Here is a 72089-nt window from a genome sequence, read left to right as displayed (position 1 = left end):
TTAACTGTATTTACCAAATTTTACAGTAGTTTCTGTTTTCATTTATATTGTATTTTATTGTGAATTAACTGTTTACCGAACTTTTTAAAGACATTTTCAGATTTTCATTCTATTTGTCATGTCTTTGTATTGCTTGGAATTGTTTAACTGTATTTTTCTCACAGAACTACTGATAAAATGTACTTCTTCTCTTTCAACACACATAACAGAATTTGTTTCAGCAAAATTAAACAAAATACAAAAAACATTAAATCTTTTAAACAATATTTCAATATATTGTACCTGTACGTTTTATGTGAAACAACCTCTCAGCTGTGAAGATCAGCAGCTTGTGTCAGCAACTCTGCAGACCAGCAGAACGATCTTCAACCAATCAGATCAATTCATCTTCAAGGAGGAGTAGCAACATGATACTCAACGATAGAAACTAGCAATTAACAGAGAACAAGAAAACGTGTAGAGCAGTCACTAAAAGATGCACGGCGACACAACAACCATAAGATGCAAAACACTCCAAAAAATGTACAACTAAAAACGTGTGTAAACAACCAACCACAGAAGAAACAGCTACACAAAATGTATGTACCATATGATATATTTGGTAAACTTAAACATACTCCCATTGATCTACAGCAAATTCATTTACACTCAAAAATCCATTGTAACAAGCATAGAGAAAATTGTGGAATTATTTGAACTACTCTATTTACGTTTACATCATTGTAATCTAAGCTAATAAACAGATGGAGCACCGCTGAGAGCAGAGAATCATCTCCGTCTGCCTCTGGTTGATTAAATATCAGGTAAGCATGTTCTGATGGCAGCTTAGATCAAAACTAATATTACATAGGAGCCTGTGTGTGGCTGCAAAAGCAGCATGCATGATAAATGGAGCTTTATTCAACAGCTCTCCCAGCGGGTTATGTAACTCACCTTGAAAAGGAAAAAGTGCCTGATGAAAAGAAAAAAGATTTCTTCTTGTTGAAAATGTTCCCTGCTGTTCCCTCCTCCTCCACTTATGATGTGTTCTGGGTAAAACTCAAAAAACAACCTTAATCTGTTCATACGTGTCCTTGTTTCCATGGCAATATGCCAAAAGTAACATTTGCAGCACATCCCTGAGCCCTCTGAAACAGCTGTACCATCACAGCGATGACGGTCCTCTCCAGGAGTTTAAACCAGTGTCTCTGATGTCCAATTTCAGGGTTTAGCTTGTCCCTTAAGAACACAGCCAAGAATGCATCCAAACCCTTTAATCTAGAAAGGACAAGCTGCTCATCATCCGGGCCCAAATACAGCCAGTGCCACCACGCCACTCCGACATACGACATGGCTGAACAGTGTTTCAGATGACATACTTCAAAATGATCATTTTGATGGTACATTAATTCACAAGAGTTGGCATGACACCTCCCTCTTTGTGTGTCTGTATTACCTTTACTGCAGGAAACATAGGAACCCATACCTAAAAAGGACTGCAAACGGTTCCTACTTTACGGCATACATCACCTCTGCAAACAGAGTTTGCAGCAAAATTCAAACCCATGGCTGAAACAACTTGCGGCGCAGAGAGCAAAGAGACAAAGCTGTTACTGCTAACAGAACGGCAGACTACTGAGCATGCACTGGAGGTCTGGTGTCTGTGTGAGTCCACACGCAGACATTGACTGAAGTGAGAAAGTAAATCTGATGTCTGAGGAGACGAAGAACAGAAAAAGGGAGAGCGATAAAGAACTTGAACAAGGTTTAATATCAGCCCTGGCTTTCACTCACTGGAAGATGAGGAGGGGTGTCTGACTGTTGGACCAGTGAGTAAACTCCTAGCTGGAAGCTGACATGTGCGGTAACTGACAATAGTTCTGATGACACGTTTGAGCACACAGCTCCGGTTATAACTACAAGAAAATACCCCACTTCTGATGTGGTAAATAGTTACACAAACAACACAAAAAGACACACCTGTAAGTCCTGTAAGTGTAAAATCAGGTTTCTCCCTTGAAGCAGCACCAGACATTACATCTCCTTAAATATTCCAACATCTCCTTTCATCATTGTGGTTTTCTTAAGACTGTCTATTTCTTCTGTCTGATGTTATTTAAACCTACAGGTGAGAGCAGAGTGTCGCCACTCTTTTGTGAAAAGGCCAGTGGGAAATAAAAACAGCTAAAACACAAGGGAAGACAGTTGAAATAATGGCACACTGTCAGAAAGCAAATGCAACATTATTCACTGTAAATACAACTACATGGGGCTATTTGAAGAAGAAGACTCTTTAAATTGCTTTCAGAAAAAAGTGACATTAACACAACCAGCAGGAGTGACAGGAAATGGATTGTTGTGGGTGAAGGAGCTCTAGTTTTACCAAGGTTAATCAACTGCTCCAGATATCCCCAACGTTATTATGGATGATACTTTGACACAGACACACTTTTTGTTGGAGTGGGTGTGGATGTAACTCGCCACAGCGCCATGCAATCGCAGCAGCTGCTTGTAAACACAGGGGAAAAAGTTGGGTTTACATAACGCACTGTGCGGCTAGGGGTCTGACTGTAGCCATAGGTGTAATAAGGCAACCAGAAGTAGGTTCGGCTATGGAGTGTGAATAAGACACAAAAAAGAATATGATGTAATAAGCAGATATGCAATAAGACAGTAATAACAAGTTATGAATTATAATAAAGATATTACTATGTAATGTATATATAGAATAGAATATACTTTATTAATCGGTACCAGCAGCAATACACACCGACAGTCAGAGCAAGAATTAAGTAGAATAAAACAGAATACGGTAGAATAAAAATAAAACATACAAACACACACACACCAGCATGGTTATTGATACACAGATGGGATATTGCACACATATAATTATTGCAGATGTGTTGAATCAGACGGGCTGTACTCCTCGCTCCTTCTCCTTTATCCTCCCCCTCCTGCCAAAAGCAGAGTTGTAGCGTTTGATGGATCGGGGGACAAAGGAGTCTGAGTCTGTTGGTCCTGCTCTTGGGGAGGAGCAGCCTGTGACTGTTCAGGCTTCTCTAAGCGGTGATGACAGCGTGTAGAGGATGACTGCAGGGTTTCCCCACACACAGACCGGACTGAGGTCAGTGTTGACTTCATATATGCGAAATAAAAACCTTCAGCTGTTGTTAAAATCCATTCCTTGAATGACACAGAATCTAAACATTAGAACTAAACTAGGTACAAATTCAACTAAAAACTTAAAAAAAAACTTTTGGAGGAAGACGGTTCTTCTTAGTAAGGACTCCTTAGGACCCATTCAATCAAAGCGTTTAGTTTACAGCGCCTCGTATCAACAGGACGTCATGTTTGTAAATATAAAACTCATTTTTTTAATGCCGCTATCACTACTAGCATTTTAAAACTCTCGAACTACTGCTCTTTACTTACATTTAAATGTGAATTCGGCACTCCTGCCGCTGCCGCTCGCTTGGTCCGTCATTGTACTATTGGACAAAAAGTAGGCCCGCAAAGCATTGTGGGATATTTAAGGCCACGAAGGATGGTAGCGATGCGTCCTCCAAATTCAGGCAAAAGGAGGACGCATTTGGAGGACGCATTTGAAGGACCCTTCGACTTTTGGCGAATTGGGACAGCCTTCGCGCAGCTTTGTGACGTAAGCGGCCTTAAAATGCGCACTCCGAAGGATGCAGACCCTGAAATGAGACACAGCTAAAGTTACGTGGTTACACATAGCAGGTAACCCGCTGCCCGGTTTGCTACAATTCAAAGTCCACTTAAGAAGTCTTTATATTTGGGTTTCGTCTTATTAAGGGTTCTCTTCATGAAACAAGTTGCCTGCACACAGCCTGCATCGTCTCCTGCTGGAGGGAGCGGTGGAACTCTAGAAAATACTTAGGAAGCAACTGTTATTGTAACAATCATCCATGAATCTAGTTTCTTAACACACACTTGGCCTGGGTCAAAGAGGGGCTGGAGCCTATCTCCGCTGCCTATGCTGCTGCAAAGATACACCCAGATGGATTGATTTAGAATCAATGTTTGATTTGGATTGAAAGTTCAAAGTCAAAGTAAACAAAAGCAAGCATTACTCCCTTCATAATATAACAATTAACAATTTAATATGTATGAATGTGCATTTTAGCTCAACTTCTACTCTGAGGCCATATGTGTACAAGCTCTTTTAAAAAAAATTCAATCAAAAACAGGAATACTGAAAAAAGTCACACCAGATATTTAATAGTTACAAATGCTAGCGAGTGAAATTTTGAAAATAACAGTAATAAAAACAAACATTCACCACTTGTTTCCTGAATTCCAAGTTAAGTTCTTACATAGATTATGTTCAGTGCAGTAATCAAGTCTTTGTCTCACGATGCTTTCGGTGCATCAAACATGCATAGACTTTTATATTTCTGCAGCAGCTGATTCTTGGTGCGGACCTGCCCCTGCAGCATGGCCAGCTGCTGCTGTTGCTCCAGCGGAGTGCTGTTGATGCCAGGCATGTTTGTGACCTGCTCCCGAGCTTCATGGATCTTTGCTTTCAGTTTTACCAGTTCTTGATGGACGTCCTGGCTATCTTTGTCCATGCTAAACAGAGAGAGAGAGACAGGGGCTGATAAATAACACCACAGTGTTTTGGCATGTCGCTGAAATGTGATGTGTGTTACACTTAGCTTTAGATAGCACAAAAAGCATAGCGACTCGACAAAACAGCGGATTAGCTCAAATTAAAGATGAGACGTGAATAAACGAGTGTCGTCGGTGTGCACGCTTACCATTTTATAATATCATGAACTAAAGGTAACATTGAGCAATTCTCGCTGTCTTTTTCGAGCTTTGATTGAGCCATCGCTTCCTTTCTTGTTTGTAGATGTTCGTCTTCTTCTTCGTGTCCTTTTTCTTCTTCTTCCCTGTTGAGTTTATTGGCGGTTGGCAACCAACTTGCAAGGTACATTACCGCCACTTAGTGGACAAAAGTGTGGACAGGAACTTCCAAAAGAAAGAAAAAAAATTCTTCTTCTTCTGTTTCCGCCTGTTTGGACGTTTCTAGGCGCACTACTGCCCTCCGCAGGTTGAACAATCCAATTACGTTTACGTTTTTAGTAAACGTTTTCATTTTTTTTTCATTTATTTTTTGGATTGGGAAATCCTATAAGACATTCTATCATATGCTGCCACTTTTCCTAACTCAGTCAACCACTCCTGAAAGGAAGGCTCTCCAGGTTTCTTCCAGTTCCTCAGAATTATCTGACGCTTAATCATTACCACCGTCTGTGTCCAATCCTTCAGCGCCTGAGGAAAGACTGTATGCAGCCAATGTCATCTATTCTAAAAACATAAGTGTGTTGTGTGGCTTACAGAGATGACTCTAAGATGACTGACATGAGGTGGCCACCACACTTTTCACTGATGAAAAAATTGATTTTATTTTAAGAGTGATTAAACATCAAACTCAGGCACACCACTACAGCTATTTTCACAAAGAATATGTTCATATACACTGTATGGCTGCATGAAGATATCGAGTTTGGGGGAAAAAAAGTGGATCGCCTTGGTCTCACTGGTGAATTGTCAAAACTAAGTAAAAATAAATAAATAAGCATAAATAAAAAAAACACTAAAAGACATCCAGAACCATATACTAAAAGAATCTATTATAGGTGTAGACCTAAATCTAGTTCTTTTAACCTCTCTCATAGGAAGTGGAAGACAGAGAAGTCATGTTTATTGTTTTGTATCGCGCTGCTGTCACTGCTTACTCTCAATATCAGATAATCCATGTCAATGGTTTAACCACACCCTCAATTTTGGCTTAATAAGGAGACAGAGGTGTGTTTTTCTTCTAATTTATTCATTTATTTATTTTGCACACATTGTAGCAGAAGAAGACATGTTGGTCTATCTGAAGCCAGCGTTTATTATTACCAAATATAACTTTTCATCACAAAACAGCAAAGGAAACACAGATTTTTTGTTACTATAATTAATTTGCTTAGTGTGAAATATGACTATTTTCAGGGAGGGAAAAGCCAGGAGGAAGATGGAGGAGAAGCAGAACATCAGCGGGGGTGTTCTATTCTATTCTATTCTATTCTATTCTATTCTATTCTATTCTATTCTATTCTATTCACCACCTATGCAGCCTATCTTTGACACCTGGCTTTTGCCCCACGCCCACAACCCATCACACCTTTGGCTCATCACACCATCACAGACTCACTCATCCCCATCTCAGGAAGATACATCTTAATATTATGGTTCTCTCGATTTACCGGTCAATCTACGTTCCTGCCCTCACCTATGGTCATGAGCTCTCGGTAGTGACCGAAAGAATGTGATCGCGAATACAGGCGGCCTAAATGAGTTTCCTTCGAAGGGTGGCTGGGCGCTGCCTTAGAGATAGGGTGAGAAGCTCAGTCACCCGAGAGGAGCTGCCGCTGCTCCTCCACATCGAGAGGAGCCAGCTGAGGTGGCTCGGGCATCTGGTTCGGATGCCTCCTGGACGCCTCCCTCCCTATTGCATAGTCACGCAAAGAGTTAACCATGCATGCTGCACAAATCATCTTTCTATAGGCCACCATATCTTTTTTGCTCCTTCTCACAAAAGATGCACTGTACACCGCAGTGTACACCGCTGGCCAGCAGAGGTCTCCACATTCATTCCTTCTTCCACACTTGAATTCCATATCCAGTCAGAGTTTAAAATCATATGACACAGTGAGTGTGCGCCACAGCTGTATTGGCTACATAATATGTTGTATACTGCATTCTAGAGTAATATGCAGTATGACACTGTTCTGTCAATGTATTTGCAGAATAGAATAGAATGCACACATACACATTAAAATACACATTGTTCCATTCATTAAAGGTTATGAGGTATTTTTCCAGAAGGGTTATGAGAAGGGTGACAATTATGTTTAATTTTAAATCATATCACACTAACAGTGTTAGGAGGAGGAGATCAACAATCTAAATCACAGTGTGCATAATTATTAGGCAGCTTCTTTTCCTCAGACAATAAAAAAGTGATTTATCTGAATGGGACATTTACATGGAGGAAAACAGCACAGCTCTCTAAACAGTGGGAGGCTGTGGTTGCTGCTGCACAGTTCAAAGATTGTCAACAGATCAAGAAACTGATCAACTTAATGACCGGAAGGCTTATGATTGTTGGCTATACCGGTCACTGATGTTCTTTTTTAATTTTAGAAATGTTTATTTGTAAAATTTGTGTGGTTATTATTCTCACAGACAAGTAAGATGGACAAGTCTTGTTTTATATTTATTTGCATAATAATTTTGCACATGAGTGGTTGTCAAATAACACACATACAGATATTCTCCCAAGATTTCAAAATCCACCTCCAAGAGGTGGAATAGCCACATTCGCTGAAATCTGAACGCAAATGCAGCTGACAAATCTGGCTAATGAGCTGTGTGTGAAAGCTGTGTGTGAACATCTGTGGAAGTACAAAAGCTTTGCCAGGACTTTATTTTCGACATGGCTACAAAGGAATTAGCTGCATTTTCGACTGAAAAAAGAAAAAAACTACTTTTACAATGCAAAACCTAGCAGCTTGGAGGACAGCAAAGACGCCGGATGGAGCTGGATTGAGCGCGGAAGTGTGTGTGCAATATCTGGGTTTGAAAATATGTCTGAACAAATCCCACTTGACTTTGCACAGTCTGATGGGGGTTCTTAGTAGTCTGGCACTATCAAATGACAGTGGTTTGTTTTGGTGTGCATTGCGTTACACTGACAATGCAGTTGCTTGGTAACATCACCAAAAAAATCTTACTGATAGAAACCTATAAACTGTGGAAATAAATAAATAAATACACATCAGTGGTAAAATTATGTTTGCTGTGTCAATATGGGTACATATAGGAAACCAAAACACCACATGTGAGTGTTCATGGACCACAGCTTTGGAATGTTTTGTGTCTAAATTGCTTTAACCAGCCATATTGCTGGTTGTTTTGTCACTCAGTGCAAGTGAGGTGGGACTGCAGGATGGAGCATGAGATGAATATTGAGAAGCTGCGAAATGGATCATCTCTTTACTCACATTACTCTTAAAGATGGGTGTTTTCTAGCATCTTTGGTTTAATGTGCTGGTGAACTCGAACAAAGACGTTTTCTTCCTATTTTTGAACTTGTGGCGGTCACACTTCTTTTGTGAGAGTTACCTTAATTTGTTATGTTCTGACCTTTATCCATATACTGGGTACAGGGTTTCTGTAAGGAAAGCAGTATTTTGAAGACTGGTTGTATAGTTTGTTTCCATCCAATTCCATAAAGATCTTTTGAAGAATATAATAATAATAATGTGTTGGGCTTATATTGTGCTTTTCTGCTCTGTTGGGCAGGCACTCAAAGCGCTTTTTACATTGAGATACATTATTCATTCACACCGCATTAGTAAGCTACAGATGTAGCCACAGCTCCCCAGGTGGAGACTGATAGAGACGCTCCACCTGTCAAGCAGGAACAAAAATCCAAGACAGATGAGAGGAGCAGGCCTACACCCTCTCCGACCACCACCAATTCATTCACTTTACCTGCATTGCACTGGAGGCAATGCAGGTAAAGTGCCTTGCCTAAGGACTAGGGAGGAGCTGGGGTTGAACCGCTGACCTTCTGGTTATTGGACAACCCTGTTCCACCACTGAGCCACTGCTGCCCATATCAAATGTGTACTTGAGCTCCTGAGGGCTCAGGGTTAGTGCATAGATAAGACAAAATTCATCAGCATTACAAATGCTATATTGTCCAACTCACCGTAACCCTTCAGAACAATGCCAAAGACTCCAATGACTAGCTCTACTAAGACCATTTGAATATTTCTGATGTGACAAAAAGAGAACATTTATGTTTTTTTATTACTGTAACACTTTATTAACACATTCAGTGTTATAAATTCATAGTGTTCATATAAGTGTTCATGTAAACTCATAGTGTTATAAACTGTAAATGTAAAAGGCAAACACTTAAACAATAAAAAGACAATTTGCAAACAAAAGAGTCCAACCAGAGGACATGAAGAACAGAAGGCCTGGTGACACAGGATCAGACACAAGAGCTTTACAAAACAACAGGAGCACAGGACTTACTGGTCTGATCTTCTAAGCACGATGAGCTAAAACACACAAGGTAACAAGACATAGGTGAGAACAATCAGGGCAGGTCAGGTCATTAACAAGGAGGGAAACACAAGAGGAAGTAAACCAGACACTTGAAAAGAAGAGTTGAGGAATGTTTAGTGTGTGTATTGTTTGTATTGTTAGACAAATAGGAGAGAGTGTTTTAAAGTATTTACCTTTTCCTTGTTATAAACTGATACTGGTACCAAGAGTAAAAAGGAAGTTCCTTCACCAGCTCTCTAGGTCTTCATTGATGAATACACAAAGGCCTCTGAGGATGGCTCTGATCTGAGTGTCGGACTTAATATGCAGATAAAAGAAAAACACATTAAAAAACAACCCCTTACAAGATCACTATAAAAGTTCCAGGTGCTCCATGCATGCTCAGGAATAAAATTAAGGTAAGGAAAGATAGCAAGTGAATAAAATCAAATAAAAATTCTAAACATGACACAAACTGTCATAGTCAAAAAATCATAGTCATATGTAAATATAACTGGAATACCGCAAGCAAGTAAAATATAACAGCATTAAATAACATCCAATATGGATATAATTATAAGACAGTGTGTTAGGTCAGGTTGTCTGATCTCAGAGGGAGGAGTTGTACAGTTTGATGGCCACAGGAAGGAAGGAGGGATCAGTCTGGCACTGAAGGCCCTCCTGCTCCTCAGCAGCACGTGGTGGAGAGGATGGAAGCTGTTCTCCAGGATTCCCTGCAGCTTAGACAGCATCCTTCTGTCTGACACTGCTGTCAGGAAGTCCAGCTCCACCCCCACAACCCTTCTGATCAGTTTATTGAGTCTGTTTGTGTCCGCTGCTCTCTGTCTGCTGCCCCAACAGCAAACTGGCACTGGCAGCCACAGACTCAGAAAACATCCTTGGTATGGGCCAACAGATGTTAGAGGACTGGAGCCTCCTCAGAAAATAGAGGAGGTCCTTCCTGTAGAGGGCTTCAGTGTGTCTAAGACCCCATTTACACATAGCTGGCTATTTTGAAAAACTGAGACTTTTCCCTTCGTTTGTGCCTTTCATTTACACATAAACAGAGTTTTCGCCTCTGAAAATGAATCTTTTTTAAAAACTCCGGCAAAAGTGGAGATTTTGGAAAACGGCGTGTTCACGTTGTGAACTGACAAAAACTGAGAAAAACAGAGTTTTAGGCAGTCTGTGCATCAGATCGTGCAACCTTTTTTTGTGTAGTACAGCTGCCAGAGTAAGTTGTAGTCTAGTAATGGAAGCATTCTGGGTAGCGTTTGCATTTCTGTTGGTGTAAGCACTCTTATTGTGTAGAGGAGCAGAGACATGTGAGGTCTAGAGTTTCAGCAATTTTGAAACAACTTCTGACACAGAGAGCCAGACTGCGTCGATGAGGCTTCTGATTGGCTTGCTCGGCTTTCTCCTTTTTCCTTCTGACACAAACCGCTGCAGACGCACATACTGTGGTCTGCCAGTTACTGTAGATAATCACAATTGGGCCAGCACAAAAGCACAATGCAATGCTAATGCTAATGCTATTGTGAGATCCAAACCATCCAAATGAGTTATGGAGAACACACAATGACCTATGACCTTATAAGCATGGCCGCTTTAAACCGTTAACACTGTCCTACAAATCATTCAAATCTACAGTTTTAAGTTTTAATGTAATCTAATCAAAGTAATAATCCCACACGGGAGCAGGCGCACGAGAAAAGGCAGCACAGGACTTAAATAAACAAGGGTTAACAAGACACAGGTGAGCACAATCAAGACAAGGCAGGTAATCACAATGGAAGGAAAACAAGAGGAAGTGCAACTGGCAAGGACTTTCAAAATAAAACAGGATACTTAAGCAAAACTAATCTCAAAAGGCAAAAAACTAAGACTAAACCTGAAAACTAACTTATAACAAGAAAATGGATCATAACACATTTAAATAACTTCTTTGATGATGACCAATGACCCCAACACACATTAATATTAAGATTATTAAAACAAGCTAACTAAGTCTACATTAAGTCATGGAGACTACAAGATGGCCTATGAACTCTACAACAGGATACAAATGTAATATATATTCTGAAACTTTTAATGTAATCATTTTTGAATTTTTTCATTTTAAAAACAAACTGAACCAGGACCAAATGGTTGAAATTTTGAAAAATAAGTGGTCAAAAAAAGACCTTATCATTAAATCTACACGGTCTCATGATTGTTGTGAATATTACAGTATGGGTATTGACTCTTGCAAAATAAACTAATTTTTTAGTGATTTGAAGTTTGACTTTAAATAAATTTCTAATTTCTAATGTTTCCTAACTGTTTTAAACTGAGGAAAAAAATATCTACCAAATATAGATTCACTGCATAACCAGAGAGGGAATAGAAGCAATGTCTATGTAGACATCAGCTGAATATAAACAGGAATATGTTGTAGAGGCACACCCAGTAGAGTTACTCCTGTTACTCTAACACATCAGGTTGTTTTATTTTCTTCTACTCTTCCTTCTCTTCGTTCCATCTGATCTCTCCCACTCTATTCCTCTCTTTTGCTCACTATGGCTATAAAGCTCTTCCGTGACTAGCTGTCATTAATCTTCTCTCTGTAGGGGCAGGATCTTGACAGTGAGCCAGCACTCATACAAAGACAAGACAGCTATCCAAAAAACAGAGCTACTTTTCTCGTTTCAAGAACACCATGTGTCTTAACACTCACACTGCTGTGGCCCTCAGGGCGACTGTGCTTCACACACAGCAAAGCACTCTATGAGGACTGACACGTCACCGCTAGCCTTACATCTCCACACTCAGGCTTGCCTGTATGCAGTCCAACTCAATTCAATTTACATGCTTTATAGAAACCCAGAACCGGACCACTGAGCGAACACTTAAGGTGAAAGTGGTCAGGAAATCCTACCCTCTAATAGGTAGGAGTCTTTTGCAGGACCAGGCTCATAACGGGAACCTCCTTATGACTACTGAGGAGGTATAGAGAAACTGGTGGAGGACAAATATGCAGCATACATTTGTGAAAGTAGACAGAAACAAACACAGCAGATTATAGGTACTTTTCTTACTATGCAAGCTAAAAACATAGTGTTGTAGTTATTTATATTACAGCTATTATAGTGTTAGGTAAGTACAAGAGTTTTCCAATTATAGACAGGTGGAGAGTGTTAACACCGGGCAGGTCAGTGGGTTGAGGCTATCTTTTAATTTGACTTTTTTGTGTGTAAAAATGTAATTAGGTTAGTGTGCAATTTTTTATTTATTAAAAATAGATAACAGAAAAGAATGGCGGTGAGCTGCAGCAGGTGCACCTTAGATAATGTTAGATAGTCAAATGAAACCTATTTCTGGAATTGCCTAGGTGGAGGTGAGATAATGGGAGGACAGTGGTATGTCAACATCGTTATACTGGGACTCCTAATAAACGTTAAGTTTAGAACTTTAGACCAACAGTTAACAAGTTATAGCCACCTCCTATCTCACAGCATGACATCAGTCTTTATCAGGTCAGAACAGCAATGCCGTTCAATGGATAATCTAATCTGCACGCTCCTGTTTTCTGAAAAGATTACATCAGAGACTTCCTGGAGTTAACTAAAGAATAACATGTATAGAAAGAGTAATGTGGTAGCACAACTTCACAGTCAGTGAATTCTAAATATTGAACCTCTAAATAATTATTATTAACAACGTGAGGTTTAGACAAAGTTTATAGGAGTTCACCATGCTGACACGCCCACAAAATGCAACAAAACTTTCTGAAATTCATTGAACAGCATATCCAACATCTGAAGCCTTTCTGAAACAATAGTTGTCACTACAGGCAAAGAAGTACAAAAATACATATTAAAAAGGCATCCCACTTGGCACTATGACTAAAACATAATATCAGATTGGTCATGGACCTCTTGTTGGTTTTAGAGCATGTCTCCAAAACATTTTGTTTTTTGTTGTCATTTTGTTTATGAATTTTGTGAAAAGTTTGAATACGTTCAGGCCTTTTCGCCTGCAGAAGAAACAAAAAAGAATCAAATCAAAGAAAGAAGTTAATCATCTTGACTTTTCTGGCAGCAGACCCTTGGATTGTGTTGTCCTACTGGGTGACTTAAAGCCCATGTGGTTGAGTGATGGAGAAGAACAGCCCACCAAATACAAACCTGAGAAGTGATTTGTTATATTGGCCTCTGTGCTGTCAGAAACACCAATGGAATGGTCGATGATCAACTTTCATCTGATCTGTGTGTGTTCTGGACCCTCGGGTAAAAGAAGTGATTGATTTATCACTGAATCAAATGATAAAGGAGTCTGTGGCCTCAAGCTGTTTGGTACCTGTCACGTTGATAACCCTAGAATCCCTCGTTGGACTCTAGGGGTGAGGAAAACCATCAAGTTAAAAAACAATCCTGGGTTGGCTGGTTTGGCTGACAGGTACCTGACAGGCAAAAACAGTTATAGTGGCTGCAGATGCACTCTGTGGTGTGGGAGAGGTTTTGAGGGGCCATGGAATGCATTCTGCCAAACAGATATCCTGGAAAATGACATGGCAGCTTAAGAGGGAACATATTTCAAACTGGGTGTTGGCAAGAGCACTTCAAGGAACTCAAAGACCCTGCCTTTTACATAGGAGGTAGACTTTGGGGGTGCTGGGGATTTTAGATTCATATTCTGGGCTGAATTAACAATTGTAGTTAAGAAACTCAGCACCTGCAAATCATGGGCAGTGTATGAGATTTTCCTGAAAGTGCTGAGGTGTTGGCCTGTCAGGGCTGACATGACTATACATCGCAGGGTTTTGAGGTGTAGCTGTGGGTAGAGAGGGTGTCTCCTTTTGAAAATGATTATTGTGGTGCCATCACAGAAGACACTGCTGCATTCCCTTGAACGTTGTGCAGCTAAATGTGATGCTGCTGGAATGAAGAGCACCTCTAAGCCTGAGGCCATAATCCTAACCCAGGAAAAAAAAGGCACGCTCCTTCTAGGTTGAAGGGGGAGGATCTGTTCCAGTTGGAGGAGTTTAAGTATCACAGGTCTTGTTCAAGTGATGTGATGGGAAAAGGGACAGGGCAATGGACTGCAGGCTGGGTGAGGCCTCTGCAGAGATGTAGGGGTTGTACTAACTAGACTGTAGTAGTGAAGAGAGAGCTAAGCCTCACCTATGGCCAGGAAATCTGGGTAATAACTGAAAGTATGCAAATACAAGTGTCAGAAATTAATCAGGTAAGAAGATCAAAGTTCCAGGGGACAACTCAGGTTAGAGTCAATATTCCTCCACAGAGCAGCCAGTTGAAGTGGTTCCCCATTGCTACTGTGACCCTGATAGACTAAGCGGTTAAGAAAATGGTTGAATGGATCAATATTCTTCTTTCTTATGCACTGCAGGACTGCGGAGCATCTATTAGAATTAAAGTCTTACTACTAGGCTCAAATCATCACCCCTCCACCACTGGAACAGTGGGTGTGAGGTGTTTTTAGACATGGTGTTGAACACTCATGCCCAACAACACAATTCTTTCTCACTGTAGAATGTTGAAGTTCAAATAATCTGTAAAGTTTTTTCTGTTTGGCTTTACTTTTGCTAAATAACTGATGGCACGGTGAAAGGAGTTGTGTCTTTCTGAACTGGTAATAATAATAAAGTACTAAATAGTTTTCTAGGTTTTAAATTTGCCACAAAATTGTGTTTTGTTTTTGTTCATTGTTTGTGTCTTTGAAATTCTTTCTCAAGGATGATCACTGCCAGAAAAAAAGTTAAGGTTATTAAGGTTAGGCATGAAAAAATGGGGTAAGGGGTAGGTAAACAGATGAATTCATAACATTACATACATTTTACATTGAAAACTGGCTCAACTGTGGTCTTTTTATTGTTTTCTATAGAATGTGAGAATTTTGAGAAAATTTTGGAGTTTTTTTGGGGAGAAATCTTGAGTTTAGTGTATTGTACTCAAAAGTTAAAAAGTTTTACCATTCAACCATTACTTAATTTTTTTGAGGCAAGTAAACTCAGCTTATCCGGGTTTACAGTGTACATAGTAGTTTTATAGTGAAGCCATCAGAACTATGAAAGAATACATATGTACTTATGTACTAAATAATTTTCTTTTTCTTTTTATCCTTTTTCTTTCTATATTTGACAAAGAAGCAACAACACCTTTTCACAAAGTGCCTCACTCTCTTACTCTATCTCTAACATGTAATGTGTGTGTGTGTGTGTGTGTGAGCGAGTGAGTGTGTGGGAGAGAGAGTGTGTGTGTAAGAACAACGGGAGGAGAAGCTGAGGATTGCGTGCGGACATCAAATGTTTACCTGTAACAAAAAGAAAGGGGAAGGTGTAGAAGGCAAAAAGGAGGAGGAAAAAAAGGCCATGGTTTACAGGGGAGGGCGGGGACCTAAAGCCTAAAGCACGAGCTTCGCACGCAACTTAACAATACTGCCTTTATGAAGTCAGTGAGTACACACACACACACACTTATTCACACTAGTGGTGTAACACATCAAGGAATTTAAAAGGAATAGATGACTAAGTGGTGGTGCTTGCACTGCAGCTCTCCTTAATAAAACACTTACAAAAGGTCAAGAAAGGCTTGGAATAGTTTATGTTTACACATTATTTGTTATGTACAACCAGATAACTCTAATTTCTAGTAACTTCTATTTAAGGTTTTGTTTGATAGATACATAAAATATACATAAGATATAAACCTTAAACATTGTCTTCAAAGTTCAACATTTCCAGCTAAAATGTGCAGTTTAAGTGTAAAAAGGAAATGATATGTAGTTAAGGTCAGTAGAATATGTGTACTATAAATAATGTTTAGACTGAAAAAAAGAGAGAGAGAGAGATACATACACGCTACGACCAGGGTTTCCTATCTTATGAGTATCAGCAGTCATAGTGCAGGTACAATAGGGAGCATTGTTCAACTGGCAGGCCCCTGCGTGCTGGCCTTACCCATACCTGAGCACAGAGACAGGTGTATTTCTCCTTGTCACGCATAGCCCTGCCACACTCATAGCTGTCTACACAGCACGGAAATACACACACACCTACAAAAATGACAAGCGCTAGCATATACTGGCTTACTACAGTGTGTTGTTTGAATCATCTCTGCCTCATTATCTTCAAGTTTTTCTAAATACAGCTTTACCTTAATGTGATATAGGCTTCTTGCAAAATCTCAAGCATCTATATTTCACATATGTACATTCAAAAGGAACCTGCATGGGTTGGAGACAAATCAGAGCCAGCTCTAGCCATTGTGGTGCCCTTGGCATGATGGGCCAGTTTTAGATCCAGCTCTCTCCCTTATAACTTGTCAGTAGCTTGGACTTTGTATTGACCATCCTGAACCTAATTTTGAACCATAATGAATCATGCACACCTCAGTGGGAGTTTCCAGCCCATCCAGGCCAGAGAGGCTAGGTGCAAGAGGAGGGGGAAAGGCTACCAAGAGGAAGAAACAAAGGAAGATGATGAGTGTTAAATTAATTTACCAAATCCATATGATTAGTACCATTAAGGATATGGAGGAAGTTGTGTCAGTGAACACATAGCATGAAGTCCCTCCCCCGCCAATAATTATCAGACAAGTTATTTTTTCTATTTTTTTTTCATTTTGGTTAACTTAGTTTAGTATAAAAAAAATAAAAAATTCCCTTCTCACCCCTTCCTGGGTGATGTGTCTCCCTCAATCTCGGGTCCTCTACCCGGGGAGTTTGAGGGCACTGTGCTCTTCTAGACTGAGAGTTCTGACGTTGTTCCTGGAATCTGTTGGAGCCACTCTCCGAGTTTGTCCAATTACCACAGGGACCACTGTTACCTTCACCTTCCACATCTTTTCTAGCTCTTCTTTAAGCCCTTGGTATTTCTCCAGTTTCTCATTTCTTCTTCCGTATGTTGCCTCACTCAGGATTGCTACATCTACCACTACGGCTTTCCTCTGCTGTTTGTCCACTACTACTATGTCCGGTTGGTTAGCCATCACCATTTTGTCGGTCTGTATCTGGAAGTCCCACAGGATCTTAGCTTGGTCATTCTCAATCACCTTTGGAGGTGTGTCCCATCTTGACCTTGGGACCTCCAGGCCATACTTGGCACAGATGTTCCTGTACACTATGCCTGCCACTTGCTTATGCCGTTCCATGTAAACCCTGCCTGCTTACCCTAACCCTAACCCTGCTAACCCTAATCCAGCATCTTACACCCTGCTGTTATGTGCTGGATTGTCTCAGGGGCGTCTTTACACAGTCTGCACCTGGGGTCCTGTCTATATATATTTTTGTGTCCTGTATATATATACATATATATATATATATATATATATAGGTGCTAGAACAGGTGTGGAAATCTAGTTAGGGTATACCTGCCATCACTTCTTGTACTGTGTTGTCCATTCGCATTGCTGTCTGTGTATGTTCTGAGTGAAGGATTGTGGGAATGCATCAAATGCCTAAGGCTAAGAAAACTTTTGTTCCTAGTTCACTTCAACAAAGCCTCGTGTTAGTGGAAGTTCCACATCATTCAGAGGTAATAAATCTGAATGTATTTAAAAGTGACTTATGCTCACATTAGGCAAATTTTGTCTATATTATATAAATTGCACATTATTATTTTGTGACTTTATACGTGCATTTTCAAAATGTTATATTTTTTAGTATTTTATTGTGTTTATTTAATTTTTTTTCCAAATTCTAGTTCTAGTAATTTTCAGAAATAGGTTCTAGCTACTTATCACTTCCTAATTACCCCACTAAGAACTTTGTGAAAGAATTCAGGTCAACACAGCCATCCAGATAAAAAAATAAAGTATGTAGCCCTCCTTTACTTTTTCTGGTTCTTTCTTTTTTTTCTCAAAAGGAAAAAAACCTTTACACAGCAGCAGTGGCTTAGGAATGTGAGACAGGAATGCTGTTGAGTTACTATAAAGGGGGTTTGATCACTGAATACAATGTCTTTGTGTTTTCATCCCCAGCTCTAGTCACGCAATGCTGTGTGAGCAAATCTCCAGAAACTCTTCAATCCAGGCATACAAGAAAGCCATCAAGTACCTGCAGTTGACAGAATCGCGTGCAATTCAGGTACTCCTGGATTGTATTGGAGCTCAGCCAAAAGAGCTGAGTAAAAGGCGGAGTGGATTTTTCCCCCCCGTTCCTGTTAACATGTGATCCAGCACTTATCTGAGATAAAACATTCTCAGAAAAATAATCATTTTGCACAAGTAGGATCGCTCGTTACCCACATGAGAGTTTACCCACATTTTATTCATGTTCTAATTTCAATTTTTGAAGCTGTGCTCCATTCCAAAAATCCCGTCCTTGTTTTGTGGTTTTGATCCAAGAAACACAAACACGCCTGGAGGTAGTTAGGACATGAAAGTGAGATAGGAAAAACAAGAGATTCATTCATGGGAAGGTGATTCAAGGCACCGACATCTCTTGTGTCTTTGCACAACGACAGATGATCATTATTACTTACTCACACTGTTCAAACAGGGCTCACTTGCAACCAAAAATCTACCTGACACAGGATGAGTGATAGGAGCAAGATTATAGAGTTTATCTTTAATGACATAATAACTTACACAGATAGATAACAACTACAAGAAAAGGCACAAGTTAAAACCATTAATTTATAACATATTATATTCCAATAACATTGCACGCCTAATACAAAGTACTATTAGGTAGGTTATGCACTTTTAATTCTAAAGAGTTTTGGTAGTGGCATTTGAATTGTTTATATAAAAAGTGTCCCATTTTATAGCATTAGCTGTCCAATATCATTGAAAAAAGGGAAGGAATATACTTTTTGACAAATATGTCTTCTGATTTGAAAAATCTTGGAGATTTTATTATATTTTAAGTAAGATTGTCCAGAGTGTACCCTGCCTCTTGCCCATTGACAGCTGGGATAGGCTCTAGTCCAAGGCCCTGTGACCCTGTGGTACAGGGTAAAAAGTGTTTTTAAAAGACGTTTCTCCAATCCCCTGAGTAGCCTCATCAGCTCTCGGGCTGCTGTGGTAGGGACCATATGGTTTATGTGCTTAGGACACACATGTCAAACTCAAGGCCCACAGGTCAAATATAATCCAGCCTACATTTTTTTTTCTTTTTTTTGTAAATGTAGATTGTTCTTATTAACAACAGAACCAATCACCAGAGTCTATTTTTTTCATAAGCTACCCACAACATCACATAAAAAGAATAAAATCACAGTCCATCCATCCATCATCTGAATCCGCTTCGTCCTGCAGTGCAGGGTTATGGGGGGCTGGAGCCTATTCCAGCATTTTATGGGTTAGAGCAGGGTACATCCTGGACAGGTCAAATCAGGGTTGAACTAAATAATGTAATGCGGTCAATATAACAGCAAAGGTCAAAGGTAAGCACATACTCGGGCTGTTCCGAGCTGCATTTGCATATATGTGTTTCCTGTACACGCTAATATTTCACCCCTAGAGCAATGTACCATAGTCCAAGCAGCTCAGTGCAGTGAGGAACACTCTGATCTGTACTCCAGTTAAACCAAACAACCACTTCACAAATGGACGACACAGCACAGGACACAGGACAGGCCCCTCAGGCTAGGACTCAACAGTCCATCTACACCTTAGACACATGACTAAAATATAAAAAGAGGACAGATGGTTTTAAAAAGGAGTCAATGAGTGCATGTGTGTGAAACTATGCTGTCAAAACTCTGTCAGGAGAAGAGGGCTGAGACATGTAGCTACAACTCAGTCGTTGCACCACATTATACTAAAAAAACTCCTATTCCCCTTTCACATTGTTTTAATCATTCTCCTAATCTGACATACTGCAGTGCAGCAACACTCCATATGCACGTGCCTTGCGCACTTAAGTCACTGTTGTGTGCAACATGAGCTGCTAAGCTCATTCCTAATGTATGGCAAGCCAGTACTATCACATTTTGTCAGTCTGAGAACCATTGACAGTAAAAACTATGGACAGAGCTTCTGTGACGTCACCCAAAAACCAAAACTCCAAATACGGACATAGAGGGGGAGAACGAGCTGAGTTTAAGGGGGTTTCGCGGAAGCAGCAACCTTGCGTTGTCATTTTCTTTTCATCTCTTTTGTTTAATTTAGTGTATTTATTTGTTAAAAAAATTAGGACATTCCAGGTTTATACTTCTGCATTGAATCAAGTGCGTACCCCCTACGTGTTGGCTTGATATGCACCTCCAAAAAAAGTAACGTAGACTGCAAGCTGGCAGTGGAGTGACGCAGAAGGTGGAATGGTTTGCAGCATCTGCGGAGGTACGCCATCAATTTGTCACAAGCATATACCAGGCTTTAGATCAGGGGTCTCAAAGTCAACTTACCCGGGGGGCCGCTGGGGGTATAGTCTGGGTGAGGCTGGGCCGCATTAAGGCTGCATTAAAAAAAGGGTTTCAAATATTTCCAATCGTCTCAAGCTTTATTAATAACAGGTCAGAATAGTGATGCAAATTATTGATTAATTCAATAATCGTTAGTTGAATGACCTTATCGATTGAATTGATAAGAGGTGATTTTTCTGGGCCTGAATTTCCCTCAGTTTCACTAAGACTAAAATCTAAACATTGTTTACTAAGTAAACTGCATGTCATATTCCTTAATGAGTGATTTGCTGTACCATTGGGGATACAGTACAGACAATGACATTTATGTAGGCTAGTATAACAAAATCTATTGGGAATAGAAATTAAATAAAATATGTCCAGCTGCTTTAACATGAAAAGAAGTTGTTCACTGGCTCCTCACACAGACACATGTCAGGAGGCAGGCGTGTGCGCAGCTTGTTTACAGTGAGGGCAGCTACTGAGAACATGTGTTCCATTCAACTAGCATCCTGATTAAAAAGAAAGAAAGAAACTCCAAGTACTTCATGTGACCTGCGTATTCACAGCGAGCACAAATGGAAATGCTGATTAGCACTGCTACATGCGCACTGAGATCACGCAGCACCTGAAAACACACACCGTCAACATACCAGCATGGCTAGGCTGCTGAGAACTGTCCAACAGACAGCGCGTCGCTTGGCGCAGTTTTCAATGCGCGCTCTCATTCCGCTGGTGCAGTACGCTCACATGTGTGTGCGCACGCCTGTGTGTGTGTCAGGGGGCGGAACTCCTCTGCAGCGGAGAAATGCGCGAGCATGCAGAGACAGAAACGACACGTCGAGCACAACGGACGCTGCCACTCCGCAATTAATAATAAAAATAAAATGCACAGGACAAGCCTCAGCAAAAAGTGCGTGTGAGAAAAATGTGCGGGCCGCACTAACACTAAACTTTGATGTCAAGTGGGGGGCCACAAAATATCGGCTCGCGGGCCATTACTTTGAGACCCCTGCTTTAGATAGTATGTGAAACCACTGGTTCAAACATAATGCAATGAATAATATAATCTGGAAGCGCTCAAACTTTTGTAAATAAACACAACAAATTGTGAGATAATATCTGTAAACAGAAAACATTTCATTTACATTGCTTGGCTTAATATAACTCAGACTGAAGTGATGCTTTGCAGTAAAGGAGATCAGTGATGAATTGGCAGTCTGTGCTTCTTTACTGATTGGTTGAAAAAAGAGTAAACTTTAGTGGCTGAGTCAGTTATTGGGCGGAAATGATTAAAATGTCTAAGTGGGTTCTGGGACTGAGGAACTATTGGCAGGGCTGGTATGCCATACACTGTGCGCTCCTGGATTTAAATCGCAGCAACATAGCGGCTCATCTTGAAACTTTTCCTCTATACTAAACTCTGAAACTCTGTAACTCTGAAAACATTAGAGGCGAACATCATGCCTTGTAGTTTGAGATTAACAACTGTTTTTTATTTGGCCGGAGTTTAGTGAGGTGTCGAGCTGCGCCAGACGCTGCTTATTTGCATAAAGTTGCTGAGTCTTGAACTATGCAAACAAGCTTGACGCCCCGACTCTCACACCGCAACCAGAACGCGCTGCGCTCCACACAGACAATGAATAGTGAGCGTGTTGAAAACGGATCTTGGACCTGTATCTTCAGGTTGGAACTGCTCCGAGAAGATGCTCTTTTTTGGGGGAAATTATAAAAGTGATCAACTTGTTCGATCTACCAACGGCGCTATTAAAGAGGATTAAATGAAAAGTTACGCGGAGAAGTTATTATTATGTTTTTGTTTTTTGGATTAGGACGGCAGCAGTGGATGGATTTTAAAACTACATTTATGGATCTTTCTGTCTGTTTGAAGGTAGAAAACCCCGTGTCCGGGATTCGCGGTGTCTCTGCTCGCCCCACTCCGCGTCATACAGTGGAATCTCCTAGGATACTTTGTATACACGCGTGGCCAAAGGTGGCCAGCGCCGGTGATGGTCCGTGTCATTTATGCTGTCAAGTCCTTTTAGAAATAGATTTGGAGTTTGGAAATAAGATACTCCAGAAATTGTGCTCTGTGTTTTGGATTGGTGTGTGTGAAGTGGCCATCTCCAGATCCAGCAGGTATGTATGAAATGTATGAAAACAATTTGGGTAAATTACTCCATTTTTGTCATTAGTAATAATAATAATTATTATTATAATTTTAAGTGCTGTTCTTTCACAAAGGAAGTAAAAATAACTTTGCATCTGTAAGACTCAATGTTGTAACTAAATCTACACACCCAAAGTGTACTGTCATTTTTGGTGCATAGGTCTTTGTTGGGTATTTTGCCTTTATTTTCACCTGCTCAGGATGCTCCACTTACCAGCTATAACTATCTATAGGTTAGATCTGTGGCTCAGGTCCTCTAACATTAGATAGAAGAGTCTGAAGACTCTCATGCACCTGCAGTGCCTGGTATTGACAGCCCATTCACAAAGCAATGACCTGAAGCTGTAAAATGCAACACATGTCTGCATACAGTGTTTATAAAAAAGTAAGATACTATCTTCTCATGTGCCCTACAGTGACTTTATTCAAGTGACAGTAACAGTGAACACAGTGAGGCATGCCATCCCTGCTGGCAGCCTTATACCTAATGCCTTAAGCAGCATTAATATTCCTAAGGAAGGGGATACTTCTTTTGAGTATAACCTGCAGGTGTATGCAGTCCTACAGTGAGCCTCTTATGTTTAGTCTTTTTCCTTCACTTTTCCTTCTTTTCTCTTTCTCCACCACCTCATGCACTTTTTTTAGCAATGAAGAATTCAACCTATTGTTGGGCCAGAGCACAGAGTTCCTCTATATGGCTGTGTAAAGTGCACCCCATGTCACACACACACACAGAAACACATCATCTACTAAAAAACTACCCCAAACAAGACCCCCTTTTCCTACTGAAGAGAGACCCTCTGTCTAATGCCAAGTGACTCTCATGGCCAGTATTGACGGTGGGATACTTGCTTTACAAAAGGGGCTGAAGTGTCAAATAAACTCGGTCAGAGCCCCTGACACACAAGAATTCCTTTATCTGGCACCCGGGGAGGCTGACAAAGATAGACATTGTGTCAGTGAGCAGGCCTTGACTAAACAGTGGGGCTTTTTTAAACCCCCTTCAAACTACAGCATCTTCCTCATACACTCAATTTTGTTATTTAAACAACAGAACAGGAGAATCTGTTGACATGGTATTACTGTCCTGGACTGTTTCAGTTCAATAAAAAAACATCTTTGTTTATATCTGGAACCATAAATAAGGATAGTAAAAACAGGAATGTGCTGTGTCACTAGACTAAATGTGCTGTCATATGATATGGTGTGTGGTGAACCGCAACAGTGAAACATATACACACTACGGTAAGACCTAACAGTTCTATATTTACTGTACTCAACATTTCTGAGTAACTCTCCTCACCACTGGCGATTGAAGAGAGAACGTAAAGAGCTTTTTACACAGCAACTGATACAGTGAGGTGGTCCAGGGTTGAAGACACCACAGAGGTCACAATATTTTGGGCGTTTTGAAATAGCAGTTGAAACATTTGTAAAAATGTGACTCAATACACCCTGCTTTGTTGTCTAATTTTTATTTAAATTATTTTTAATTAAATATGCCATCAGCATTACCCCGTTCTTCATCATTGGTGTTGTTAAGACACATTCCGTGATCACGTTCTTTTCATATAGTACAGCATCATTTGCACTCACACAGGTTTGTGTGTATGAATAGAAAGTTTGTCCGTTCAGGAGAATTGTCATTTATTTGTAACACAAGAACAATAGGGAGCTTGTCTCTGTAGTGGTGGGGGCCGGAGGGGGTGCTGTTGGAGCCAGGGGTATGGGTGGCCTGAGATTGGGCAGCAGTCTCTTACCAGGAACAAGCTCCTGTGTGATGGAGGGAGAAATGCTGACCCTTTCTGGGTAAAATGGCACTTTTGTTTGGAGGTGAGAAAGAAAGAGGTTTTGAATAGCACTGGAAGGCTCTGTGTGCACCACCCCACACCTTTTTGAAATAACACAAGCACAGCAAACTATTTTCAAAATCACATTTGATAAGTGTGATGAGTTTTTTTAATTTATGCATTTAACTCTCTTACACACACACAGCATCACAGGTTTACATCACTTATGCCGTGACCTCAGGTCACTTTGTCCCTATATTTTGTTGCCACGCTCAAGCATGGGACGTCCTTCTTTAGGCCTAGATATAGTTATCATTTAGGCAGTGATTTGACTTAAGGGAGACATGTTACAGGGTAACAATAAACCGCAGGGAGGAGCAGTGAATACTCGTTTGTAATGGGTGGTGATCCCAAAAGAAAGCCACACATCAGTCCTGTGTATGCATCGTTTTAGGTTAAGTCAAGGAGATGTAGTGATAAGATGACACATTTAACCTGCCCTCCACTCTGCTGTTGTCATATAGGTCTTATTGACATATAGTTTAGCACCCATATTAGGCATTAGATTTGATCTCAATGCCCCTTCTCTACCTTAGCCCCTGGAGAAGTACATCCATATTGCAGGAATGAATAGATTATATACAAGTAAAATAAGGACGTTAGTTTGTTTTTTGTTTTTTGAAATACTTCCACATATGATCATAGACTGATAAACTATACTCTGGTAAAAGGACATGTTTTCAGTGTGACTTTTCTGCCAACTCCTTACATTAATTCCTGGGCCGTATGTGGAGCTGTATGTTAGGGTTAGGTGTATGTTTGTGTATTTGGCTGTAAGGTTTGAATTATAAAACTTTTCTAAAAAACAAAAGTGCAATTAAGGGGTTTACACATAGAAGGTGCATGGAAATTACAATGATTGTTAATGGATTATTGTGATATAGAAGGCCTGTGTCAAGCTACCACAGTGAGCTGTCAGCTTGATGATCAGTGACATCACAAAGCTCCATCACTGAGGAGGGAGTGAGAAAGGCTACTGAAGCTACTGAAAGTTATCTTTTGTTTTAAAGGATCAAAATGTGAGTTTAATGACACTACCACATTTGCACATGTATCCTTTCTGCTGTGACGTTTGGCTTTGCCTTTTTTAAGTTCATACTGCACTCTTGTGGACAATATATGCAACAACAGGCTGCGATGTAATGGCAGTTAAAGCTGTGTGCGATGCTTTTAATAGGAACCTAGTATTAGACATTGTTTAAATTCTGGATGGATAGAAAATGGAATATAAATTATGGAGTTTTCTCACTCTCAAGAGCAGTTATATTTGAATGTGTCATATTTATTTAGTTTACAAAAATTCCTTTTTTAATCTCATCTAAAACTTTATAAACAGGTGGCAACATTTTCAGTGTGAGGTGCTAACTATGCTCAGTGAGGGTCTTGTCTGTAAAGAAGGTATTGTCTGTTGGTGTTGTTTACCACTAGAGGGCAGAGGTGGATCTTTTTTTAAGTAAAACACTTATTAGTAGGCCAAAGCAAAATAAATGATACATTGTCAGCTAGAGGTTTTAATGAATTACTATGAATCATTATTTATAATAATTAATCATTTTATACAAAATAAAACATTGTAGTTGAATTTTATGTCATGTATTTTTTAGGTTGGTGCCCACTGATAGCTCCAGCTACCTTGAATGCATGTGTTTGTAGCATGTGTTCCACCCCTGTGACCCTGTACAGGACAAAGTCAGTTATTTCCCTTTTGTATAATTATAATGATGTATTATGCATTATTTCTTGATCATTACATTTGCATTAATAATATTCCTGAACAACAACACAGCATTGTTTTCCTTGATCCTCCCACAATAACTGGCCCTGCTCATTAAGACCAAAACGGAAGAGGAAGACATGCTGCCGGCTCAATCAAACAAATCTACTATTTTATTTCAAGATAAAAACAAGGAACGAGGTATGGAGGGTGAAAGCATGCATTAGTGCTGTGTGTAAATGCATGCTGTGCTGAATGTATGTAGGATGAGTGTTGTAAGAGCAAAATGATAACCACACAAAAGTAGGCGGTGTGCAGCGTAATAAACCTGCAGATCACTGGCCAGCTGATAGTGCCATTATAAAACATTAACTACCACTGAACTTGCCTCACAGACTGCAACATCTCTTTACAGCAACTGGTTCCTTGAAGCACTTTAAAGGAGACTATAGAAGGAATCTAAGAGGACAATGCAAAGATCAGTAGAGAAAAGGAGCCATTTACTTAAATAACCCTTTAAGCATGGGGCTCAGGACAGGCTTCTGCCAACACATTATCCTTGTCCTTAATGTGCTAAATGTCCAAACAGTATGATTGGAGGAGAGTCCATCTCATCAACCGATGGATTGGGCACTGCAAGGAATTAATAAAAGTTAGAGGGTTGTGAGCTGGAAAAACCCCCACAGCCCCAGAACCCACATACACCCTGAAATGTTGCAGAGCCCAAATCAGGGGCTTAACTGTCTGTTCACTATATATATTGAAATGTGAACTACTTCAAGATCATTAAGTCGAACAGACTCTCATAAGACCCTAGCTGCTGCACACCACAGGTCAAAATGAGTTCTCATTCTGGTGCAACATATCAGCTTCAAGTTTGCCATCCCTCACCAAATCTAACTTCTGCCTCTCCAGTCTGGCCTGCTTCAACTCATGCCTCATCTACCAGAGCAGTTTTAACAGCTTTTATTGACTCTTTTGATCTTTTCCCTCTGACAATCACCTCAAAATGCACGGCGATTTAATTAACTGCTCCTTAGTACATCTATCCAAAAGTTTCTCACTGGGTGCATCAATTCTTTTTTTTTAACTAACTCATTTATTTTTATACACCACAACAACAAAAACAACCAAGGGATAGGGCAAGGCAAGATGTGTGAAACTCAAACCATCTCCAAACCTAGACGGAGAATCACTCAGACACCACGCACAGACACAGACTCAAAGACGGACACAGGCTGTGCAACACTTTCCTCAGCCTGCCTCCACAACCAGAGAACAACTGCACCCTCATCAGGTCAATTTAGCCATTACGCACAAAAAACTATTTCCCTGCACCACCACCAGGAAACTGCGAAAAGACACGCAGCTAAGACACAATAATAATATTACAACAGCAACATTTACTGGCTAGAAATGGACTAGCCCCCAATTTCTTAGGGCCCCACCCTTTAAGATCATGCTGCCGGTTTAGCCCAAAGGCGGAGCTTAATAAACCAGCAGATCACTGGCCAAGTGCTGTGTGTTACTGATCCGATCAGCTCCACCCAAATGACAACCTGCAATACAAAACACAACACCAGCACCATGGCAACCAGGCAGGCCCTCTGGCTGTCATACAACACTGTAACATTTACACCAAGGGCAGCTTACTTTACCCACAGCTGACAGCTGGAGCTTTTGACATCAACATATTCCATAAATGGATATAAAAATATGAACATAGATATACACAAGTCATACAAATGACATGGTAAACATTTGTTTTAGCTTTTATCTTCTTTGTTTTGTTTTTATCTTTTGTTCAGATATAATAATAATAGTCAATAATAATCTCAGTATCTCTCTCCTAGTTCTTTTTCTTATACAGGTAAAAACTGCACATCTCATGTCAGTCTTAACTTTGGCCACTAGATGGCAATGTTACAACATGAAACAGTGGTAAATGAAAGCTGCTTTCATGTTGCAGGACCTCTGTGATCTTTGGTGTAATGGATGTAGATTGCATTATTATCTTCTTATTGCCCCTCATTCCACCATCTCTCTTTAAAGATCAAAGTCGCTGTGTGCTTGTGTGTGTGTTCCGACACTGATAAAGTCAGCGTGAACTTCAATAAAGCCAACTGTTCACTTTGTACATCTGTCTCTGGCTGACCCTTTCCTTACACCCATTTCAGTAGCCGTTGTTTGTATCATGCTCTTTATATGCTTTTAGTTTTATCTATGAAAATGTCAGGTTACTTTCAGTGTGAATCCCATAGTTTTTGTCAGTTGGGGATTGGCGAGTTAAATGTCACATAAAGAAATCCTTATAAATGAATTGTTGTGTTTTGTTTTGCACATGCTTTTAACATGAAGCTTTTCATTGACACTTTTATAGCAGTAAGGCATTTCAGGTTGTGTGCACTTGGGTATAGTATTGTGTGCAGCCAGCATTCACAGCCCCACCTTTATTGTACTGACTAAGTTCAAGTCCATGATCTAAAGCTAATCAGATTTCTCCTTTTGTGTTGCTTACACAAGTTTAGAGCTGTGCATAGAAAGGCACAGTATATATACACACACACACACATATATATATATATATATATATATATATATATATGTGTGTGTTTTCAGTTAAAGCACAAACCTTTAGTGCTCACAGCACAAAGCTTTCAGTTTCACAATGACATTCGCTAAACTACATCAGAATTATACAGCACTGCTCCCAGCTGCTTGTCTGTACCATCTTTTCTCATCTCTTTATAATAATGAATTACCCAAATCCTCCACAGTAGCTGAGCCCAGAACCAAACCAGGCTGGTATTTACTTACTGTAGTACCTTTTTTTGCCTTACAGCAGAAGTTTTGCAGACAATGGCAGTTGCCAGAGTAAGCAATTTAAGGTGGAGCCTTGACAGAGTGATATGGAGGAGGAAGTCTGTAGCTTATTTTTAAGCATGTCTGGTCAGTGGCACAGATAACCCTCCACTCTTCAAGTTAATCATTGACGCTGGAGTTCAGCGTCGTACTCTGCTTTTAGACGAGCGACAGAGAAATGTGACGATGTACAGTAACTTTATGCAATAAATCAGCTCATGTTGAGGTTTAAGGAGGTCTGTCATTTATCAGATTCACGAGCGCCTGGTTGTCGAACACATTATTGAGGCTGAGATCTTTATTAGAAAGAATTGTGGTAGAGCAGTAGAGATTATCTTACAATTTTGAGCAAGCAATAGCCATATGTATATGTGTGTATGTGTATTTATGTGTGTGTTTAGATTATTGTCTCAATATAAAAACTGCTATTGCTAAGGTGAAAATACACTTTAGAGAGAGAATAATCAGAACACGGTCACTGTCGTTATCTGCTGCTCATGTGGACTTCAGGCACACTTCATAATTATATTCATATCAAAGTCAAGTCAAAGTCAGCTTTATTGTCAAATCTGCTATATGTACTGGACATACAGAGAATCGAAATTGCGTTACTCTTCACTCCGCAACATATAACATATAACTAAAAACTATCTGGCGCATCCCACAGTAGCAGATTGACGCATTTAAATAGAATTTACTGTATAACTGTATTACATATTACAAGCTGGACAGGATGAAGTCTTGATAGAGAGGCTTAGTGTGGGCTGCGACTTAGAGTCTTGAAAAAGAACTGTTGGCCACCACAAGGTATAGGACTGGGTTTTTTTTTCTTCCATCCCTCCCAAAACTGTGGCACAATGCAAATACCAGCATGGCCTGGGCGCTGGAAGGGTTGAGCCCCATCAAACAGGACAGGAGGGAAACTGTAAAATCATTTTTTTTGAAAATGTGACTGAGATGGTCGAGGACTAGTGGTTACAGATGGCAAGCATTCCTCCTGCTAGCTTAACAGCTTAGTGTGTCTACGATTGCAGCAGCACAGAAGCGCCCCCTGAGCCGCATATGTTGACCTGCAGTCCGGCCCTCGGACTTGCTCAGCGTTTGGCATCTCATGCGACATGCTACGTTTTCTGTATTGTATGGAAATATGTCGCCCCCTCTGTACTCTATCTACCTCCTCTTTACCTCTCTTACCTAACCCACTGTCAGCAGGATGGCTCCCCCTTATGACTTGGAACACTTTGTGACAGTGCAATGTGTTCCAGCCACAGACTGACAGGCCTGCATTCTACAGCTCAGTTTTCTATCTGCTCTGACTATTTCCTTGCTGTACAGTAAAGCAATGACATTGACTAGGTCACATAAAGGCGCTACAACGTCCATAAAACACCTTCCGATGTCTGGGTTTCTGTAACTGGGTTATCAAGTTGTAAAGCTATAAAAATATAAATTGAAGTGATAGAGTTGAAGACTGTGTAACAAAGATGAAAGGAGCTTGACTCAACCATGACTCAACCGTACTTTAACAAACCTACAGTGGGCTGGGCTTTTAGCAGTAAGTAAGAAAATTCTTTGAATTCTACAGCCTCACACCCTCACTCTACTTTGACTGGCAGGACCTTCAGTTACATGGGTTTTTTTATGTAGCATGTTTGAGAGTGAAATTTAACCTTGCATACACTTTTGTGTGAGTGGGCCAGATCACAATGTCTTAACTTTTTTCCCCCTTTTGTCCCTCATCTTCTGTATCTACCTTTCTATAATTATGTTCCAGACACAGACATTTTGATAAATAAACAGGGTCTCTTTTCTGCTCAACCAGACCCAAGCTATGTTTATGTTCAGGCCTGGTTTTGGGGGCCATCTGGACCACCTCACTACCGTCCTCAGAGCTCAGGTGGAGTCAAGATGTGCCACCAGCGTCTGCTAAAGTTTCCAGCATGCTGCTGCTGTGTTGACTCTGTCTGCATGCTATGCTATATGCTATCTGATGCTATGAAGAGTTTTGCAGATACACTTGTACTAGCCATCTGTTGCTACTTAGTGGTAGTGTCATAAAATAGATGTACACAGAATTGTGTCTTTCTCCTGTTTGTGCTTATTGATTGTTTTTGCCACGTTGTTTGTTTCATTGTAATCTCTCCATGTTGAAGGACTGCCTAGCAAGGGCCAAACAGACACCAGTTAGTCAGACACACCTCAGGGCTAATATGACTATAATAATAATAATATGACTATATCCATCAATGCAAATGTAACATGATGTCGTATTATGAGGTCAAATGTGTTTTTTTTGTGAGGAGGTGTTGTATGGAAGGGTAGGTGGGACCTGCTTATACCTTATTAGACCCGAACAACCAGAACAAACTGTTCTTTGAGTGGCACCCCCTAAGCTATGCTAAGCTAATATGTAGATGTATGTTTTCATGTACGGTTGAGCTATCTCAAAACAAGATTGTAAAACTTAGTTCAATAATGATAATAAGCTTAGGATATATCTTCTTGATAACAAGTGGCAGAAAACATATGCAATAACTGTCCTAATGTGCCTTTTCAGCCAGTTATGCTCACTTCCTTGTCTGAGTGTTACGAAGAAGGAGCAAACATGCTAAAGATCGCTACTACAGTATGACTGGAAAGACATAAAAGACAAAATGAGGCTAACAAAACAAAAAGAAGTCACAACCCAAGATACAAAAATGAGAATATTAACTTAAAGAAGGGTCCGACAGCAGAAAGTGCATGCTCACTCTTGACAGAGAACAGACAGGCTTTTAAAAGGATGGAACATTGCCCAATGTTCTGCTCCAGTAACCCTCACACCATGAGCTTGAAGCACGCCAAAGCCCACACACGGGCACTCTGTAGCTTGTGTGCCTTTATATCCGGGCCTGTGGGACATATACAAAGTGTAGAATAAACACACAAATACACACACAGCTGAGAACAGGGGCCACAAATCTCACGGTAAACAAGTCATATGTTCATGAGGCCCACCTCTAGGTTGGAATTTAAGCTATTTTTTCTGTACATCAAAACAGTGATTTGATTTTTTATATCATTTTATAACCATATAGACTGATATGAGAAAAAAAGAGGAGTAGCATTGTTCCACCTAGATAGCACACCAAGCCATGTTAGAGGATTTTGGCATTCAATTTTACTCACTAGCATCGATGAAGGACTTTGTTCCTCCCTTTACTTTACTCTGTAAAATTACCAGAAGCGGCACACTGTTTATACAAGAGCATGGAAACATAAAGGTCACACTGACTGAAGATTTCGGGGACTTTTAATACATATATCTACAGAAAGCAAATTCGGTCAAATTCGGAGCATATGCAGTTTCTAGTACCAATCTGTTAGAAAGAGAGGCTAATCTTCAGCTCCCTCCTCCTTCACTGATTCACTCTTGTCCAACTCCCTGCTATTACTCTGCAGCCCATGCCAACCTCTGGTACAAGTTCCCTATTGCTACCTGTTTTAACCTAGCAAAGTGACATTAGAAGGCATATCATGGGTAATATAAGATAAAAGGAGAACCTTTAATGAAAGGACAGAGATTAAAGGGGAGTTTGAGACATATGCAGTAATTACCATGACAATCAGTCAGATTAAGTAGAAGACAGACTACCTGTAGGTACAGGTACAGCTATTCTGTGAGCACTTTAGGATGACGCTTCTTAGTTTTGCTTCCTGAAACCATATATGGTGAAATTTAAAGTAGGTTGCCATGGTTATGTGTCTATGGTTTAGAGCCCCACTGAGACACGTGCACTGCAGCCCTAAGTGTCAGCGCTAAATTCTACAGGATATTGTAGATGCTTGAAAATATATATACAATTGATGTCAAAAATACTTTTACTTTTTCTGCATGTTATACTGAGGTGTCATTCTCAGGTAAAAAAAGCCTTTCCAGTGGGTAAAGAGTGGTCTGGAGAGACCAAAACATTATGATGAGTACACCTCCCAGAAACAATACATGGTTACTTTCATGCTGGTTGGCCACGACAGAACATACTAATGTATAAAATGGTCTGTAAGACACTTATCTAAAAGTGCTCAAAAGCGTTTTACAATACTTCACATAACCCTTTTACACACTCAAGCACACACACACATTCACGCACCAACGGTGCAACCACTGGGAGCAACTTGGGGTTAAGTGTCTTGCCCACTGGATCAAACCTCCAACCTTATGGTTAGTAGGCAAACACTCCACCACTTGAGCCACAGCCACCTGATATCAATATAGCTGCAAAAATCCACAGTGAGGTTGGATGGGGTGATTAGCAATAGTTCAATAAAAAAACAGTAATGTAACTTACAGACATTCCTGTTCCTACTGTGCAGCACTAAAACAAAGAAACCATCATTCAGGTTAGTAGAAATAGACGACAAATATTTGCATTATCACCAACAGTAAGGAAGGAGAAGGAAAGGACAACCACAGGTTGTTGTTATAATGCAAGCTGAAGAACTAAGTACTCTGTGACTGGAGTGTTCTATTAGGTACTGTAGGTATAATTGAGCATTCTGTCTGGATTTTACTAAAAGCCAATGGAGGTAAGATAGATAATGAATTAGTCCAGCCTAGATGTGATGCATGGACTAGTTTTTCAGCATCACTCTGGGAGAGGATGCTCCTCTTAGTAATATTATGGAGGTGAAAGAAGGCGGTCTTAGAGACCTGTTTAATATAAGGGATAAATGACATATAAATAATATGTTGTGCATAGACTGGAGTGTGAATGTGGCTGTTTCTATGCACAAAGCGCAGGCTGCATGACAGACTGGCTGAACACAAATATGCCATAAGAGTAGAAAAACTAAAGACTAAGACACTTTTTAGATTCACACAGAAAGAAGAAAAAAAAGGAAAGAAGAATATTCTGGATAGAATATTATACCATGGAACTATTCTGCTATGATTTGTGGGGACGACCATATCTAGAACTGTATGTAATGTGGCTGTAGTTCTGTGGATAAAACCATGTATTTCTGCGTACAAACTACAAACATAATGTGCAAACACTACTGTGATTCTCAGGAAGGGGATGGGTATGGGTGATTGCCACAATAAGGGAGGGAATTCACCCCCCACCTCCAACCCCGAAGAAGTTTACAGTTAGCATGCTCTGTCTTGTTGTGAAACACGTGGAGAGAGGGTGAAATGAAGGCAGGGAAGAAAAGAAGGTAATCTGTTCTGATCGAGGTAAACCATCTCCCAACCATTATAAAAGGCTTATGCAGAAAGAGCAGCTTTACAGACTAAACCTCTGCATTCATTTCCCTCTGTGTGTGTGTGTGTGTGTACATCGCACTAATGTCTTATGCCACTAAAGCCACATTTGTATTTACTCATCTTAGTGAATGCCTTTCCCACAATGCTTTGCTCTGTAGTTAGTTATCAGCACATAAGAGCATATCAGTAAATGCTAATGGTTTTTGTTGGTCTGACTCAAACTGAGAAACAAAGGGAGGCTTTCAGGCTCATTTTTAGCCATTTGCTGAGTAAACATAGCAAGTCATGCCATCGTGTGTTTGTCAAAATAACTTCATGATATCACAAAACCACGTTCAGGATGTGTCAGTTTGTGAGGTGCAGCGCTAAACTATGGACGAAGCAAGCTCCAGTGACAGCACCCGTTTGTTTCTGAAGAGCTGGCTTGAGGCTTGGTTGGAGGCTCTGGGACACTTCGACCACATGGGCAGTGTCACAATCTGCCAAAACTCTAAATATGGACAAAGAGGTGGAGCTGAGGTGGGCAGGTGATCGCAGAAGGAGGAAACTCTGCAATACGGCAACTGCCTGTCACTTAAAGTTGCCACGTCCATAATAATGTGTCATTTTAAGTCAGGATATAACTAAAATGAGTGACTGAAAAATTCACCCGTGCACAGGCACTAGACTAACTTGTCAGTTGAGACTAGAATAATTTTTTGAACCAGCAACATGTTTATGTCTGCTGTGAATTTGACCATTTTAACATTGAAGTCTATGGGGACTGTGTCAATTTTGCAGCCAGCCCCTAGTGGCTACAGCGTGAACGACAGGTTTCAACACAGTGCAAAACGTTAAACGTTTTTTTTACTTGCATTTGGGTGGTCAGGTATCTTTTAAATGTTATCATTCCTCCCCCTGCCACAGCACTGTTTAACCACTCTACATGCTGTGGCAAGAATTTATTGAAGGACCCTGTTAAACCAGGCATGGCAATAAGGTATAAACACTAATAATGGAGCCCACTAGCATATTGGACTCCCAAGAGCACACTCGCCTCACACATACTTTATCTCAGTACTCAAAAGCTGCTCATTTCTCACAAATGATGCAGCAATTGTCTTTTTTTCCTTTTTTTCTTTTTACAATTACTCCAAACCTGGGTCAGGAGGGACACAGGGTCAGTTGTCATCCTTGCAGTGAAACTAGCAGTTAAGTAAATGGCAGTGTTTATTACACTAATGTAAATATATTTCCAATCATGGCATGCATAGGAGGGGTCTGGCCAAAGATAAGAGAAGTTCTTTTTTGTATCCCTGCTGGCTTTGGTTATTTATTTCTTTTTTCTTTTACTTTTCATTTCTGGATCATGAAGGTCCAGCTCTCATCTGTCCATATGATGCCTTATTGCCCCATTAGGGCCAGGACTGTCTATCATGCATCCATCCCCCTTTCTCGTAAGGGAAACAACAGCCTGGATTTCAGAGTGCTGACAGGCTGATTTAGCGGGACAGTCTGGGCATGCCTTTCCCTCAGCTGCCAGTTTAAACTCTGTGCTCTGTGTTGACGGGGTAGCAGGCACACAGATCACATTACCAGCAGAAGCAGGAAGTGAGAATTGGAGGTGTTCCTGCTACCAGACCTTTGTTTCTTCTCTGTCCTACATGGAGCCAAAATGAAACCATGTGTGTTTTCACCATGTGGATGCAGCTAGATAGTCGGTTTGTGAAACGACGCAGTCCTCCTGAAACAGAAACATTCAGCCCTCCTATCCCATTGTTATTCGAATCTCCGTTTTCTGAACTATATAATATAGTTACAGTCATTCCCACTGCATGACCGCTCCAAAGTGTTTGGACATGTGTGCTTGTTGTAGCAGGACAGCCATCATGCTTGTCTGGCTATTTGACTATATGACAGCACTCCAGCTATCTGTCTGCACACACCCCCCTACCCCCTGACTAGTCCTGGCTCTACCATCTACCATGTCTGTGGCAGTTAATTGAGATACACTTCTTCACTTTGTGTATGACTAACAGTCAGTGGCTGCTCTCAGAGATTAAACTCATCCTTCACTCCATCATAAACACTCATGCAAACTGTGGTTTATTACTCAGTTTCCAATTACATTTACCCTATATTTAGGGAGAGAACGTATATATATATATATATATATATATATATATATATATATGTACATAAGTGTTAATCTGGATTTGAATTGTCTAAATGATAAAGGCAGAATCTCATGTCTTGTTCTAAAGTAATATGTATTAGGCAGTTTCAAACACAGCCCTATGTTTGTATCAAACTACCGACTGTTTACTGCTGTGGCAACAGCTGCTTGCCAGCATTCACAGCTACATGTTGTTTCCTCTCTCCGGGTGCACTCCGACTCTGCCATGATTTGTTGCTCTGATTCACCCCATCACCTAGCAAGTATTTATTTGAAAGTGCCTGCGCTCTGCAAACTGTTTTTTTTTGGTAGCCCTCCCAGACGCTATGTGTAACAAAACCCTCTGATGAGTCAGGTTAATTCAGAACGTCTGTTTACAGAACACTGAGTGATGAATGGATAATCTCTTAAAAACAGTATTTACCATTTCTTAATGCACCTTTATTTTTAACATAAGAAGCCAATTTAAGTCTAAAACAAACAACCAAAAAATGTGTATTGCATTGTTAACCGAGTTAACAATGTTATGTTAACATTCCTGCCATCATTTCTATGACAGATTGTTAAAGCCTTCTTCTTGCCTTATCTTGTCTGTGTCATGTAGTCACACCATGTTTTTTTCCTATTAGACATGCGTCATAGTGGGCTTCCTTTTTCGTTGAGGGAGACTAACAGATGGGGATATGGCAGGGCAGGTAACTTTTAATCAGGATGCGCTAACTAATTAATGAATTAGGCTTTTAGACAAGGCCTCTTCTGATTCTGATACTCCATATAAGTTTTCCATTAAAGAGGGTCTGCTCAGCTTGAAGAAATTTCTGTCATTTCAGCATCACTGCTTGCTCTTGAGCTTGTGGGATCTTGCACTGGACCACAGGTGGGACATTTTTTTCAGGGTTTTCTATTCATAAAGTTTACCTCTAAAGCCTGTGGTTCACACACCTATCAGATCAGCCTGCTACACACTAATCCATCTGTGAATAGAACATGGCACAGAGCACACATAAGCTCAAGACAACCCTTGTGGTGTGACAAAAGAGGCCAAACAACAGCTTTTACTTGTTTTTTGTTGTTGTTTTTTTAACCCAAAACTCTAGATGTCATCGTTTGCCATGTTCAGACAATATATACTGTATATTTACAGCTTGAAATAAATATACAGTACAGCATGTCTGCTTTACAGAAAGGCAAGTTGGTCAACGGAGCAATGTAGGCAAGCGGGTAATGTGTTTTCACTTCCTGTCTGAAACTTGCCTGTGCTGGAAGTTTGTGTTGCAGGAGAAATGTGGAAGAAACTGGCAACCTGGGTCTGCCAATTGTCTGCAGGTTAACTTAGGCAGTAGTGTTAAATAAATTAAGAATTACAAAGAATGGAGGTGTGAGGTAAACCTTTGGGATATGAATAGGTTTGTGTGTGTGTGGATATGTTTACGAAGCATGGGGCTGAGAACAAAGTGTTTGGCCCTCCAGGTGTGTGTGTCATTGGTTGTCAGGGCTTGTGAGCCCTGCTGTAGAAGCAGCTACATGACAGTGGTAATTACAAGTTGTGACTAGTGAAGATGTGAATGTGCGAATGTGTTACTGCAGGCAAGTGTTAGCTTGGCTCCTGATGACACACACAGACACAGACAAAGACAAACATACATATACATAGTGAATAATGTGCAGAGTATCAGCCTTTACATTCCAGGAAACACAATTACATTCACTGTAGTAGTGTTAATCAAGATAAGCAGGGACCTGTGCGAAGGGTCAAGGTTTCCAGTTCAAGGTCAGAGTCTTACTTGACGCGGTCAAGTTCAGTTTGAGCTGCGATTTGTCATGTCTACTTGTGTGGTCGGTCAGGTGATCAGTTGCCTCCCTTTGTGTAATTTTTTTCATGGCCAATAATATGTTGAGGGGACCGACCTGTCTGCATGATCCATTTCTAAACAGCCCCCAAACCCTGAGGTGAGAGCGTGTTGACTGGAAGATGTGAATCTTATATTATGCTGTTATACTGTATGTATGCTGAACTGATCCAATATTTTGATGTGCATTGATTTTTCATTTAATAGAACTGTTTTTTTAATTTAAATTGTACATTTTCTAATTCTGAAATATTTAGTTTAATTGCTGTTGCTAGGCAATCAAACTCTCGTTCTTCACCCTCTTTCTTCTTCTTTTTTATTCTTCCGTACGTTTTTTGGCGCAGCGTATCTTCAGCATACATTGACCGATTTCAGCCATTCAACTATCAAAATGTTCATCTCACAGAGGAAATTTCGGGTCAAGTTTTTTTCAAAAGATTATAGTTTTTCAAATATTAAGCAATTTTGGTGTCATCTGCCAAATGCTTCTCCTCCTACAAATGTCAAGCTACAGACTCCATTTTAGTCTAAAAACGCTCATTAGATGCTGCTCTATCAAACTTGTATTCAGAATTTTATAATTCTGAATCGTTTCCACACACCAGGCTCTCAAAGTTGCAGTGGTTTTTGAGGTCTCCTCTGCTGTTACCATGGTGACAGGCTGACACACAGAGGCATACAAAGCTCTGAACTGCTCTGATTCTCCAGCAATTCAGAGCAATCCTTCACATCAGCATTTAAATTTAGCTGCAGCAATCAAACTTGTTCCTAGTCTGGTTTCAACAAAAGACTAAACTCGAAAACAGAGATTAAATGCTATTGTTTAATATGGTTTCTAGATTACCGTACATTAGCATTTAATCTTGCATCAGCCCAGAGGTAAGGGTTGCTATTTGCTCTACCAATACTAAATGGATAACAGCACCTAATCAATACTCCTGATCTGACTACTAAACAGACTTGTTTACCACTTGCAGATAGATATTTTTATAGCTTAATAACAGCTAAGTGGCTAGCCTATTTGGTAATCTTCATAGCATTTGCTTTGATTACTGTATTTAATCTACTGCTAATAATAATAATAATCTTGTAGATAAACTGCCTAGCTTGAGGTTGGCATATTACTTTAACGTCTTATGCTTGCTTGCTGAGTGATGTCATCACTAGTGAAAAGCTATGTGAGTGAATGAGAGAACAGGCTTGCTTAACTTCACTACTACTTCACTACTTTAAAGTTGCTTCTTATCCTCTGACAAGCACACACCTGCAGCTCATTAAATGAGGATCTTTATTGTACTACAGTCTTTCGACATTTACAATAATATGGAAAGACAATAGTCTTGCTTCACAAAGATGCTCATTGTTGTGGCTTGTAGCAGGACCTTGAACAAGTAGTGGCTGGTCCCCACACACAATTAAGCCTGGTGTTAGCATTGTCTTACCACTTTGGCCGCATCCGTTTGCCCTGTTCTGTGCTTCTATGTTCTGCCATACCACAATATGGGAAGATGACACACAAACATCCAGGAAGCAGAGAATGGGAGAGAGAGTAGTGTCGAACAAAGGATGGGCTCAGGAGTGTCTTTGAGCTCATTGCAGGCACCGTATGTCAAGATGATGCTTTAATATGGTGTCTTCATTTTAGGAAAGTAGGTCTAAGTCAGTATTAGGGATGAGCGAGCACCAATACCAGGTATCGGTATCTGGCCGATACTATGTCACAGTATTGGTACCCATTAAAGGCTGCCGATACCAGCAACCAATACTTAAGGCAATTTCAAGGCAAAAAAAAACAACAAAACATATGTGGAGTAGTACTCCTTGCCAGAGAACTGCCGTGGTGTGACACCACGGTGCAGTGCAGAGTGAACAGCTCTTTAGTTCAGTAGCTCACATTTTTGATGACACAAGAAACAGGCCAATGTTTCCCATACACAGACCAATGTGTGGCGGGGCACCACCTGTCGCAGCATAGACTGAGTTTGTATTGCAGCAAACAATTAGGTGATTTAAGGTGAAATGCAGTGACGGTTGAGATAAACGATGGTATATGCCCATAGTCACATAAGGAATACTAACATCAAAAGCGGTTTCATAATTTGAGTTAGTTGCCTTGTTGTACCTTTAGCAGTTCCATATAATTATCGTATTTATGTGACTATTGTAGACACTATTTATTTTTAAAGGCTGGTCTTCCTCCAACATAAAGGCCAGGTATTTGTATGAGCAAACTCATTCTACTGGCCTGTAATGTATGGAGTTGAGGTTGGGGAAGGTCCAGGCAGGGTTGTAGTAAACATGTCTTATCAGTCAGAACAAACAAATTAAGATTGAACTGAATCAATTCAAAATGCTTTTTGTAGCTTTAAAATTCTCATTAGATATGATTAATATACATCTAAAGTACTAGTGGCATCGGTACTCGGTATCGGTGAGTACTCGTACATGGTCTGAAAGAAAAGTGGTATCGGACCCATGCATTGCAATAGAAAAAGTTATGCTTTTAACAGTATTAAAGCGGTCTGGACACACATCAAAGTGTCCTGCTTCCATCCTTGACTCATGTTGTTTCTTTCAGTTCATTTCTCTTCCCATCCCTGAGCTGTATCCACAGGCATTATCTCTGCTTCTATGTGTAATTTTGCTGGCAGAGAAACAATGCTTTAGTTTAGGGCAGTGCATTCTTGATTATTGACACACTGTGGTATGGAGAAGGATTAGCAAAGTGCCTCGGCTTTTCATTCTTCAGCTTCGGCCTTTCAGCAACACCTGAGTGTATCCAAGACAACTGGCATCACAATGAGCAATGATTTCACCACCAACCGGCTCGTTTCACTTTAACTAACCGGTTAGACAGAGAGTCAGCCGCAGTGCTTGTACAAGGACGGTCTCTTAAAGAAGGAACTGTTTACTTAACATTGTTGAATCTGACACAGTGTGAGTTTTAAGGGTAAAGGCATCTTTAGTATTGTGTCAGTGCAGTAAAAATCGATTGGGTAATTTATAGTGTGTAAACTAGAGCTGGCTCCATTCTGACAGCCTATAGTATCCATTATTAAGGCCTAAAATCTGCCACTGAAGCATCATATCAAGCATCTTGCCCACTACATTGAATCTGATAGCAAACACTTAAGATGTGAGCAAAGTAAAGACTTTCTGCAGTAAATAAAGGGACTTGACACACATGTTGAATTAAGCATTCAGGAATTATAGACATTCCTATCCAAAGTAACACATTTTTTATTTAGAAGAGCTTAAAAACAGTTGCATATGTCATGTCAGTCATGTCCCATTCACTCGTTACCCCAAGTCCCAAAGGCTTGTGAGTATTATATTTGCATTTCCTTCAAAAATCATTAAAACATAAATAGAAGGGAATCTGAAGAAAAAACATGCACTTATTCTTTTCTAACATGCACTAATTAGCGAATTAGCATGTGACTAATAGAGGGTGTTGTTATACAAGCTGGTCACATGACAAAGATCAGTTTGGAGCCTGTCTAAGTATTTCATAAATGCCATGGACTGGCCTATGAAAATGCTAATACTGTATAAACTGAGCTCATAGAGGGCACGCCTATGTTAAGGCTTCCTGACAATGGACGTGGGAGGCTACCAAATTTAGCTCATCATTTGTAGAAGAAAAACAGAGTAAAAATGTGCTTCCTGGTTCCTGTGGTGTAGACATAAGTGCTTTGTTTTGCATTGATTGCATCTGTGATACTGTTAGGTCGCTGTCCATAAGAAGGTAAAAATGATGAATCATGTGCCACTGGCTGCCACTGCTGTAATCTAATAGCATCACATGCCTCAGTGCGTCTGTCGAGGATGCAATTTTATTGCTGTGACACATTTTCTGTGGGACTTTTGTAAAAACATCTTTTTTTTTCTGAGCATGTTGTTTGATTGTCTTGTCATGAGGAAGTTGTGCATATTTTCTTTGTGATGGCCTTTCGGGAAAAAAAGCCCTACCAATTATGAAGTGTTATGGTGCAAGGCAGCGTGGGAAATTTGGTGAACTTCCTAACCCCATGAACCACCACAGCACACTGACCTGCATCATGTGATAAAAGAATGTTCCTCATCTTTTGTTTTAACTTGAATTGCACTCTTGAAGTTGAGAGCAATTTTGCATACTATAGAACAATCACTAGTTTGGCATTGTGCCTTGCCATTCTCCTCCTGTGTTATTCTCAAATAGGATTTCGTTGGCAGCTCTTTTAAATCACTTTAAGCTCTACTGAAACTTTTTTTTTCAACCAAAATGGGCACCAATTTAATGGCATCATTTGAGCCTGCACACACACACACAGAATCGAGACCTTTTCTTCTACGTGTAAGGTTTTGTGAACTGGAAAACAAAAGCTGGCCCAGTGAAGCACATCTCGTCTGGCAAACTAAATAGAGGGGCCCCTTTTATGGCTGTTTATGAGCACCCCCTCTTGAAAAACACACATACAAATCACATCTAGTACTCCCAGTGCCTCATCCAATTTTAGCTTGTTGGAAAGGTGGGAAGGAAATGGCTAGCACGGTTGTTTTTCTATAGAGTTAAAGAAGGTGCCAAATGCAGATGTCCAAAGAAAAGTGAGCCAAATACATCAAGTACATCAAGTTGACGAGACAAAAAAAGACAAAGGAATACGAAAGGATGTCAAGACACAGCAACAACAATCAGGGCAGCTCAGGCAATCGATAAGGAGGGAAACACAAGACAGACAAAATAAAACAGGAAATACAAGAAAAACATACTCTACGAGAGCAGAGAAATTAGTTCTCTCTCCCAGTGTTCCAAGAAGAAAATGAGTTCAACAGCTCCTCTGTTTTTCCTTGGTCGTGTCCAAGAACTATTGTGTGATTGGTCAGATTTTTGGAGTGGGTGTTGTGAATGCGGTCTGCTAGACCTACTGTTTTAATCTATTATCATGCTATGAGCACGTACGCACCCACCTCCCTGAACATTATCGGCTTATTATTATCCCTCATTCAGGTCAGAAAATCACAAATGGCGGCAACAAATCTTTCTCCTCCCCCGCTTCAAACATATTCGCCTCCTCTTCCTCCTTAAATCACTCAAAAACTGCCATTTCTGCCAGCCCGAAAGAAACTTTTTTCTTGGCACCTCGAGAAGAAGACACTTCTTCTCTGATGTCATGTGTGTAACAAGCTTAAAACTAGAAAAACAACTAAGGCAAACCCCCACGCAAAAAACCAAGAATACGAACAAGTCTAGGGATCATGACAAGAACCTTGTGGTGGCCAGGTAATCCCCACCCACCCACCAGGCGTCCTTTGCTTAACATCAAATGACATGCATTGAGTTATTAAAAATTATTAAAATAAATACATTGCTCCTCTTTGACTGTTACAGTTCCTGACTGCACATTTGCATGTAGAGAGCTGCGGTTACATGCCTCTTTTTGTGTGTCTACTGAAGGTCAGAGAGCAGGCGGCTTCTGATTTGCAAATCATCCGAGCATGCAGCTTTTCCGCTTTCTGTACAACAGGTAGACTTTGATGGACAGGAGGAATGCAGTGAGAGAGATTTGTTTTGTAATGGCAGTCTATTCTTTGGGTGTTCTTGAGCAAACAAAGTGGTGCTATGTCCTGTTTTTACTGGTTTCACACGTCACTGTTCAAACTCTCAAACAGACTGGTCCCCAAGAGTACATGAAGCAGAGCAAACAGCGCTCTAATACTTCACCACTCTGACCTTCTACTAACTCCATATACAAACACACACACAAATACACTGCAGTGTGAAAGGATATGTCAAATGTTTGTTTAAAAGTCGGATCGCTGTGGTTTATGTGGTATCCTGCTCCAAAATAAGGCAAAATGCTTTAGCTTTGAAAATACAATTTACCAAAACATTAAAACACACCGATCCATTTGTCCAACAGCACTGCATTGTTTTTGGAATGCACAAGTCTCATAAAGGTGGGAGGGTTAGGAGGTGGCTTTTTAAGTATTCACTAAATACCAAGAAAATGTAACACTCTCTATTAATGGTATGGAAAAATATAGGAAACATCTGCCTCACTGTTGTGCTCCTTTCCATCACATGCTGCATACCTTAACCCTTTCACTACTATAATTCTAACTTTTTTTAAATGATTTTGTCAAAAAATGTTCTTTGTATTCATTATTTTACCTGTTTTTCTTGATAGATTAAATATAACCTTGTAAACGCTGGCACGTAATTGCTATTATGTTATAAATGCTCAGAATAGTGTGTAATTAAAAGAAAAGTAAAAAAAACGTATTTGAAGTTTTACCACATTTCTCTTTATAAACTATAAACTATAACTATAAATGTACAGCAACAAGACTTTTGAGATTACAAAAATGAAACTCAAACTATTTTACATCAAATCTCCTACACTCCACTAAACTCCCACCCCTAGCACACACAATGTGGTCATGTAATGAATGAATGTAATAGTGATCTAAAGAGCCGTTTCTTAGCTTTTAGAATCCATTGAGATTTTTCAATAGTGTGAACATAACCAGAGCTACGGTAGTTTGAACAGCGCATGTCAATTTCTTTCACTGGCAACAGCTCTGTCTTAGGAGGGTTAACATTGTTCCACTCTCCACGAGAACAAAGAACTTTCTTCTTCCTTACGAGGTGGCAGGAACAACAACAGTTTGTTTCGGCACAGAGTATTCACACTCCATGAGAAGCGTGTGTGCAGAACTCCGTCACACACCAAAGGTTGACTTGACAATGCAATTGGATTGCAAACTGTGTGCACAATCATGGTTACCTGGCCTAACGAGCAGATAATGCTCAGGGAATGGGTGAATTAAGCGCTCATAGAATGCTAATAGATAGAAGATTAGTATAACTGACACTCCTTTGAGGACAACAATGTTCACATTTTAGACAGAGAGGAAAGGTGGTTTGGAAGAGAAACTGATGTTTAGCTGTGCAGCCTATGGTGCAGTGAGAACTTCACTTTGAATCTGAAATATTAGACCTCTTAATCCCTGGAATTTGTCATGGCTGATTAGACTTCAGATTAAGGATATATTTGTTATTCCCTGTTTCATAAGAAGGCATACATTGAATATCCTGTGCTGCACTATGGAGAATTTCATTTGTGTCCAAAGTACAGTAGTTTAACATGTACAATGTTAATGAGGCATATGATAACATCAGTAAGTGCCATAACAAGCACTTATGCAATAATGCCATGTATCACTGGTAGGGGTTTATGAATATATATGCATGTGTTGTTTGGCAAAATGTAAACACGTGAAGTTAATTTAACCGATAAACTTATACACTAAGCACCATGACTTCTGTCACTTTTTCTAATGTGTGTTTTTTTTCCCTTTAAACTCATTTGTTATCATGAACTTATAAAACCTGACATACTGGAAATAGCATGTGCAATCATGTTGTATTGTTGTGCATATAATTTCATTCTACGGTGCCCTCTGATCAATTGTTGTATTTTCTAGTTGAGCTGTATGTGCGTCACAAATGGTTATATGCCCACTATGGGGGTCCTGCTTTTATCATACCTCAAATAATGACCGTTGTTAAAAGTCATCCTCTCAAGGTCCTTGAATGTACGTGGGTCCCATCTCGCCTGTACATCTAAGCTCTTGTCTTTCCACTGTCCACTGCTTTCTGCACCTGTCGTATTGACATCAGAAGCATGATGTGAACACAAAATATTATTTATGGCTGTGTAAACACAGTAGGTGTCTTTGTGACCCTTTGATTAACAGTTGTAATGCTGTACAATGGCCCACGCTCACCTACTGTATAGCTACTGCAGGACTACATGAATTTCCTGCCTAACCCAGCAGTGCATGAGCATCCGTTTCCACAGAGGAAAGAATGTAATGTCAGTATAACTTAAGCTGCTCCAAAAACATGCAAAATAAAAAACAAATAGGAGACAACGCCAGTTTGGTGGATGGAATGAGACATGATGTCCCGTTCCATCCACCAACGTGGCATTGGCATATGGTCTCACAATGGGTCTGAGGATCTCATCCTGGTACCTTATGGCAGAACGTTTTCCACGGGGTCTCCAGACTCTGTCACATCTGTCACATGTGCTCAGTGTGAACCTGCCCTCATCCGTGAAGAGCACAGGGCGCCAATGTTGAATCTGCCAATCTTGGTGTTTTCTGGCAAATTCCAGTCACCCTGCACGGTGTTGGGCTGTAAGTAGAAGCCCCATTTGTGGACGTCGGTCCCTCATACCACCCTCATGGAGTCTGTTTGTGACAGTTTGAGCAGAAACAGGCATATCAGTGGCCTGCTGGAGGTCATGTTGCAGGGCTCCTCCTGGTCCTCCTGCTCCTCCTTGCACAAAGGAGGAGGTAGCGGTCCTGCTGCTGGGTTGTTGCCCTCCTAAGGCCTCCTCCACGTCTCCTGGTGTACTGGCCTGTCTCCTGGTATCTCCTCCATGCTCTGGACACTATGCTGACAGACACAGCAAACCTTCTTGCCACAGTTCGCATTGATGGGCCATCCTGGATGAGCTGCACTACCTGAGCAACTTGTGTGGGTTGTAGACACCACCTCATGCTACCTCTAGGGGTGAGAGCACTGACAAAATGCAAAAGTGAGCAAAACATCAGGCAGAAAGGATGAGAACAGAGAAATGGTCTTTCCTGGCTTCTTAACAATCCCAAAGTGAACTGCTCATCCGAATAATTGTGCAGCCAGAGTCCAGCACATCATCTCCTTTTTAACCTTGAATGCTGATTGGTACCAGTAGCAGTGGTGGTATCCCTACTGCTGCAGGAACATCTGCACTGCGGCCCCAGACCCTGACCATGCTCACAGCCTACACAGCCTACTGCCATGAGTGATGTTTATATGGGGGCACAGTCCAGTCCAGTCCAGTCACCCACCCCCGCACGTATGGGTATCTGTGTGCAGGCATGGGTAACGTGAGTGTGCGTATACTGACACTGTGCACAACAAACAAGAAAATAATACTGCCTACCAGATGCAATGACACCCTATAGATAAACAATAACTTAATTATTAGTTAAGTTATTATTTTAAGAGAGCCAAACACATCCCACCTAAAGGGTGAGTCAATAATCCTCAGGGTAAAGATGCAGGTTTACTGTGACAACACCTGTACACGCCCACCAAGGGCGCAACGTCATTTCCCCCTTTAAAGCCACAGCAACGGCTGTTTCAGTGTGCTGTGTAAAACCTGCAACATTAAGTTAACCATGTCCTTATCAAAGTAGCTAAATTGTGATGTGCTCTTCCTCATGCTGTTGTGTTTAATAGTATTTAGTACTGCAGATTCTCCCTCTACTGGTCAGTTTGTGCCTGCCATTGTATCAATCTAGGGTGATACCCCTCTCTCAGCCCCTTGGGTGAGTGGATTTTTTTTTTGCTTCCACTGTACTCTATGTTTGCATAATCATGTGGGAGCTAGATACAGGAATGAATGGTTAATTACAGCAGGTCAGCCAGTACCACACAGCTCCAGCCCTCGCTTCTGCCCTCCTTTAACCTTGCTGTTGACTTCTTCTCCACGGCAATGGGGCAAGAATTTGTTTTTGTTGTTTTGTATGTCTCCACTGCCTGCCAGCTCCCCGTCACCCTCTGTCACAACCACTTCCTCTGCTCTTCATCTATTCTGCCTCTGAGGCCCAATCAAAAGACAGCCAGAGAGAGTCACATGGTCGAGAAGAGTTTAGAGTGCATCTCCAATGAGGAGAGAAGTGCTGAAGCTTTGTTTTGTTGTGGCAAGAAAGAAGGAAAATATGTGTGCCATTTGTTTGTTAGGACAGTTTATCAACTTTGGAAGCTAAATCTTCTAAATACTATAGACTATACAGCACCAAATAGTAATCACACTATATAGAGCAGCACCCTTTTCAGCCTTATTTTTGCTAAAGGAGACCATTCACAGCGAAGATTTATGTCACGAAAAATGCCACATAGGGCTTTCTGAAGAACTAGTCTGCTGCAATTTCAATTCTGTTTAGTTTTGAGCTGTCTAATTCCCATCTTTGTCTCATCATATTGAAAAACTCAAGTGTAGGCATGTGTGAGTGTGTTTATGTGTTGTGTGCCACTACACGTATTTATAAGCTCAGGGCAGGTGAGAGTTTGCCTACCTGTCTCTTTTCATGAGAATGGTATTTGCTCCAAAAAAAAAAAGCACCACATCTGATTTGTCATTGGCTCTTATTGTTCAGCTCATCCAGCCTGTGACTTGAGGTTGAGTTGTTTTGCCCTGGCAAGTAAAAAATATGTGTGTTTTTTTTTAAATAATTGTGTTTCCATATGTTCTTGAAAGAAATAAGTTGCTGGAGAAGTATTCAGAAAGAAAGAGATCCAGTTGTGCATTCAGAAAATAAAAACTGAAAACAGCATTATGTGTTTGGACACACCTTATTGAAGAACTCTTAACGGCTGCTAGTAGGGCTTCCTTTGTGGCTACATGAGGAAGCCTACATCCTTCTAGTACATGTGAGATTTATCTTCAGAAATATGTATTCCAGCATAATAAAATTTACATTGAAGGTGATTTGTTTGGGCATATCTTTGTAAAAATGCCACTGCATCATTACATCTGAAATGCATGCATGCATGTGTGCGGGGTCGTCCTGTACCACCATCTGGGTGGTCCTTTAATGCTGGTTTTGCGGTAATCTCCATGTCCTATTAATCAGTGTCCAGGCATGAACCGGGAGCTAATTCTGTGTGCCTCTGTTGAGAGAGGGGCTTGAGGCACTAAGCCGATACCCTGATGCGTCACCTGCTCTGGCCATGCCACACGTCAGCTCTCCACACTACCTTTAAAATAACCTGTCATGCATGGTTGCTTTTGGAAAATGGCATCAGGTATAATAACAATAGAAATAAAGACTATAATCATGATGCATTTTATAACTCTAGGTTTTCAAAATGGATATGGTTATTTTCCTTTTTTATAGATAGGACATGTGTTTGCTGATGATACAAGCTGCTTGCTCTAAATATTGTCCGAATCAAAGTGAGTGTGCCTTGTAGAGACCTACTCTCTTTCAAACCTTTCTGTCTGAGTAAAAGATTAAAGCCATATCTTAGTCTTTGTATGGCCACTACCTTTCTGAGAATGACGATGAAGGCCTGTCCAAGAGGTCTGTCTTGCATACAGCTCTGCGCTGAGCTTTCATCTAGGGGGGGATTGGTTGCAGCAGCTCTCTCTCTCCAGACCTGACTCCTAGGGAGCGCACAGCCTAAGATCTGTGGCATTAATAAAGATAATACTGTTTGGCATAATAACAGTAAATTCTACCCTGTGGAGAGAGAGAGAGACAGAGTCAGAATACAAACAAAAGCAAGATGAAAGGCTGAAAGATAGGTCTGCGCACCTCTCTGGGAACTGATAGAACCTATACGAACATGCCCACACACAAATAGTGCAGAGTATGCCAATTTTGACCCTGTGCCATGATGCAGAAATGCAATTTGTTCCTTTGTCTGCCAAGATCAAAGAAGAAGAATCGGGACTTTTCTTTTTTTTCACCCACCTTTCATTCTTTCCCATTGCCTTCAGTGAGAGCAATCTAGTTTGACAAGCAGGTGGTCTTTTTTTTTTCAATCCGAGTGGTTTTTGCCTCCAACCTCTGGCGTGTGGGGCTTTTCAGTTTGAGTTAGTCATGTAGGACGGGATTAGAAGGGTGAAAAAGGAGGAGGTCAAATCAGGCTTTTGGTATTGGCTACCTTAATGCTCTGCAGTCAGAACCATGCAGAGTGCTGCTTGAAAGAATTATTACTATTTTTTTTGTTTTTGGTGTATTGTGTGTGTATTGTGTTTTTGGATTTGTGCTGGCCAGAGGGACATGCTTGGGGGGCATTAGGGATAACAATATAGAATTAAAGCTGCAAGCAGCATTGCGGGCCCTCGCGCACCTTGCGATCTGCGGGGCCATCGCAGTCTTCTCTCCTATGCTGTCCTCTACTATACTCTCCTGTCCTATGCTCTCCTCTCCTCTCATTTCCACAGATATACAACAAACACACGTTTACAACCAAACTTTCCTGCTACCAGTAGGTGGCGCTATGACCGTATCATCCTATTAGCATATATATCTGTTCAAACTCGGGTCCATAGCAGTACTGTAAGATTTTGTCCACATTGTATATGGGTAGTACTGCATAAAATATAGCGATTTCCTTTGTAATGGCGAATGGTCAACTTTGAGGCCACCACACCGTAACACTTTTGAAAGAGTTTTGGAATGCGTCTATTCCCTATGGTGTCCTGAGTGGACACACTAAATTTCAGCTCATTGGATGAAGTATGTGAGGCGTGAAAAATTTCAAAATTTTTCGGGCGAATGAATTTTTCTACCAAGTTTGGTGAGTTTTTGGGCATGTTAAGGCCCCCAAAAATGCGATCTCAGGGGAAAAAAAAAATAATAATAATCCTAAGGGTTTCAATAGGGCTCTTGCACCATTTGGTGCTCGGGCCCTAATTCTTCAGGCCTGCTGATTTTCTGGGCTGTGGTGATTCAGGATCAGAACCAGAATCGGATTGACACGTACACAGTATATAAGCCTCCATACTGACAGTAGCCATTACACTAGATTTTCAGGGTGGTGGTTGGCAGAGGCCTACAACTGGGAATTCCAGTTGTCATGTGGCAATTGATTTTCTTTAAACAACATAAATATATTGTTGGGCGTGACTGACGAGATAAATGTTAAACCTTCTCTCTACATCCATTCTTACTCCACACAAAAAGGGTTTTTACTTGCTGCACATGTAAGCTCTCCAGCTGAAGCAGGCACAGCTTCACAGGGTGTTAATTGGCAGTTTTGGTAAATACAGATATGCTTCACTATGCATGTCTTTCTAAAAGTCCCCTGCACTGTTTGCCTTTTTTAAAGTATCTTTTAATTGGCTACACACAGATTTCTGCTTTACTGTCCCCTGTGGTACCTGAATGTGAATTGTGCCTCTGAAAACTAAGCCTGTCCCATTTCATTCTTATCCTCTCTGTGTTTGTATGAAAGGCCATCACCCGGAGTCAGTCTTTCAACATGGCAACATGTCTGCCTCCTCAGCCTTAAAGGACAATCTCAGATATGGGCTCTTTAGGACCCTAACTGATAGATCTGGCACGTCTTCTCCATACACACCAGCTTCTACCAACCGTGCTGCATTAGCACTTCTCCAAGACCTGAGAGTAATCTCATCCCACCATGGGGTGTTAGCTGTAGGTCTGGCTGCACTGCACTTTAATCTGGTTCCCTTTTAACCCCAATGCTAAATCGGTGTAGTGCATGGGCCCACCATGAGAGAGGTGGTTCAGCTTCACCCTTTCACATCTGAAACAAAATTGACATACTGAGCGGTTACAATAACCTAACTTCCAATAAATAGAAGTTCTATTTGTATGTCTATAGATTGGACAAAATTCCTAGATTTTAAACTGATTAATACCCATAATATATTTATAGTCAACTGTGGAAGAACTACAAGGCACAACATGGCCCCTTTATTTATATAGAACAAGGTAGAAACAAGGTAATTTTAAGTGCTCCACATTATGCAGAAAAAACACACAAAGAACACATCAAAACAAAAGGAAATTGTCAGGTTAAAGTTCAGGTGGATCAAAAACTAGTTGATATCAAAGTTGAAACAAAAAGTAAGCACTTACAGTCCAACAAAAGTGCAATAATCAGAGACGTGGGGTGACTACATACAAACAAGAACCAGCCAGGCCTTGGGTGAGCGCAACAGGAAACCAGGAAGCGTCGCAGGAGGATGGAAGAAGGCAGGAACAAAGGAGAAGACACAGAAGTGACATCACAGGGGTCAAACATACAAATGGAGGCACAAGACTTAAATATATGAGAGAAAATAAGACACAGGTGAGACACATCTGGGCGGGGAAAGCAATCATTATGGCGAGAAACACAGGAGGAAGTAAAACACAGAGAGAGAGACGCAAGGAAATGCTACTTTCAAAATAAAACAGGAAACATCACATCATTAGATTAATGTCCTCCTCCAGCAGCCAATCTTTCACAATTCATTCACAATAGGAAATAAACACCAAATAAACATCTTGTGGGCGGCAGTGACTTAGCGGTAAAGCAGGTCGTCCAATAACCGGAAGGTCGGGGGCTCAAAACCCCGCTCCTCCCTAGTTGGTGTTCTTGCACTTCATCCACCTTGCCTCCAGCACACTCACTGCTGTATGAATGTGTATGAATGAACGAATGGCCACGTCTCCGTCAGTCTCCCCCAGGGGAGCTGTGGCTCCATGTGAGAATGCAGTGTGAATGAATAAATATAAATATTAAAACTTGCAGCTGTACTGTAAATAAATATAGGAAGTGTTCAGCCCCATAGAAGCACCACAAGAAAAACACTTCAGCTTTTTTAAACACACAGCTGTGTATCAGTGCTCTAAAGCTTGGTTTACATTAAGCAGCTGACAGTAATTCTGACTGGATGGAACTACAGCAATGTTTCTGTTAATGTTAGTGCTTGGTTACCTGAATAGGATTTGAATCACTTGTGAATCATCTGTCATTTACATTCTTGCGAAACGTGTTTCCACATGAACTCATTCCATAGCAGAGCTCCTAAACAGCAGCTGAACGCTGGTGAAAAGGAGGCGTATCATAGCTGTGATAAGAAAAGCATTTATTTATTTATGTATTTATACACAACACTCCTTTTACTAAATGATACATTGTCCTATATGCGAGTCTAAAACGAATATGTGGTCTGTAGTCATGGGAGGACAGGAGGGTATGTGGGGGTAAAATCTGATAAAGAGTGTTGTATGTGTGTGTGTGCTACTGGCATGAGTCCAAAGCCTTAAATGTGTGTGTGTGTGTGTGTGCGGACTTGCAGAATTCAGCTCAGCTTGAAATGTAATCTGATTTGCAGAAAGGAACAGGTCGTTTCACATGACTGGTTTAAAGGACTGCTGGCGCTACGTCGTGCCTGTGTCCCTGACTCACTTGGCATGCGTGCGTTAGCAGACGTGTGCATGTGTGTTTTCTCCACCTCAAGTATTTTTTTTTTTACAAAGTTTGCAGCAGACATATGATTGTTTGTTTGCATAGGCTCCTATGCAGGAAAAAATTATTTTGAAATTTGCATTACGGTGGAATAAGTTACATTAATTTCAGTGTTTAGTTGTCAATTTAGTTTTCTTGCATTATGCAATTCCATTTCTAATTAGCAGCCATTTACAAATCTGGAAAAGAGTAACAGGACTTTTTTTTTAAACTAATGCACTGTCAGAAATTACAGAATTTAATTACAATTCATCCCACCACCTTATCCTCTTTAGGATAAAAACCCTTTGTGTGTGTGTGTTTTACCCTAGTGCTGGATGTGGTCCATCATGTGATTTTTATTGGAGTGTGTCCTGGAGGAAAAGACCACAGTGAGTGTGAGGCGTTCCTATAAGGGATTTTGAGGCCGTTCACCCGTTCACCGATTTGTGGGAGCAAAATGGCCAGTTCGCTGATCACCGCTGATCATCGGTCAAATATTTATACCTTAGCTCACATATGTAAATGTAACACTGATCACCCCCTGTGGGACTTTTTTATCTGCTTGACTAGTCAGGCCACATCTGTCCATGGAACTGCTTTTCAGCCATATGTTCCATTATATTTTTATTGGTTTATTTATTGTACCTTTAGGTAGGTTATGTAGGTAGCATGTTCTTATATACAACAACCTAACAACCAGGGCAGAAGGAAAAAGTCAGTGTTAGAAGTTTTTGGAGGTTATTCCATGTCCTTATAATGAAATGACAGCTCACCACATTTTGACTTGATGTTGAGCTGAGCGAGTATTATAGGAGGCAGACATTGTTTGTAATAGGTGGTGACAGTCCTGGGAGACACTTATAGATAAACATGTACCAATGGATATTTTTGTGTAGAGATAACCAGTTTACTGCAGAGTACAGACAGTGATGTGTGTGTGAAATGGGTCATTTGTTACAAAATGTAAAGCAGATAGTTTGTGGAGTGTAGTCCTGGAGGCTGATCTTTATATATTTAATTTCCATAATCAAACATTTGACCTTGGACTGTAACTATTTATATGTTGTGAGAATGATAGACAGCTGTCAAGCCAGATAAATATTTATATTTGGCAACGTGCTCAATAACTGTGCTGTGATGGTGTAAATAAAATGCTACATGCCAACATTGTCACCCTTCTGAAATCATCAGAACATTACTGTGAAATCGAATCTTATTTCATAGTAAAAATGAAAATGTGTTATTTCATTTTTTTGGGCAGAGATTAAATTGGATTCATCAGCTTCTTTTCCGTACGTTTACACTTGAACAATTCTCTCTGTGAATAATGCCTTTCTCTATTCTGTGTCTTCTTTCAGATATTCTCATGTGAGCAGAATAGGGTGGCTGAGTAATGGAAACATGATCGTAACATTAAACAGGTACGCACGAGCCTGCATTTGGTTTGATTTTCTTTTAGCACTGTGATCACACACACTTATTATGGCCACCGACAGTTGCTACTGATCAAACAGAAGTAGCTAATGGTAGTAGTTCACGTAAGACACACGAGAAGTCTGATGTCAACAGATTCATTCCCATATTCTTGTTATTGTTTTAATTTATTATGTAACCCAAATAATCACTGCACACTAAAGAATGCAGCGAATAAATAGGCTTTGATGACCCACCACAGGCAGCAGGCTGGATGATTGGTAGTTGATCCCATCAATGAGAACCTAAATAATCATTTTGATAGATTTTATGATGGCTCTATGTTCCTGTCTTCCTGATCCTCTCACTAAAACAAAGGTTAACTGTTCGCTGTATAGATGGCCGGGTGCCAGCAGACAGGTACAGTACATCTGCTGATGAGCAAATTCAATAAGGCCTAGTGTGATTGCAGCCTCAGGCACAAAGGCACACATAGGCAGCCTTGGCAGGCTTAGACACGAAGGCAGGCTGGGGCCTGGCTCTATGCTGATGTTACTCTACTGACTTTGCTCCAAGGTGAGGCATAGGAGAGAAACATGGGACGGGAAAGACAAAGATCAAATGGGATAGATAAGATAACAAAGCTGGTGGTCCTTAGAAACATATAAAAGTAATTTGACTGTATAAATGAAACTTTCTTTAGTGATATTTTGGAATTGCACAGCAACTGAACTAGTATACATGTATCTATAAATTCTGTTCCAGCTCCTTTGTGTGGTTATAGTTTAAAATGGATTTATTTGAAAGGCCACAACGTGTCTGGAGTGTTAACATAAAGCAGAAGAGGAGTTGTAACTTGTGGGTTATGAAAAAAAAAAGTGTACGGAAAAGAGGCCACATCCCATAAGCTGGTGGAACGTGACTCTCTGCAGGTAAACCAACTGAGAGGTGCAGCCAGGCAGAAGGAAGATGAGAAACAGTGATGGATGACAGACATCCTTTGAAATGCTCTTCCTTCCCCAGGCAAAAAAAAAAATAACAGGCTGGATGAGCCTGTCCCACCACTTTGCTGCCATGACAACTGCAGGGCTTAGTGGATGGAGTGTGTGGGTGGACAGCATAGTGTCATTTTGTGGGTAGTTGTATCAACAAGTACAGGTAAACTTCATACTGCATTACCTCACTTGTTCTGACAATGAAAAGCAGCAGACACTGCACCCAACTGTCTTCCTGATTATTATCTGTCTTCCTCAGCTGTGAGTGAAATGATGATCAGAACTTTTTATGTGAAGTGATTGAAGGGTTCTTAGTAGTGGACTTAAAATGGCTAATTTGTAAACACAGTCTGGATTTTGTCATTTTTGAAACCATAACTTTTTAATGTTAAATCCTCTTATGAGAAAGGTACTTTCATTACAGAAAAGACATCAACAAAGTGTTGTTGATGATTGAAATATTTCTGTCAGTGTTAAAGCAAGTGGTTTTTCAGTCCTTGTCATTAGTTTATATTATGATTATTATTTTGTTGTTGTTCCAGGCATGGCTGCTGACAGCAAGAGCTCATCAACTGACTGATGTCGCTCTTAGGATCCTATCAGCACTTTGCACTTTGGAGAAGCAGTGACATGAACCTAGGATGATGGCGGAGTGTCTTAAGCCTGACAATCAGTTACCTCTGCAGTTGAACCAGTTGTTTGACTAATTCTGAACTTGGATTGATGGAAACAGAGGACTGTCTTGTTGACACAACATTTATTGGCATATTTTTTTAATAATCCTGTCAAGATGTTAGTTCTCACCCTGATTTATAACTTTCCAGCCTTTGTTGTCTGCTAGCAGAAATGAAAACAAAAGAAAAAAACCTGTATCCAATCTGCCGTCTGTTTGTTTTGCATTGCAGCTGCAGATTTGTGTGATTAATAACTGATGGAATCTGCTCATGATGTTCGTTATGTGTCTGCTGTTATTGTTAGTCTAGTCTGGTTTCACTAGTTAGGCCACTTTCTGCCATTCATAGAAATGCATAACTTGTCTCTTTTTAATTTCCTGTTTAGGTTAGGAGAAGCAGAGTAAAACGTGAAGTAAGAATGTGGCACAAATTGGTTTGTTTTTTTTCCACTGAAACCAGTTTAGTTAATGTCAAAGAGAATTACAAAAATGTTGACCCTTCCATCACAGGGACTTTTGTAGATGACACTGATAAAAGATGATATCATGGAAAAGTTCATTATCCTACTGACCTATGTACAATAACATAGACTGTGTTACAAGCTTAAACTGGATGGGGATTTTTTCAACTATACTGTGGATAAAAATACCCACAGCTCTTATTTCTTCAGAAAGATATTCCAGCGTACGCATTCTTACTTGTACATTAGTCTGAAAGCACCAAGTCAGTCTTAGACTCAGTGGAGTTTATACTTTGTAACACTGATTTTACAAAGTGCTCTCTAAATAACAATTATTATGCTTCCTTATGCTTATTGGTGTCTGATAAAAGAAATCATTTATGCAGGTTAGGTTACACTGAGATTGGTTGATTGATTTATTGTATTTTTTGGTCCTTGATGTTAATGTTCTGACAAACTGTTCACTGTGATAGATTTAAAACTGTGAAAAGTGGGATAATAAAAGAATATGATAAGCTTCATGACATGTTTTATGGCAGCAACATTTGTCTGTTCACAGTTCACATATTTGCTTTCTGCCTTCCCCCCTGTGCCCCCCTCCTCCATTTTCACACACATACACACAACTCGTGGGGAAAATGACCTCTCTTCAGTTCTCAATTCACTAAACCTCTATAGCTCTGAATGGACCGACTCAACAAAAGGTGACATAATTTTCTCAGGATTTGATTGGCCCCCTCCATGCCACAAGATGACATCATACAACCCCCCCCCCCCCACCCCCCCACCCAACCACCCCCACCCCCGTTCCCTTTTCCAGCACATGGGGCATAGGAGGGGTGGTTGGCAATCCTGGGTTGCCAAGATAACAGAGCTGGGCTGTGAGGCAGGACTTGGCAGTGTATTAAAGTTGGCTGTCCATACGAGCAACATTACCCTTGTGTTTGAGGTAAACAGTCTTGGGAAATGATATCTAAAGGGGAGGGACTGTAATGGGTTCTTCAAAGTCAGGCACAACCCTTACATATTTGAGGACACGAGAGAACTGATAATAAAAGTGTGTATCTGGTGCCTGTGTGTACAGCATTTAAATGGTATGTCCCTCAATTCTTTTAAATACTTCAGTTCAAACACAATGACATCAGGCAACAAATCTTTTATCATAATATCATGTATAAATGCCACTTTGACTTTAGTTTAACTTTAGTAAAGATGTTATGGTTGGTCCTCCCCTATTTTTCTTTGTGCATTGTGTCTTTTCCTTCACTCTTCCTCTCCTTATTTTACCTGCTCCCCCTTCCTTGTGGTAGGTGCAGCTAACCTTTAGTGGGTTTTTGGCTTCTGAGTGTCACTTCCCTTTGACATGCTAAAGTTTGCAGGGGCTCTGTGTAAACATGACATCAATCCACGTAAGGTCTGCTTGCACAGGAAAAATGGTGTGAATTTCCTAGCTTGTCTATATGTACTGCTTTTATTATGGCAACATTCCAATAGGTTTTACTTTCTAGTGTCCTGGGAATTGAGTATTTTATTTTATCAGCTGCTAATTGATGTTGACATTAAGATTATGTTCTTCCAAAAATCATAAAAATAACCAGCAGGGCTGGTGGCAGCCTGGGCAACCTTTTTTTATCCTTTGCTTCTCTCGTTTTTTGCTCTCTCTCTTAATCCACACTGAGAAGAGGAGGAGGGGGGGTGCGCACACAGGCCAAAGGCTTCACTGACATCCATGGGAATCTGCAGATCTATTCAGTAGTAATTATCACCATCAATGCAGAGAGGCAGTGGCAAAGGCGATGGGTGGGTGCAAGGGGGTGTGGGAGAGTTTTAGGTGTGGGGTTGGGCAAAATAAAGAGGATAGGGGGAAGGGTCTGTGCGAAATTAAAATAATGGTGTACTAGAAGAACCAAGAGGTTGCAGTGGGAGCAAGAGAGAGGCGGTATTGTAAAGTATTGTTATTGTAATTGAGTAATGTAGGTTTACTCTCAGTCATGCCAAACAAATGCACAATTACAAACAAGCAATATTTTCTTTTACTCTGCATCTGATCTCTGGAGAAATGATATGCATATGTATTTTTTTCTGTGTGAAAGAAATGGACATGGTCAACATCTACATGTCCAAGATAATGTCCTCTGTATTGACAACTGTCTAAAATGGATTCGGATTGAAGATTTTGAATATCAGCAAGAGCAGAGCCAAATCTGTCCGACGGGGAAAATTCTGATAAATGATTTTTATCTTCTCCCCCTTTATTTTTCTCTAGAAAATGTGGAAATTTTCCAGCTGAGTAATATTCTATGCAGCATAGTGGTCTGACCTTTACTGCAAACAGGAAGATTAGATTCAAAGGAAGGACACTAAAACGTGGGTCTTTTCCTCTAACAGTGTCGCTTCTTACTCTGTAAATGAAAGGTCAAGTCAAATGTCACGTCAGCACTTCCTTTCCTCTATTTCAGAAGTGTTAGTGTTAATGTTATGGAATTTACCAAGGGGGGAAACCTTGGTAAATGGAGACCATGCTGGTTGTAAGTCTATCATAAAAATGTGTCTGTGTGTGTATTTGAATAAAAATAAACAGGTTTCATAAATACATTTAGGAGTCCAGTATTTTTAAGTGATCCAATATGTGATTGGTCAGGCTGGCAGGAAGCGGTGCCCACAGCACGTGATCATGCACATGTTTCTCATGCAGTGTGGAAATTCACACTATCAACTGCAAACAATGGGAATAACCTTAATTTATGGTTCTTGACTGGAAATTGTTTTTGTGCAGTAAATTTGATTATCCACAACTGGCTTTAGCATAACACAAGGATAGGCATTTAAAAAAAGGGTAAGGGGTTGGTAAGCAGACAAGTTTATAACATCGCACACACACTTTTCAGAAGCTCTAGGTCAGGGGTGTCCAAACATTTTTCAGGGAGGGCCAGATATTATAATGCGAAAGTGTTGGAGGGCCAACAGTCCCAGATTATTTTAAAAATATATATATAATAGCCTATTTAAATAAATATATTAAACAGTGAAAGATGTGTAGGCTGTTCATTTCACACAGCAATTACTTTTATGTATTGTGCACACAGGTTAGCTGTGCGTGCCCCTTTATGACGTACTAACATAATTATGTGCAGATTAGTTTGGAGTAAGATGCCGCGTCTCAGTTTAACAACAAAGAAGATTATCAAGCAAAGATGGACTGCTCATTGCTACACCAGTAAAAAAGTTCTGTAAAGTAGTTTTATCCAGCCGCCGGTAAAAAGGCACAGACAGATGCTGTTCTCGGATGCAGCATTCACCGACACATTGAAGATGTTTTGGAGAACTTCACTCGTACAGCACAGACTCTGATAGCAGGTTGTATGCATAACTATGTTTAGTCTAGTGGTGAATTGTGTTGAAGTGCTGAACCGGTGTTTTGCACCTTCAGAGCCCTCTGCATTGCTGTAACCAACATCCAAGGTGCTGTAGGGCTTGTTGACAATGGTCTGCTCACAACATCATACAAACATCACACAATGAGTTAAAAAAATAACAAATTGCCTGTTGCAGGCCAAAATGAACACATTTTAAGATAGAAGGCCATTGGACCCCCCTGCTTTACACCAAAACCATTCATATTGTTTGAAGCTCTTACAGAAGCGACAACAAATTATCAATAAAAATGTACAAAAGTACACGTTTTTTTATTTATGTAAATAAAAACTCAAAAATACATTTTTCAAGAAAGATAATGCCTGAACTGGGAGTCCGTTTGCTGTTTAGTTACACAATCAATGCGTCATCTACCTGTGTGATAGGGTTTCTCTGGGTGTTAAGCCTTTCTTGCACAAAACATAGGTCAACTGGAGATTTTATCTCCAGCTGGGATAGGTTACAATGACTCTAAAAGATGAAGTGTGTTTTTCCATTTCTTGCATGTTTTTTTTTGTTTTTTTTCTCAGATTGTGTTACCTGGAACAAACCATCCCCACACTGTATACACTGGCTACTTCCAGGAGAAAATAATCCCTATTCCACCTGAACCAGCTGACATTGTAATTTTTGCATGATAATTTGGCATCTAATGGGACTATCTGTGTCAATGATTGTAGGAAACTGCAATGTAGTACTGCCTCGCTATAACACGGTTCACCTTTCGGTGACTGCCTAGCAGTTTCGCTCCTTTTTACTTTTCGGTCCTGATTGACCATTGTCTCCTCCGTGCTGTGTCTCCTGTACAGTACAGAATGTGTACTGAAAACAGGGTTTGGTCTTTGGTTTCATTCTGTAATACTGGACTTATTTTTCTACAAAGCTTTGCACTTTGACGGTGTTTAAACAAGAGAGGAAAGTGTGAAAATGTTAATGCCTGTAAACTGTGTAGTGAGGGGTTTTACAGCCTTAAAACATTGATAATAATTGTAAATATTAAACATATTGTAAATAAAGCTGACTACTTCGTGGATTTCCCTGGCGGATTATTTTAATGAGAGGGTACTATTTAATCAATTAAAGACCAAATACATATTTAGTCCAATCCATCTGCTTTACCTTGCATGTGTCTCCACAGTACATCCCACTTCATTTAAGGCATGGAAACTCCCCTGTGAATGAGAACTAATTACAAGGACTTGTTTAGTGTAACAGAAAGAAGGAAGTGACAGTGACTCTGTGGTGTTGACTGGGGTAACACTAGCTTCCAGTATTGCAGTCACCTAAGTTACAAAGGGACATGTTGGAGTTACTCTGCAAGCCAAGTTTCCCATAAAACAAGATTAATATGATGGTCACAAAAATAAAAGCACGGGGAGGAGCAATTTAGGACACAGTCACTCCAGCAGCAGGCCCTGTCTAATACACTCAGCAGTATATTGTTGAGGTTGAAGACTAAGACGGCAGGCTGCAGTGTTGCCAGGAGTGTCAGGTGGAAAGCTCAGAGCTGGGTGACTGCCACAGGGTGCCACCACTCCTCCCTCAACTGCTAATCTGTCCAGCATGTACAGGAAGGCAGGGATTATGTCCACTGCAAAGAAACACCATGCAGCACTTCACCAACCTCCCGCCAACCTTCAACCACATTACACCAACTAAGATATCCACGTGCAAACACAAAGTGTCAATCTTCATTTTCAACAAATGGTTTGCAGATTTATCTCACAAATAATGTTGGACAACATATTTTAATTGCTTTATATAATCTACAAAATCCACAGTGACACATAGGAATCTATACTGATTAGTCGTGTTATTCTATAAAGGAGTTACCTACCTACACACCGAACCATCACTCAACACAGACATAATGTAAAATGATATGTGTGTCCAGAGGACAATGAAAAAACATGGAAAAACTACATTACAGAGTGAACGGTAGCAGTATGAGCAGTATGTACATTGCATATTGTACGACTGTGAAATACGACGATAAAGGTGCATAAATCAGTGCAGGATACGTACAGTTGCAACAATTCAAGATGAATGTAACACTAAGACAATGGCACATTGTGTCAGCTATTGAGTACAGTTATTAAAAACAGCAGAGAATGTTCATTAATTATTCCTCCAGCTCTCCTCCCTACAGAAAGGGGAAGGGTGGATGAGTGTGGATCAGTATTTCTTCTGCGCCTGCTTAAGTTATTTTCACCATTCTACCATGACAAAGCATTGTATACAGAGAGCTGTGGAGTTCTCATCATCAGTACTAGTATGCTGTGGAACTCCAGCTTTGATATACATCATATACATACACTTGAGACAAACCGATGGAATTGACTTATACCTCTAATTCATGTCTAAATAAATATTGCTTCTGCAAAACAAAGTGGTGATGTTTACATTTTGTGTGTCCTGGTGATACATGACTAACTGTAATACATGTGATATTATCTCTTTCTTCCTCCATTTTGTACTTTATATAAAGGTGTTGCTGATATAAAATAATGACAATACATGTGTGTGTATGTGTCTACATGTCTAGCTACACATTTCTATATTTCACAGGGATAAAACAGAGCAAAGGCCATTGTCAACAGATGAGGTAATGACACTGGTGAACAGAAGTTTGTGCGATGTGGTGATAGTACCTGTGGAAACAATGATGTCATCAAGGCATTTTGACTGCTATCTTGAAGAAGTGGTTTCATGGGAGGTGGTAGAGAAAAAGGAGGAAGGAGGAGAGATGAGCTAAGATAAGGTGCAGAGAGGCTGTAGGTGAGATGGAGGTATGTTTATAAGAGTATGCATATAGAACTGCACAGATGAGATGAGATATGGAAGGGATTACGTGCCACATGGCTTGTATGTGCTTGTGCAGAGCGTGTCCTGCAGTTTGGTGTTTTTCATTGTTTGTTTGTCATGCTGGTATTTATGTGTGTGAGTGTTTGTCTACATTGAAGAACCATATGGGATTATTCAGGTAAAACATTGCAAACATTTAAGTTCTCCAAACAAACATAGCATGGTAATCTGTTAACTAAAAGTATGCAAATGTCTGTCATAACCCAGCTCTAGTTCACACAAAACACAAGTACATTTATTTCATTACTCAAAAATACCCCAAAAAAGGCAATCAAAACCTACCAGCAATACACCTAAGACTGGAGAGGCACTCCGGGAAAAAAAAACAACCAACTCTTTCATCCTGAACCTGCTGGAGCAAAGGATCCTGGGTACCACCTCAAAACTTAGCTGTACTCTTAAAAACTGGACAGTCTTTCTTCTAATGACCTTTACGCAGACGGTAATGACATGTTTGGGTATCGACTTTCTTCCAAGTCCCTTAACTTAGACTGTTGAGAACCAGATTCACCAAGTGGCCCAAAAGATTTAACACGTATGACAAAACAATCCCACTGCTGGACTACAACACTAGTATCAAATGCCTTTTGGACAATCTCATCAGCCAGCTTGTGGAGTCACCCTTTTTTTGCTTATTTATGTAGCAATGCTATCAGGAACACAATTCTTAAATTGCTCTGGGAATACCAGGTCACACAGTGCCTGAAACGTTTTGACCTCCGAGGACGAACACCATTGTTTAAACTGTACAACCCCTTAAAAACTCCACGAATGTCTGACTTCCGTCTTACACAAACCTCTGAAGCATTGACGATAGGCTTCAGGAACTAGCTCATAAGCCTGCAACACAGCAGCTTCAACAGCATCATACTTTTCACTCTCCTACTCCTGAAAAAAAGATGCATAGACTTCCTGTGCTATACCTGTGAGGACACATTGCAACAAACAGTGTAGGCTACCGGTACTCATCAGTCAATTTCCTTGATTCAGCTAACCACTCGAACATAGAAAAGACAAGGGGTGTGTCCTTGGTGGTGTCACAACTCTAATTTTAAATGTTCATTTTTCTATGTCATCACCTCTATTTCTAGTGTCTTATGCTGCAATATTGTTTATATTCCATTCTACAAGGGGGTGGGGCTTAAAAGGTTTATAGCCTGACTATGATGCAGTGGTAAAATGTAACCAATGTTTATTTTTCAACAAAGTCTCTGCAGTGCACAAACGTCAGTGTTCTTTAACTAAGAAGTCCGTGTAGGTGATCGCTCCATACTCTCTAGATGGAACTTGTATAAAATCCTCCACCCCTTAGGTCATCTTTTGCACTTCTGCACAAAAAACTAACTGCAGCATAACCAAGCAAAACACTCCAAAATGAGAAACATGGTGTCCAGTCCCCACCCTAATCTTAACACAATTCTATCTCACTCAATCCTAATCATCTAGTGGTCCCTTATGGTGAGTATTTATGCACTAAAACTCAGTGGTTTAGGAAGGCAACTAATAATCAGCGACCACCACAAAACACCCCTGAAGGTGCTCCCGAGCAAACTGCTCTACCCACGTTCCCCACCACACTAGAGTTTACACAATGGGCTTCCTAAACAGAACACACTGCTCAAACCTAACAGGGGAATAGTACACTAAAAACAAAGCCCATCAAATACTGCAGTAAAACAAAGGACTGACAGAGCTCCCTCTCCTCTCCGATTTCATGTGTGAATCTTTGTGAGCATTCTCCTCTAATACCAATTTTCAAAGACAAGGTGGCACTAAAGTCTCTGCACACAACAAATTATGCATCAAACAAGTCAAATTAGTATCTGGACAAGCCCCTATTTTGTCATATACCAGCTCAAGTTCAGACAAAAGAAGAGCATCCACACAAGGAATATGTGCTAAACAACTAAATAAAACATAAGATAAAGAACCCCAAGTAAAGCAAACAAAAAAACAACCAGTGTGTGAGCACAGCCAGCCCTCTTAAAGCCTTCTGAGTGAATGTGGTCCAGGTGTGTCAATCTGGCTGCCACACCCTAATCACACCCAAAAGGAAAAGACAAAACCCAGGAGCCACAGTCAGAGGAGGGGTAAAGGGAAGGGTCATCACAGTATATACCTAGCTAGCACAGTTTTATGTGGGGATGTCCCGATCAGGTTTTTTTGCCCTCGAGACTGAGTCCTTTAATTTTTAGTATCTGTCGACACGATCCGATACTTTTAGGGTTCGCAAATAGCAGGTCGCTCATTGCAATGATTTGCGCTATCTTGGCTGTGCTGTCCTGCGCCTTTGCGCTGTCTCAATGACTTTTGCCTGTTATTGCACTATCCAGCAATATCTGGTTAAACTGTAGGACATAAAGCATTTTATATCACATTTAGACAAGCTTAGGTAAAAGTTGTTTATCGTACAGGTGTTTCATCCACATAGATCCGCCATTTTGGGAGCCCGAATGCACTAAGTTTTGAAAGCGGGTCCCATGTTTCCATGTTTACACCTTTATTTTTATTTTTTTATTTTTTTTTTAGATACTGTATTAATCAGAGGGAAATTCGTTACGGCTGCTGCACAAGCAGTGTCATACAATGACTAGCAAGGCGCGCCACAGGCTAGGGTGAAGTGTCTTGCCCAAGAACACACAACAGTGACTAGGGAGAACCACCAAGAACCATTGGACAACCCTGCTATCCCACTGCGCCACTGTTGCCCCAAAATGTAATTTATTTTTCCCCTCCACGGACCGCCACCTTATCGTGGTGGAGGGGTTTGAGTGCCCAGATGTGTGTCTGTGGTAACGTTATAGTGCCTCTAACAGGCCTGGCATATATACTACAGCAATATTTAGAGATACCTGAAACAGCTGTGGCTCAGGTGGGGCTCCGGTGTGTCCCTGGGCAAGACACTTGACCCTGAGGTACAAGTGCTATGAGCACCTCTGTGTTTTTAAGGCTCTCTAAATAGAAGCTGTGTCTTTATATAGTGCTTTTTTCCTACCTACTCAAAGATATACTGGATGCTAAGAGTGGCAACAGGGTAAAATGATATATATATATTGATCCTGCAAAGATATAAAGCATAGTGAAACCTGTTTTCTAGTATTGTAACAATACATGCTAAGTAATTGCAAATAGAGGAGAGGAGAGAGGAAAACTTTAGACTCCCTACCATGTCTGCTTTGCAGAAACTTGTACATGGACGGCTGCCAGGGCAAGCTCCAAGAACAATTTTCTTGTACCATACTGTGTTGAATGGTAATATCCCTCTGTTGTTCAAACTGTGCTGAATTTTTTATAGGCTACATGATGAGACATGCATGGCTTGGGAACATATTGCTTGTCAGTCAAACAGTACCTTGTTCTAACACTTTCACAGACACAAAGGTGCCAGTATTGTCTGTATAATGCTCCCTCCTCTTAGGGTTTATTTCTTTATTTTACAGTGAGTGAGAAAAAAAAACTCACTTCCTGCATTCGAAAGTGTCATGTTTCTGTCTCACACAAACAGCCCCTTGTCTTCATGTGCAATTTACCTGTCCCACAGCCATAAGGGCTGTTGTTCCCCTTCAATTCGTCAGGGCACAGAGCACGGTTCACTGGGAGGACAGGCTTATATGAATGTTGTGGTGGTGATACAGAGCTACTTGAGGTTCAAATGATAGGATGTAATGTAAGGCAGTAGAGGACAAGTCTTTTCCTCAGAATTTTAGGAAGTGTTTGTTGAGTGACCTAACGCGGCTACACAAAGTTACACAAAGGCTTCTGCAGATCGTTTTAACCTAAAATAAATAAATAACTAAACTACTTTACCAGCTACTTTCTGAGGTACACCTGTAAACCAAATCATTACAATGCTGCCAATCACATGGCAGCAACCTAATGCATTTAGACAAGTTGATTCAAGCAGGCTATCACAAATGGCTCGGGGTGGTGGTGGCTGGTCAGTGTTCCACATTGCTTTGATAAAGCCAGAGGTCAGAGGTGAATGACTAGTTTGACTAGTTTAGTTAATAGAACGGCAAAAGTAACTCACATAACTACTCGTTTTGACTGAGCATCTTTTTATGCACAGTGGAAGACCACACAGGGTGAATCACTGCTGTCAGTTAAGAACTGAAAACTGAGTCTACAATTCACATGCCTCACCAATTTAGGACAGTGGAAAAATGTTGTTTTAATTTGTCAGAACCAACATTAAAGCGTAGTCTTTTCCTCTCCCACTGATCTCTCTGAGCCAACCTCAACAGTTACTAAACTGAACCCATCCATCTTTTGGATCTTATTCTGATCTGGCTATTTAAGGATGTCCTCCTGCTAATTGGCAGTTCTATATTAGATGAAATCAACTTGTCTTTGATAACAGGATATGTATTTTTAGGATATGTGCCTAAATCGTATGCATCAGATAGATTGCAGTGTGTTGATGCCTTCTTTATATAATGGTCATGTAGGGCTCTGCGCTCGGGCTGATTCTGTTCTCTTTATGCTTCTCCTTCATTGAGTAGACATTTTGCTGCTTCAAGAAAACTCTACAAGTCCAGATGCCATGCTCCAATCTTCTCACTGTGACTGAGAATCTTCATCAACATCCTCTCCTTCATTGCTATGCCAATAACACCCAGCTGCATTTGTTTGTGAAGCCAGGGGAAATTAAATCAGTTAGTCAAACTTCAGGCATGTCTGTAAGACATGACCTGTACATTTTTGTTACTCAATTGTTTCTGCTTGTTTCTGCATTGTTTCTGCTCCCAGCAACTCAGGAACAAATTAGCTGACAATATTATTTCTCCACATGGCACCAATTTGGCCTCTAGTATGACAGTGGAGAGCCTCTGATTCATTTTTGACCAGGATCTGTCCTTTAACCTAAATCCCAAAACAGCCTCTACATATTGCTAAGAGGAGGAGCATCATGTCTCGCTGGCTGGACTGCTGTAATTTATTATTATCAGGATGTCAAAATCCTGAAAAGTCTCCAGCTCTAAAATGCCACTTAGTGAGTGTGTAAGATTAGTGAAAGTGTTTATATTTCTTCCATCGTAGCTTCTCTGCAATGTCTCCTTGTAAAATCCAGAATACCTGAAGGACCTTATACATACAATACATACACCAACAGAAGACTCCAGCCCTCTGTCATGCCCAGAGTTTATTGTCTATACCTGTCTAGCTTTAGAATAGAGTACACTGAGCTCACAATATCTCAGCAGCAATATAATTAAATACAAAGTTTATACCTTGCATAATAACAACAGCCCTCTGTAATTTCTGATGTATGCTGCATGTTTGTACTTTTTCTTATCATCTCTCTGTCACCCCCCCAATCCTATCTACTTTTTCTTCTCTTTCCCAACCAACTATCAGCAAGGAGGGTCCTCCCATACAAGCTGGGTCCTGCTCCAGGTTTCTTCTTGCCACTATCAGTGTAACTGCTTCCTCTGAGATTAGGCTTAGAGGCTAGTTCTGGTTTCTGTAAAGCACCTGGAGACAATTGTAATTCTAAAAGGCGCTATACTAATAAAATTGCCGCTTAGTGTACCATCTACTTCTATTCCTGCGAATAGAAAATAATTGGTTAAATAAAGACATCCTAGCTATTCATCTAGTTTAGGTGCCATGAACATATTGTGGTGTTAGACTGGTGTGTTTTGGGTGGACAAAGGTACATGTCCAAAATGTTGGGGTAGAAAGTCTGTCCGGATCCAGACCTGTCAGGCTTATCAGAGTATTGTCATCGCAATGGTGACAGCAGTATGTTTTCTTTAAGAAGAGGTAAGCCTGTGAGTAACCATGTGCACATATACTCTCAAACAGAAACAAAAGCCAGCTCCTTCAAACCTATGCTCACCAGCCTCTTTAAAGAAAATGCACAGCCCTATGTGTGGTATGTGCGCACACAGAGGTCCTCACAGATGGTAAGGCGTCAGGCAGCAATGGCTCAGTGGTAGCAGGGTTGTCCAATAACCGGAAGGTTGGCGGTTTGATCCCAACTCCCTAGTCATTGTTGTGTGTCCTTGGGCAAGACACTCAGTGTGGCGCGCCTTGCTGGTCATTGTATGACACTGCTTGGCAACAGCCTTAAAAACAATTTCCCCTCTGGGATTATTAAAGTATCTCAAAAAAATATCTTCATTAAAGGCCTGAAAGTTAGAATGAGGAATCTGTCTCGCTGTCTCAACACAAGTTTACGTATATGCAATGGAATTTTCAGGAAGTAAGAGCGGGAGAGAAACACATTCAGTGATATTGTTCACTGAGGGGTGTTTGCAAGCCTGCATCTGATGGTATCACTCCCATCTGATCTGATATATGGTATCTTCTTGAAGTGGTCCTGGGCGATGTGCAGTACAGAGAAAGGGTTAGACACATCTCATTTCTATAAACTGGATTACAAGCATCTGTTTGGAATCTAGGCCGTCTGTCTGTGCGTCCCTTCACTTCTGATGTATGTCATTCCACAGTTGTTTGCGGTGTTGACATCGTAATTATAGCTTAAGGCACAATTTACTCATAATAAGATGAAAAAATCTGCCAGTGGAGTGTCTCCAAATTGGTCTTTGACAACCACCATTGTAAAACAAGGTTTTTTTTCATGTTCCTGTGAGTATGTACACTAGAGCTGCTGACTCTTATTAACCTTGAGTACAGAGGGTGCTCATTAAAACTGAAATTGATATGGGTCTCTATCTCCAGTTGCATAATGTCTTTTGTCATGTATGGGAATGGCCCTGTAACCCAGAGAGCCTGGCAGAGAGGCAGTGAGTCATTTTAGCTCGACTTGTTGTGTCTTTGTCAATTACCTGTCCCTCAAAGGAAATGGCAGTGTGGGACTGTAACATCCTGGCAAGTACCAGGGACAGCTGATACCATGGGAATGTCTATCAAATAAGAACCTCAGGGCACTTTTTATTGCATTGTGCAATGATATTGTGTAGTACACTGTAAATATGCTTTCTTAAATGGAAATGAGACCTCTCACAAGTGAACAACTGACTCAAGGACAGGAGACTTGTTATTGGACAGTACAGATGCTGATCTAAAGAAGGAAGGAAGAAAAGAAGGGAGGAAGGAAGGAGGACTAGCATAGTATAGTCTTTGTGGTATTCTACAAATGACATTAGCAAACAACCAGATTAGCAAATTGCATAATTTGGAATAAAATAATCCACATCACTACACATACAGTATATACATGAAAGCCTGGCCAGCTATCTCAATTCATTGTTTTCTATTCTATAATAAGAAATAGTCTCTGTTAATGAGCTGGATTTCCTGTACCAATGGACACAGCTCCCTCTGTGTTATCCATGTTTGGATTTTTTTAAATCCAAAATGGCAACCAGTCCTGGGAATAAACTCATAAATACAATTATTAGCGATTCTATTTTGCCCATTTTAAAGAAATGGTTACTGGTGTGATACGGTTTCTACTGAGTGTCGAATGGACCACTGCATTTTTGCAGAGTGAATGGGTATGGCTGGCCAGACTACACACACTCATGCCAGAAGCCAAAAGCTAGTTTACAAACAGGTGTTACAATGCACGTCTGTCTATGAGGTCACGTGGACCTTTCCACAAACACTGCTGCTGTAACCTAATTTCCTTACGGGGATTAATAAAGTGATCTTAATTTGTTATTAATAGGTGTCATTTAAAGTTTCAAAATGAATATTCCTCATCAAACTACTGAACCGTCACTTTCTCAGAATGAATCTTTAACATTATCACTCTGGCTGACCTTCACTTTCACTTCCCTCTACTTTCTCATGTCTGTCTGCCATGAGTGATGTCATTCTGACACAGTTTTCTTTGACATCAGCCTCTAAAGGGGAAATAACCTCTTTGGCTTGTGCTTCTTCAAAAGGGGTTGGGTAATACATTCTGTGGCTTTAAAGGGGTGCATTCCCTTTGCTATGGGGAATACATACTGTGCTTCATACATTGCTAGCTTTGTTGCAGTATGTTTACTCGCTTATTTCCATGTACTGTCTGCCAAAGTTGATAAAAAATTCCCATTCCAAAACTCCAGTATGCAACAAAAGGTCAGGATGTTTACAAAAACACACAACTAGTTCTTCAACATTAAGAGGTCAGAGGACATCGTAGCTTAGTAATGTCAACCTGACTTTCTCACATAATGTGCATGTCTGTGTTTATGCAGCTAGAAAAGAGTATGCTGACCTTTCAATTACAACAGTGCTTTATTGTTATTATTCATTCAATAAAGCTTTATCAAATTCTTTTGAGTTGGCAAAGTAACAAAGTGGCACTCAGGTCTTGTCATCTGGCTTGTATTTAGGTCCTCGCAGACCTCTAGGGTGAAAGGTGAATCTAAAGCCTCTGTAGAGGTGCTGTTGCAGGAGGGAAAGATATGATTTAGGGACACCATGATGCTCTAATTACATTAATAATAAGCAGTGGTTGGTTTGGCTTCTTCTTGGGTCTCAAGACTTGTTATGTCCTGCTACAAGGCCCATTAGCCAAACAGGGACAAATACAGAAAATAGTGTAAGACTGTCATGCTACACATTGTACAAACATGAACCATATGCGTTTCCCTCTTTGTCTGTAAATGTAGTCAGATGGCTTTGTCCTTGCAGTACCCCCTAGAAGAGGGTTTGGTTAAAACTGAACCCCTTCAGGCAGCCATAGATCCTCAGTTCCTGGAAGAACCTCCTCCTAGTGTCCCGAGCCAGATAAGGATAATGTGTGTGAATGGTGGCAGTGCAGCTGTAAAATATCTTCCACCAAGCCCGGAATCACTGGATTTTTTTACATTATTTTTAAAGAGAAGGTGGACCGGAGGAGCCAAAAGGCATATGAGAAACCACAGTCATAGAAGAAAAAAAAGAAAGGAAATAGATGTAAATCCACTGCAAGATAAATTATTTTGCGTCTAGTCACAGAAGCTGCTGCTTGGCTGGAGGCCTGTTGCAGGGGTACCCAG

At 40.5% G+C, this 72089-nt stretch overlaps 1 protein-coding gene and 1 long non-coding RNA gene across 2 annotated transcripts; one reads left to right on the top strand and one right to left on the bottom strand.

Moving 5' to 3' along the window:
* Window positions 1–4196: 4196 nt before the first annotated feature.
* med9 (mediator complex subunit 9) lies at window positions 4197–4911 on the bottom strand. The gene is made up of 2 exons (XM_028411181.1): window positions 4764–4911; window positions 4197–4575 (listed from the first exon to the last, which is right to left on the bottom strand). The coding sequence occupies exons 1-2, from the start codon at window positions 4835–4837 to the stop codon at window positions 4356–4358; spliced, it is 294 nt and encodes a 97-aa protein (XP_028266982.1). The 5' UTR covers window positions 4838–4911; the 3' UTR covers window positions 4197–4355.
* A 16902-nt stretch (window positions 4912–21813) lies between these two features.
* Window positions 21814–57131, top strand: LOC114439327 (uncharacterized). Its single transcript, XR_003671039.1, has 3 exons — window positions 21814–22603; window positions 54685–54747; window positions 56277–57131. It is a non-coding gene; the product is annotated as an uncharacterized LOC114439327 (long non-coding RNA).
* Window positions 57132–72089: the final 14958 nt, after the last annotated feature.

The sequence above is a fragment of the Parambassis ranga genome, chromosome 8, assembly GCF_900634625.1.
Source record: "Parambassis ranga chromosome 8, fParRan2.1, whole genome shotgun sequence".
NCBI lineage: Eukaryota > Metazoa > Chordata > Actinopteri > Ambassidae > Parambassis > Parambassis ranga.
The sequence above is the reverse complement of the archived record's forward strand: the minus strand, read 5'-3'. Positions and strand labels throughout refer to the sequence as shown.

Coding starts and splice junctions, on each gene's coding strand:
- med9 (XM_028411181.1), bottom strand. CDS start 4,837: ATGGCTCAATCAAAGCTCGAAAAAGACAGCGAGAATTGCTCAATGTTA. Junction 4,576..4,763: donor GTTCATGATATTATAAAATG/GTAAGCGTGCAC, acceptor CTCTCTGTTTAG/CATGGACAAAGATAGCCAGG.